Raw genomic sequence first — 70,019 nt, 5'->3', positions numbered from 1 at the left:
GTCATGTAGTAAGTGTTGCTACAAACCTCAAAATAATGCGAAAGTAATGTAGTAAAAGTTGCTACGAACCTCAAAATATTGCGACAGTGATGTCGGAAGAATTGTTCATGAACTCAAGATGATGCTAACAGCAATGTAGTGATAGTTGCTAAGAAACTCAGTGATGCTTACAGTAATGTAGTAAGAGTTTCGAATAACCTCAAAGTGATGCTGACAGTCATTTAGTAAGAGTTGCTAATGAACTCAGTTCAATGCTACAGTGATGTCGTGAGAATTGCTCATAAACTCAAAATGATGCTAACAGTAATGTAGTGATAGTTGCTAATAAACTCAAAGTAATGCTGACAGAAATGTAGTAAGAGTTGCTACGAACCTTTAAATAAAGCAACAGTAATGTAGAAAGAGTTGCTACGAACCTCAAAATAATGTGACAGTGATGTCGGAAGAATTGCTAATGAACTCAAAATATTGCTAACATTAATGTAGTGATAGTTGCTAATCAAGTCAGTGATGCTTACAGTAATGTAGTAAGTGTTTCGAATAACCTCAAAGTGATGCTGACAGTCATGTACAAAGAGTTGCTACGAATCTCAAAATAATGCGACAGTAATGTAGTAAAAGTTGCTACCAACCTCAAAATATTGCGACAGTGATGTCGGAAGAATTGCTATCGAACTCAAGATGATGCTAACAGTAATGTTGTGGTAGTTGCTAATCAAGTCAGTGATGCTTACAGTAATGTAGTAAGAGTTTCGAACAACCTCAAAGTGATGCTGACAGTCATGTAGTAAGTGTTGCTACGAACCTCAAAATAATGCGACAGTCATGGAGTAAAAGTTGCTACGAACCTCAAAATATTGCAACAGTGATGTCGGAAGAATTGCTTATGAACTCAAAATGATGCGAACAGTAATGTAGTGATAGTTGCTAATCAACTCAGTCATGCTTACAGTAATGTAGTAAGTATTTCGAATAACCTCAAAGTGATGCTGACAGTCATGTAGTAAGAGTTGCTACGAACCTCAAAATAATGCGAAAGTAATGTAGTAAAAGTTGCTACGAACCTCAAAATAATGCGAAAGTAATGTAGTAAAAGTTGCTACGAACCTCAAAATAATGGGACAGTGATGTCGGAAGGACTGCCAATGAACTCAAAATGATGCTAACAGTAATGTAGTGATAGTTGCTAAGAAACTCAGTGATGCTGACAGTAATGTAGTCAGAGTTTCGAACAACCTCAAAGTGATGCTGACAGTCATTTAATAAGAGTTGCTAATGAACTCAAATCAATGCTACAGTGATGTCGTGAGAATTGCTCATGAACTCAAAATGATGCTAAAAGTAATGTAGTGATAGTTGCTAATAAACTCAAAGTAATGCTGACAGTAATGTAGTAAGAGTTGCTACGAACCTTTAAATAAAGCAAAAGTAATGTAGTTAGAGTTGCTACGAACCTCAAAATAATGTGACAGTGATATCAGAAGAATTGCTAATGCTCTTAAAATGATGCGACAGTGATTTAGTAAGAATTGCTAATGAACTCAAAATGATGCTAAAAGTAATGGAGTGAAAGTTTCCAATAACCTCAAAGTGATGCTGACAGTCATGTAGTAAGAGTTGCTACGAACCTCAAAATAATGCAACAGTAATGTAGTAAAAGTTGCTACGAACCTCAAAATATTGCGACAGTGATGTCGGAAGAATTGCTAATGAACTCAAAATGATGCTAACAGTAATGTAGTGATAGTTGCTAATCAAGTCAGTGATGCTTACAGTAATGTAGTAAGTGTTTCGAATAACCTCAAAGTGATGCTGACAGTCATGTAGTAAGAGTTGCTACGAACCTCAAAATAATGCGACAGTGATGTCAGAAGAATTGCTGAAGATCTTAAAATGATGCGACAGTGATATAGTAAGAATTGCTCATGAACTCAAGATGATGCTAACAGTAATGTAGTGATAGTTGCTAAGAAACTCAGTGATGATTACAGTAATGTAGTAAGAGTTTCGAACAACCTCAAAGTGATGCTGACAGTCATTTAGTAAGAGTTGCTAATGAACTCAATTTAATGCTACAGTGATGTCGTGAGAATTAATCATTAACTGAAAATGATGCTAACAGTAATGTAGTGATAGTTTCTAATGAACTCAAAGTGATGCTGACAGTAATGTAGTAAGAGTTGCTACGAACCTCAAAATATTGCTACAGTGATGTCGTGAGAATTGCTCATTAACTCAAAATGATGCAAACAGTAATGTAGTGATAGTTGCTAAGAAACTCAGTGATGCTTGCAGTAATGTAGTAAGAGTTGCTACGAACCTCAAAATATTGCGACAGTGATGTCGGAAGAATTGCTAATGATCTCAAAATGATGCGACAGTGATGTCGGAAGAATTGCTAATGATCTCAAAATGATGCGACAGTGATTTAGAAAAAAGTGCTCATGAACTCAAAATGATGCTAACAGTAATGGAGTGAACGTTTCGAATAACCTCAAAGTGATGCTGACAGTCTTGTACAAAGAGTTGCTACGAACCTCAAAATAATGCGACAGTGATGTCGGAAGAATTGCTAATGATCTCAAAATGATGCGACAGTGATGTAGTAAGAATTCCTAATGAACTCAAAATGATGCTAACAGTAATGGAGTGAAACTTTCGAAAAACCTCAAAATGATGCTGACAGTCATGGAGTAAGTGTTGCTACAAACCTCAAAATAATGCGACAGTAATGTAGTAAAAGTTGCTACGAACCTCAAAATATTGCGACCGTGATGTCGGAAGAATCGCTAATGAACTCAAGATGATGCTAACAGTAATGTAGTGAAAGTTGCTAAGAAACTCAGTGATGCTTACAGTAATGTAGTAAGAGTTTCGAACAACCTCAAAGTGATGCTGACAGTCATTTAGTAAGAGTTGCTAATGAACTCAATTCAATGCTACAGTGATGTCGTGAGAATTGCTCATGAACTCAAAATAATGCGAACCGTAATGTAGTGATAGTTGCTAATAAACTCAAAATGATGCTAACAGTAATGTAGTGATAGTTGCTAATAAACTCAAAGTGATGCTGACAGTAATGTAGTAAGAGTTGCTACGAACCTTAAAATAATGCAACAATAATGTAGTAAGAGTTGCTAATGAACTCAATTCAATGCTACAGTGATGTCGTGAGAATTGCTCATAAACTCAAAATGATGCGAACAGTAATGTAGTGATAGTTGCTAATAAACTCAAAGTGATGCTGACAGTCATGTAGTAAGAGTTGCTACGAACCTTAAAATAATGTGACGGTGATGTCAGAAGAATTGCTAATGATCTCAAAATGATGCGACAGTGATGTCATCAGAATTGTTAATGATCTGAAAATGATGCGACAGTGATGTAGTAAGAATTGCTAATGAACTCAAAATGATGCTAACAGTGATGTAGTGATAGTTGCTAAAAAACTCAAAGTGATGCTGACAATAATGTAGTAAAAGTTGCTACGAACCTCAAAATAATGCAACAATAATGTAGTAAAAGTTGCTACGAACCTCAAAATATTGCGACAGTGATGTCGGAAGAACTGCTAATGAACTCAAAATGATGCTAACAGTAATGAAGTGATAGTTGCTAATCAACTCAGTGATGCTGACAGTAATGTATTAAGTGTTTCGAACAACCTCAAAGTGATGCTGACAGTCATGTAGTAAGAGTTGCTACGAACCTCAAAATAATGTGACAGTGATGTCAGAAGAATTGTTAATGATCTGAAAATGATGCGACAGTGATGTAGTAAGAATTGCTAGTGAACTCAAAATGATGCTAACAGTAATGGAGTGAAAGTTTCGAATAACCTCAAAGAGATGCTGACAGTCATGTCGTAAGAGTTGCTACGAACCTCAAAATAATGCGACAGTAATGTAGTAAAAGTTGCTACGAACCTCAAAATATTGCGACAGTGATGTCGGAAGAATTGCTAATGAACTCAAAATGATGCTAACAGTAATGTAGTGATAGTTGCTAATCAACTCATTGTTGCTGACAGTGATGTAGTAAGTGTTTCGAACAACCTCAAAGTGATGCTGACAGTCATGTAGTAAGAGTTGCTACGAACCTCAAAATAATGCGACAGTGATGTCAGAAGAAATCCTAAAGATCTAAAAATGATGCGAAAGTGATTTAGTCAGAATTGCTAATGAACTCAAAATGATGCTAACAGTAATGGAGTGAACGTTTCGAATAACCTCAAAGTGATGCTGACAGTCATGTACTAAGAGTTGCTACGAACCTCAAAATAATGCGACAGTAATGTAGTAAAAGTTGCAACGAACCTCAAAATATTGCGACAGTGATGTCGGAAGAATTGCAAATGAACTCAAGATGATGCTAACAGTAATGGAGTGAAACTTTCGAATAACCACAAAGTGATGCTGACAGTCATGTAGTAAAAGTTGCAACGAACCTCAAAATATTTCGACAGTGATGTCGGAAGAATTGCTAATGAACTCAAAATGATGCTAACAGTAATGTAGTGATAGTTGCTAAGAAACTCAGTGATGCTTAAAGTAATGTAGAAAGAGTTTCTAACAACCTCAAAGTGATGCTGACAGTCATTTAGTAAGAGTTGCTAATGAACTCAATTCAATGCTACAGTGATGTCGGAAGAATTGCTAATGAACTTAAAATGATGCTAACAGTAATGTAGTGATAGTTGCTCATCAACTCAGTGATGCTGACAGTAATGTAGTAAGTGTTGCTACGAACCTCAAAATAATGTGACAGTGATGTCAGAAGAATTGTTAATGATCTGAAAATGATGCGACAGTGATGTAGTAAGAATTGCTAGTGAACTCAAAATGATGCTAACAGTAATGGAGTGAAACTTTCGAATAACCTCAAAGTGATGCTTACAGTCATGTAGTAAGTGTTGCTACGAACCTCAAAATAATGCGACAGTAATGTAGTAAAAGTTGCTACGAACCTCAAAATATTGCGACAGTGATGTCGGAAGAATTGCTAATGAACTCAAAATGATGCTAACAGTAATGTAGTGATAGTTGCTAAGAAACTCAGTGATGCTTAAAGTAATGTAGAAAGAGTTTCTAACAACCTCAAAGTGATGCTGACAGTAATTTAGTAAGAGTTGCTAATGAACTCAATTTAATGCTACAGTGATGTCGTGAGAATTGCTCAACAACTCAAAATGATGCTAACAGTAATGTAGTGATAGTTGCTAAAAAACTCAAAGTGATGCTGACAATAATGTAGTAAAAGTTGCTACGAACCTCAAAATAATGCAACAATAATGTAGTAAAAGTTGCTACGAACCTCAAAATATTGCGACAGTCATGTAGTAAAAGTTAATACGAACCTCAAAATATTGCGACAGTGATGTCGGAAGAACTGCTAATGAACTCAAAATGATGCTAACAGTAATGTAGTGATAGTTGCTAATCAACTCAGTGATGCTGACAGTAATGTAGTAAGTGTTTCGAACAACCTCAAAGTGATGCTGACAGTCATGTAGTAAGAGTTGCTACGAACCTCAAAATAATGTGACAGTGATGTCAGAAGAATTGTTAATGATCTGAAAATGATGCGACAGTGATGTAGTAAGAATTGCTAGTGAACTCAAAATGATGCTAACAGTAATGGAGTGAAAGTTTCGAATAACCTCAAAGAGATGCTGACAGTCATGTAGTAAGAGTTGCTTCGAACCTAAAATAATGCGACAGTAATGTAGTAAAAGTTGCTACGAACCTCAAAATATTGCGACAGTGATGTCGGAAGAATTGCTAATGAACTCAAAATGATGCTAAAAGTAATGTAGTGATAGTTGCGAATAAAGTCAGTAATGCTTTCAGTAATGTAGTAAGTGTTTCGAAGAACCTCAAAGTGATGCTGACAGTCATGTAGTAAGAGTTGCTAAGAACCTCAAAATATTGCACGGGAATGTAGTAAAAGTTGCTACGAACCTCAAAATATTGCGACAGTGATGTCGGAAGAATTGCTAATGAACTTAAAATGATGCTAAAAGTAATGTAGTGATAGTTGCTAATCAAGTCAGTGATGCTTACAGTAATGTAGTAAGTGTTTCGAAGAACCTCAAAGTGATGCTGACAGTCATGTAGTAAGAGTTGCTAAGAACCTCAAAATATTGCACGGGAATGTAGTAAAAGTTGCTACGAATCTCAAAATATTGCGACAGTGATGTCGGAAGAATTGCTAATGAACTTAAAATGATGCTAACAGTAATGTAGTGATAGTTGCTAATCAAGTCAGTGATGCTTACAGTAATGTAGTAAGTGTTTCGAATAACCTCAAAGTGATGCTGACAGTCATGTAGTAAGAGTTGCTAATGAACTTAAAATGATGCTAACAGTAATGTAGTGATAGTTGCTAATCAAGTCAGTGATGCTTACAGTAATGTAGTAAGTGTTTCGAATAACCTCAAAGTGATGGTGACAGTCATGTAGTAAGAGTTGCTACGAACCTCAAAATAATGCGACAGTGATGTCGGAATAATTGCTAATGATCTCAAAATGATGCGACAGTGACGTAGTAAGAAATGCTAATGAACTCAAGATGATGCTAACAGTAATGGAGTGAAACTTTCGAATAACCTCAAAGTGATGCTGACAGTCATGTAGTAAGTGTTGCTACGAACCTCAAAATAATGCGACAGTAATGTAGTAAAAGTTGCTACGAACATCAAAATATCGCGACAGTGATGTCGGAAGAATTGCTAATGAACTCAAAATGATGCTAACAGTAATGTAGTGATAGTTGCTAAGAAACTCTGATGCTTAAAATAATGTAGAAAGAGTTTCTAACAACCTCAAAGTGATGCTGACAGTCATTTAGTAAGAGTTCCTAATGAACTCAATTTAATGCTACAGTGATGTCGTGAGAATTGCTCAACAACTCAAAATGATGCTAACAGTAATGGAGTGAAAGTTTCGAATAACCTCAAAGAGATGCTGACAGTCATGTAGTAAGAGTTGCTTCGAACCTCAAAATATTGCACGGGAATGTAGTAAAAGTTGCTACGAACCTCAAAATATTGCGACAGTGATGTCAGAAGAACTGCTAATGAACTCAAAATGATGCTAACAGTAATGTAGTGATAGTTGCTAATCAACTCAGTGATGCTGACAGTAATGTAGTAAGTGTTTCGAACAACCTCAAAGTGATGCTGACAGTCATGTAGTAAGAGTTGCTACGAACCTCAAAATAATGTGACAGTGATGTCAGAAGAATTGTTAATGATCTGAAAATGATGCGACAGTGATGTAGTAAGAATTGCTAGTGAACTCAAAATGATGCTAATAGTAATGGAGTGAAAGTTTCGAATAACCTCAAAGAGATGCTGACTGTCATGTAGTAAGAGTTGCTTCGAACCTAAAATAATGCGACAGTAATGTAGTAAAAGTTGCTACGAACCTCAAAATATTGCGACAGTGATGTCGGAAGAATTGCTAATGAACTCAAAATGATGCTAAAAGTAATGTAGTGATAGTTGCGAATAAAGTCAGTAATGCTTTCAGTAATGTAGTAAGAGTTTCGAAGAACCTCAAAGTGATGCTGACAGTCATGTAGTAAGAGTTGGTAAGAACCTCAAAATATTGCACGGGAATGTAGTAAAAGTTGCTACGAACCTCAAAATATTGCGACAGTGATGTCGGAAGAATTGCTAATGAACTCAAAATGATGCTAAAAGTAATGTAGTGATAGTTGCGAATCAAGTCAGTAATGCTTTCAGTAATGTAGTAAGTGTTTCGAAGAACCTCAAAGTGATGCTGACAGTCATGTAGTAAGAGTTGCTAAGAACCTCAAAATATTGCACGGGAATGTAGTAAAAGTTGCTACAAACCTCAAAATATTGCGACAGTGATGTCGGAAGAATTGCTAATGAACTCAAGATGATGCTAACAGTAATGGAGTGAAACTTTCGAATAACCTCAAAGTGATGCTGACAGTCATGTAGTAAGTGTTGCTACGAACCTCAAAATAATGCGACAGTAATGTAGTAAAAGTTGCTACTAACCTCAAAATATTGCGACAGTGATGTCGGAAGAATTGCTAATGAACTCAAAATGATGCTAACAGTAAAGTAGTGATAGTTGCTAAGAAACTCAGTGATGCTTAAAGTAATGTAGAAAGAGTTTCTAACAACCTCAAAGTGATGCTGACAGTCATTTAGTAAGAGTTGCTAATGAACTCAATTTAATGCTACAGTGATGTCGTGAGAATTGCTCAACAACTCAAAATGATGCTAACAGTAATGTAGTGATAGTTGCTAAAAAACTCAAAGTGATGCTGACAATAATGTAGTAAAAGTTGCTATGAACCTCAAAATAATGCAACAATAATGTAGTAAAAGTTGCTACGAACCTCAAAATATTGCGACAGTCATGTAGTAAAAGTTAATACGAACCTCAAAATATTGCGACAGTGATGTCAGAAGAATTGTTAATGATCTGAAAATGATGCGACAGTGATGTAGTAAGAATTGCTAATGAACTCAAAATGATGATAACAGTAATGGAGTGAAACTTTCGAAGAACCTCAAAGTGATGCTGACAGTCATGTAGTAAGAGTTGCTAAGAACCTCAAAATATTGCACGGGAATGTAGTAAAAGTTGCTACGAACCTCAAAATATTGCGACAGTGATGTCGGAAGAATTGCTAATGAACTTAAAATGATGCGAACAGTAATGTAGTGATAGTTGCTCATCAACTCAGTGATGCTTACAGTAATGTAGTAAGTGTTTCGAATAACCTCAAAGTGATGCTGACAGTCATGTAGTAAGAGTTGCTAATGAACTTAAAATGATGCTAACAGTAATGTAGTGATAGTTGCTAATCAAGTCAGTGATGCTTACAGTAATGTAGTAAGTGTTTCGAATAACCTCAAAGTGATGCTGACAGTCATGTAGTAAGAGTTGCTAATGAACTCAATATAATGCCACAGTAATGGAGTAAAAGTTGCTACGAACCTCAAAATATTGCGACAGTGATGTCGGAAGAATTGCTAATGAACTTAAAATGATGCGAACAGTAATGTAGTGATAGTTGCTCATCAACTCAGTGATGCTTACAGTAATGTAGTAAGTGTTTCGAATAACCTCAAAGTGATGGTGACAGTCATGTAGTAAGAGTTGCTACGAACCTCAAAATAATGCGACAGTGATGTCGGAAGAATTGCTAATGATCTCAAAATGATGCGACAGTGACGTAGTAAGAATTGCTAATGAACTCAAAATGATGCTAACAGTAATGGAGTGAACGTTTCGAATAACCTCAAAGTGATGCTGACAGTCATGTAGTAAGTGTTGCTACAAACCTCAAAAAAATGGGACAGTAATGTCGTAAAAGTTGCTACGAACCTCAAAATATTGCGACAGTGATGTCTGAAGAATTGCTAATAAACTCAAGATGATGCAAACAGTAATGTAGTGATAGTTGCGAAGAAACTCAGTGATGCTTACAGTAATGTAGTAAGTGTTTCAAACAACCTCAAAGTGATGCTGACAGTCATTTCGTAAGAGTTGCTAATGAACTCAATTAAATGCTACAGTGATGTCGTGAGAATTGCTCATGAACTCAAAATGATGCTAACAGTAATGTAGTGATAGTTGCTAATAAACTCAAAGTGATGCTGACAGTAATGTATTAAGAGTTGCTACGAACCTGAAAATAATGCAACAAAAATGTAGTAAGAGTTGCTACGAACCTCAAAATATTGCGAAAGTGATGTCGGAAGAACTGCTAATGATCTCAAAATGATGTGAAAGTGATGTAGTAAGAATTGCTAATGAACTCAAAATGATGCTAACAGTAATGGAGTGAAAGTTTCGAATAACCTCAAAGTGATGCTGACAGTCATGTAGTAAGTGTTGCTACGAACCTCAAAATAATGCGACAGTAATGTAGTAAAAGTTGCTACTAACCTCAAAATATTGCGACAGTGATGTCGGAAGAATTGCTAATGAACTCAAAATGATGCTAACAGTAAAGTAGTGATAGTTGCTAAGAAACTCAGTGATGCTTAAAGTAATGTAGAAAGAGTTTCTAACAACCTCAAAGTGATGCTGACAGTCATTTAGTAAGAGTTGCTAATGAACTCAATTTAATGCTACAGTGATGTCGTGAGAATTGCTCAACAACTCAAAATGATGCTAACAGTAATGTAGTGATAGTTGCTAAAAAACTCAAAGTGATGCTGACAATAATGTAGTAAAAGTTGCTATGAACCTCAAAATAATGCAACAATAATGTAGTAAAAGTTGCTACGAACCTCAAAATATTGCGACAGTCATGTAGTAAAAGTTAATACGAACCTCAAAATATTGCGACAGTGATGTCAGAAGAATTGTTAATGATCTGAAAATGATGCGACAGTGATGTAGTAAGAATTGCTAATGAACTCAAAATGATGATAACAGTAATGGAGTGAAACTTTCGAAGAACCTCAAAGTGATGCTGACAGTCATGTAGTAAGAGTTGCTAAGAACCTCAAAATATTGCACGGGAATGTAGTAAAAGTTGCTACGAACCTCAAAATATTGCGACAGTGATGTCGGAAGAATTGCTAATGAACTTAAAATGATGCTAACAGTAATGTAGTGATAGTTGATAATCAAGTCAGTGATGCTTCCAGTAATGTAGTAAGTGTTTCGAAGAACCTCAAAGTGATGCTGACAGTCATGTAGTAAGAGTTGCTAATGAACTCAATATAATGCCACAGTAATGGAGTAAAAGTTGCTACGAACCTCAAAATATTGCGACAGTGATGTCGGAAGAATTGCTAATGAACTTAAAATGATGCGAACAGTAATGTAGTGATAGTTGCTCATCAACTCAGTGATGCTTACAGTAATGTAGTAAGTGTTTCGAATAACCTCAAAGTGATGCTGACAGTCATGTAGTAAGAGTTGCTAATGAACTTAAAATGATGCTAACAGTAATGTAGTGATAGTTGCTAATCAAGTCAGTGATGCTTACAGTAATGTAGTAAGTGTTTCGAATAACCTCAAAGTGATGCTGACAGTCATGTAGTAAGAGTTGCTAATGAACTCAATATAATGCCACAGTAATGGAGTAAAAGTTGCTACGAACCTCAAAATATTGCGACAGTGATGTCGGAAGAATTGCTAATGAACTTAAAATGATGCGAACAGTAATGTAGTGATAGTTGCTCATCAACTCAGTGATGCTTACAGTAATGTAGTAAGTGTTTCGAATAACCTCAAAGTGATGGTGACAGTCATGTAGTAAGAGTTGCTACGAACCTCAAAATAATGCGACAGTGATGTCGGAAGAATTGCTAATGATCTCAAAATGATGCGACAGTGACGTAGTAAGAATTGCTAATGAACTCAAAATGATGCTAACAGTAATGGAGTGAACGTTTCGAATAACCTCAAAGTGATGCTGACAGTCATGTAGTAAGTGTTGCTACAAACCTCAAAAAAATGGGACAGTAATGTCGTAAAAGTTGCTACGAACCTCAAAATATTGCGACAGTGATGTCTGAAGAATTGCTAATAAACTCAAGATGATGCAAACAGTAATGTAGTGATAGTTGCGAAGAAACTCAGTGATGCTTACAGTAATGTAGTAAGTGTTTCAAACAACCTCAAAGTGATGCTGACAGTCATTTCGTAAGAGTTGCTAATGAACTCAATTAAATGCTACAGTGATGTCGTGAGAATTGCTCATGAACTCAAAATGATGCTAACAGTAATGTAGTGATAGTTGCTAATAAACTCAAAGTGATGCTGACAGTAATGTATTAAGAGTTGCTACGAACCTGAAAATAATGCAACAAAAATGTAGTAAGAGTTGCTACGAACCTCAAAATATTGCGAAAGTGATGTCGGAAGAACTGCTAATGATCTCAAAATGATGTGAAAGTGATGTAGTAAGAATTGCTAATGAACTCAAAATGATGCTCACAGTAATGGAGTGAAAGTTTCGAATAACCTCAAAGTGATGCTGACAGTCATGTAGTAAGTGTTGCTACGAACCTCAAAATAATGCGACAGTAATGTAGTAAAAGTTGCTACGAACCTCAAAATATTGCGACAGTTATGTCGGAAGAATTGCTAATGAACTCAAAATGATGCTAAAACTAATGTAGTGATAGTTGCTAATCAAGTCAGTGATGCTTACAGTAATGTAGTAAGTGTTTCGAATAACCTCAAAGTGATGCTGACAGTCATGTAGTAAGAGTTGCTACGAACCTCAAAATAATACGACAGTAATGTAGTAAAAGTTTCAACGAACCTCAAAATATTGCGACAGTGATGTCGGAAGAATTGCAAATGAACTCAAGATGATGCTAACAGTAATGGAGTGAAACTTTCGAATAACCTCAAAGTGATGCTGACAGTCATGTAGTAAGTGTTGCTACGAACCTCAAAATAATGCGACAGTAATGTAGTAAAAGTTGCTACGAACCTCAAAATATTGCGACAGTGATGTCGGAAGAATTGCTAATGAACTCAAAATGATGCTAACAGTAATGTAGTGATAGTTGCTAAGAAACTCAGTGATGCTTAAAGTAATGTAGAAAGAGTTTCTAACAACCTCAAAGTGATGCTGACAGTAATTTAGTAAGAGTTGCTAATGAACTCAATTTAATGCTACAGTGATGTCGTGAGAATTGCTCAACAACTCAGAATGATGCTAACAGTAATGTAGATCGAAGCGAAGTAAAATCTGGTCAACTGGACGTAAGTTTATCTTGAAGACGTTTCACCTCTCATCCGAGAGGCTTCTTCAGTTCTAGTGAAGAGTGTGGAAACTCCAGCTTATAAACCTATGTGGGAGTGGTCAGTGCTATTGTGGTGGAAACGACCCTCCCGAGACTCACCTGGCCTCTCCAAACGAATGTCTTCTCAGTGACATTCACACATATGAGACCTTAAAACGCGACCCCACCAGCAGCTACAAGAAGAAAGTGGTGGAACACCTACAGAAGCTGCAAAAGGGGGAAATCATCAACCGCTTGGAGTATCACCGCCTGTACCCCGGAGACGCAGTTCCACGGATTTACGGCCTCCCCAAAATCCACAAGGAAGGTGCCCCGCTCCGACCCATTGTCAGCAGCATAAACTCCGTGACGTACAACATCGCCAAACACGTCGCCACCATCTTAGCCCCCTTGGTAGGGAAAACCCCCCACCACGTCCAGAATTCCATGGACTTCGTGAACAAGGTTAGAGAACTCAAGCTGGACCCAGATGAGACCATGGTGTCCTACGATGTGACCTCCTTGTTCACCTGCGTCCCTACCGTGGAGGCTGTAGAAACAGTGAAGAAACGCCTACAGCTGGACAACACCCTCAGCAACAGGACCAACCTCAATCCGGACCAAATCTGCCAACTTCTGGACCTTTGCCTGAACACAACCTACTTCCAGTACAGAGGGAAGTTTTTCAGGCAAAAACACGGCTGTGCCATGGGTTCTCCCGTATCTCCTATCGTGGCCAACCTATACATGGAAGAGGTGGAACAGAGGGCCCTGACTTCCTTCAGTGGACCCTCCCCCACCCACTGGTTCCGATACGTTGATGACACCTGGGTGAAGATCAAGATTCAGGAGGTACAACCGTTTACAGCACACATCAACTCGGTAGACGTCAACATCAAGTTCACCAGAGAGGATGTGAAAGACAACCATCTGCCCTTTTTGGACTGTGACGTCTACATTCAAGAGGACAGGAGCCTGAGGGTGGATGTGTACAGGAAACCCACCCACACTGACCAATACTTGCTTTTTGACTCTCACCATCCTCTGGAGCACAAGTTAGGTGTCATCAGGACGCTGCAACACCGAGCGGAGACCATCCCCACCAGCGTCCAAGGCCGGAAAAAAGAACAGCAGCATCTGAAAAGAGCACTTAAAACTTGTGGCTTCCCAGACTGGACCTTTGTAAAATCCTCTTCCAGGTCCAGAAAGGAGGAGAGCTCCAGGAGGAGGGAAGATGAAGAAGGCAGGAGAAAAAACATAGTGATCCCGTATGTGGCAGGGGTTTCTGAGAAATTAAGGAGAATCTATAATAAGCACCGCATCCCTGTGTCTTTTAAACCAGACAACACTCTGAGACAAAGACTGGTTCACCCCAAAGATCCCACCCCTCACAGCCAGAAAAGCAATCTGGTATACGCTGTCAGATGCAGTGAGGCCTGCACGGATCTCTACATAGGGGAAACCAAACAGCCCCTCAACAAGCGCATGGCCCAACATAGAAGAGCCAACTCTGGAGGACAGGACTCAGCGGTTTTCCTCCACCTCAAGGAGGAAAGCCACTCCTTCCAGGACGACCATGTCCAAATTCTCGACAGAGAGGACAGATGGTTTGAAAGAGGAGTTAAAGAAGCCATCCACGTCAGGATAGAGAAACCATCTTTGAACAGAGGAGGTGGACTGCGACATTTCCTTTCACCTATTTACAACCAAGTCCTTTCAAAGCTTCCCCAAAGAGTTCAGCTGAAAGACCCATGTGGAACGGCTGATGCCAGCACAGCCCATTAGCATCTGAGTGGTCGGTGAAACCCCCCAACGACCACCCCTGAAACTCCCTGACACCGCACAACGGCTGTCGTTTGGAGAGGCCAGGTGAGTCTCGGGAGGGTCGTTTCCACCACAATAGCACTGACCACTCCCACATAGGTTTATAAGCTGGAGTTTCCACACTCTTCACTAGAACTGAAGAAGCCTCTCGGATGAGAGGTGAAACGTCTTCAAGATAAACTTACGTCCAGTTGACCAGATTTTACTTCGCTTCGATCTACGATGACCTGGATGAATGAGAACCTACACAGACAACAGTAATGTAGTGATAGTTGCTAAAAAACTCAAAGTGATGCTGACAATAATGTAGTAAAAGTTGCTACGAACCTCAAAATAATGCAACAATAATGTAGTAAAAGTTGCTACGAACCTCAAAATATTGCGACAGTCATGTAGTAAAAGTTAATACGAACCTCAAAATATTGCGACAGTGATGTCGGAAGAACTGCTAATGAACTCAAAATGATGCGAACAGTAATGAAGTGATAGTTGCTAATCAACTCAGTGATGCTGACAGTAATGTATTAAGTGTTTCGAACAACCTCAAAGTGATGCTGACAGTCATGTAGTAAGAGTTGCTACGAACCTCAAAATAATGTGACAGTGATGTCAGAAGAATTGTTAATGATCTGAAAATGATGCGACAGTGATGTAGTAAGAATTGCTAATGAACTCAAAAATGATGATAACAGTAATGGAGTGAAACTTTCGAAGAACCTCAAAGTGATGCTGACAGTCATGTAGTAAGAGTTGCTAAGAACCTCAAAATATTGCACGGGAATGTAGTAAAAGTTGCTACGAACCTCAAAATATTGCGACAGTGATGTCGGAAGAATTGCTAATGAACTCAAAATGATGCTAACAGTAATGTAGTGATAGTTGATAATCAAGTCAGTGATGCTTCCAGTAATGTAGTAAGTGTTTCGAATAACCTCAAAGTGATGCTGACAGTCATGTAGTAAGAGTTGCTAATGAACTTAAAATGATGCTAACAGTAATGTAGTGATAGTTGCTAATCAAGTCAGTGATGCTTACAGTAATGTAGTAAGTGTTTCGAATAACCTCAAAGTGATGCTGACAGTCATGTAGTAAGAGTTGCTAATGAACTCAATATAATGCCACAGTAATGGAGTAAAAGTTGCTACGAACCTCAAAATATTGCGACAGTGATGTCGGAAGAATTGCTAATGAACTTAAAATGATGCGAACAGTAATGTAGTGATAGTTGCTCATCAACTCAGTGATGCTTACAGTAATGTAGTAAGTGTTTCGAATAACCTCAAAGTGATGGTGACAGTCATGTAGTAAGAGTTGCTACGAACCTCAAAATAATGCGACAGTGATGTCGGAAGAATTGCTAATGATCTCAAAATGATGCGACAGTGACGTAGTAAGAATTGCTAATGAACTCAAAATGATGCTAACAGTAATGGAGTGAACGTTTCGAATAACCTCAAAGTGATGCTGACAGTCATGTAGTAAGTGTTGCTACAAACCTCAAAAAAATGGGACAGTAATGTCGTAAAAGTTGCTACGAACCTCAAAATATTGCGACAGTGATGTCTGAAGAATTGCTAATAAACTCAAGATGATGCAAACAGTAATGTAGTGATAGTTGCGAAGAAACTCAGTGATGCTTACAGTAATGTAGTAAGTGTTTCAAACAACCTCAAAGTGATGCTGACAGTCATTTCGTAAGAGTTGCTAATGAACTCAATTAAATGCTACAGTGATGTCGTGAGAATTGCTCATGAACTCAAAATGATGCTAACAGTAATGTAGTGATAGTTGCTAATAAACTCAAAGTGATGCTGACAGTAATGTATTAAGAGTTGCTACGAACCTGAAAATAATGCAACAAAAATGTAGTAAGAGTTGCTACGAACCTCAAAATATTGCGAAAGTGATGTCGGAAGAACTGCTAATGATCTCAAAATGATGTGAAAGTGATGTAGTAAGAATTGCTAATGAACTCAAAATGATGCTAACAGTAATGGAGTGAAAGTTTCGAATAACCTCAAAGTGATGCTGACAGTCATGTAGTAAGTGTTGCTACGAACCTCAAAATAATGCGACAGTAATGTAGTAAAAGTTGCTACTAACCTCAAAATATTGCGACAGTGATGTCGGAAGAATTGCTAATGAACTCAAAATGATGCTAACAGTAAAGTAGTGATAGTTGCTAAGAAACTCAGTGATGCTTAAAGTAATGTAGAAAGAGTTTCTAACAACCTCAAAGTGATGCTGACAGTCATTTAGTAAGAGTTGCTAATGAACTCAATTTAATGCTACAGTGATGTCGTGAGAATTGCTCAACAACTCAAAATGATGCTAACAGTAATGTAGTGATAGTTGCTAAAAAACTCAAAGTGATGCTGACAATAATGTAGTAAAAGTTGCTATGAACCTCAAAATAATGCAACAATAATGTAGTAAAAGTTGCTACGAACCTCAAAATATTGCGACAGTCATGTAGTAAAAGTTAATACGAACCTCAAAATATTGCGACAGTGATGTCAGAAGAATTGTTAATGATCTGAAAATGATGCGACAGTGATGTAGTAAGAATTGCTAATGAACTCAAAATGATGATAACAGTAATGGAGTGAAACTTTCGAAGAACCTCAAAGTGATGCTGACAGTCATGTAGTAAGAGTTGCTAATGAACTCAATATAATGCCACAGTAATGGAGTAAAAGTTGCTACGAACCTCAAAATATTGCGACAGTGATGTCAGAAGAATTGCTAATGAACTTAAAATGATGCGAACAGTAATGTAGTGATAGTTGCTCATCAACTCAGTGATGCTTACAGTAATGTAGTAAGTGTTTCGAATAACCTCAAAGTGATGGTGACAGTCATGTAGTAAGAGTTGCTACGAACCTCAAAATAATGCGACTGTGATGTCAGAAGAATTGCTAATGATCTCAAAATGATGCGACAGTGACGTAGTAAGAATTGCTAATGAACTCAAAATGATGCTAACAGTAATGGAGTGAACGTTCCGAATAACCTCAAAGTGATGCTGACAGTCATGTAGTAAGTGTTGCTACAAACCTCAAAAAAATGGGACAGTAATGTAGTAAAAGTTGCTACGAACCTCAAAATATTGCGACAGTGATGTCTGAAGAATTGCTAATAAACTCAAGATGATGCAAACAGTAATGTAGTGATAGTTGCTAAGAAACTCAGTGATGCTTACAGTAATGTAGTAAGTGTTTCAAACAACCTCAAAGTGATGCTGACAGTCATTTCGTAAGAGTTGCTAATGAACTCAATTAAATGCTACAGTGATGTCGTGAGAATTGCTCATGAACTCAAAATGATGCTAACAGTAATGTAGTGATAGTTGCTAATAAACTCAAAGTGATGCTGACAGTAATGTATTAAGAGTTGCCACGAACCTGAAAATAATGCAACAAAAATGTAGTAAGAGTTGCTACGAACCTCAAAATATTGCGAAAGTGATGTCGGAAGAACTGCTAATGATCTCAAAATGATGTGAAAGTGATGTAGTAAGAATTGCTAATGAACTCAAAATGATGCTAACAGTAATGGAGTGAAAGTTTCGAATAACCTCAAAGTGATGCTGACAGTCATGTAGTAAGTGTTGCTACGAACCTCAAAATAATGCGACAGTCATGTAGTAAAAGTTGCTACGAACCTCAAAATATTGCGACAGTTATGTCGGAAGAATTGCTAATGAACTCAAAATGATGCTAAAAGTAATGTAGTGATAGTTGCTAATCAAGTCAGTGATGCTTACAGTAATGTAGTAAGTGTTTCGAATAACCTCAAAGTGATGCTGACAGTCATGTAGTAAGAGTTGCTACGAACCTCAAAATAATGCGACAGTGATGTCGGAAGAATTGCTAAATATCTCAAAATGATGCGACAGTGACGTAGTAAGAAATGCTAATGAACTCAAAATGATGCTAACAGTAATGGAGTGAAAGTTTCGAATAACCTCAAAGTGATGCTGACAGTCATGTAGTAAGTGTTGCTACGAACCTCAAAATATTGCGACAGTGATGTCGGAAGCATTTCGAATTAACTCAAAATGATGCTAACAGTAATGTAGTGATAGTTGCTAATAAACTCAAAGAGATGCTGACAGTCATGTAGTAAGAGTTGCTACGAACCTTAAAATAATGCAACAATAATGTAGTAAGAGTTGCTACGAACCTCAAAATATTGCGACAGTGATGTCAGAAGAATTGCTAATGAACTCAAAAGGATGCTAACAGTTATGTAGTGATAGTTGCTAATCAACTCAGTGGTGCTTACAGTAATGTAGTAAGTGTTTCGAATAACCTCAAAGTGATGCTGACAGTCATGTAGTAAGAGTTGCTACGAACCTCAATATAATGCGACAGTGATGTAGTAAGAATTGCTAATGAACTCAAAATGATGACAACAGTAATGGAGTGAAACTTTCGAATAACCTCAAAGTGATGCTGACTGCCATGTAGTAAGAGTTGCTCCGAACCTTAAAATAATGCAACAATAATGTAGTAAGAGTTGCTACGAACCTCAAAATAATGTGACAGTGATGTCAGAAGAATTGCTCAAAAACTCAAAATGATGCCAACAGTAATGTAGTGATAGTTGCTAATAAACTCAAAGTGATGCTGACAGTAATGTAGTAAGAGTTGCTACGAACCTCAAAATACTGCGACAGTGATGTCGGAAGAATTGCTAATGAACTCAAAATGATGCTAACAGTAATGTAGTGATAGTTGCTCATCAACTCAGTGATGCTTACAGTAATGTAGTAAGTGTTTCGAATAACCTCAAAGTGATGCTGACAGTCAAGTACTAAGAGTTGCTACGAACCTCAAAATAATGCGACAGTAATGTAGTAAAAGTTGCTACGAACCTCAAAATATTGCGACAGTGATGTCGGAAGAATTGCTAATGAACTCAAAATGATGCTAACAGTAATGTAGTGATAGTTGCTAAACAACTCAGTGATGCTGACAGTAATGTAGTAAGAGTTTCGAACAACCTCAAAGTGATGCTGAGAGTCATTTAGTAAGAGTTACTAATGAACTCAATTTAATGCTACAGTGATGTCGTGAGAATTGCTCAACAACTCAAAATGATGCTAACAGTAATGTAGTGATAGTTGCTAATAAACTCAAAGTGATGCTGACAGTAATGTAGTAAGAGTTGCTACCAACCTTAAAATAATGCAACAATAATGTAGTAAGAGTTGCTACGAACCTCAAAATATTGTGACAGTGATGTCAGAAGAATTGCTAATGATCTCAAAATGATGCGACAGTGATGTAGTAAGAATTGCTAATGAACTCAAAATGATGCTAACAGTAATGGAGTGAAACTTTCGAATAACCTCAAAGTGATGCTGACAGTCAGGTAGTAAGAGTTGCTACGAACCTCAAAATAATGCGACAGTAATGTAGTAAAAGTTAATAAGAACCTCAAAATATTGCGACAGTGATGTTGGAAGAACTGCGAATGAACTCAAAATGATGTTAACAGTAATGGAGTGAAACTTTCGAATAACCTCAAAGTGATGCTTACAGTCATGTCGTAAGTGTTGCTACAAACCTCAAAATAATGTGACAGTCATGTAGTAAAAGTTGCTACGAACCTCAAAATATTGCGACAGTGATGTCGGAAGAATTGCTAATGAACTAAAGATGATGCTAACAGTAACGTACCGATAGTTGCTAAGAAACTCAGTGATGTTTAAAGTAATGTAGTAAGAGTTTCGAACAACCTCAAAGTGATGCTGACAGTCATTTAGTAAGAGTTGCGAATGAACTCATTTCAACGCTACAGTGATGTCGTGAGAATTGCTCATTAACTCAAAATGATGCTTACAGTAATGGAGTGAACGTTTCGAATAACCTCAAAGTGATGCTGACAGTCTTGTACTAAGTGTTGCTACGAACATCAAAATAATGCGACAGTGATGTCAGAAGAATTGCGAATGATCTCAAAATGATGCGACAGTGATGTAGTAAGAATTGCTAATGACCTCAAAATGATGCTAACAGTAATGGAGTGAAACTTTCGAATAACCTCAAAGTGATGCTTACAGTCATGTAGTAAGAGTTGCTACGAACCTTAAAATAATGCAACAATAATGTAGTAAGAGTTGCAACGAACCTAAAAATATTGCGACAGTGATGTCGGAAGAATTGCTAATGATCTCAAAATGATGCGACAGTGATGTATTAAGAATTGCTAATGGACTCAAAATGATGCAAAAGTAATGTAGTGATAGTTGCTAATCAACTCAGTGATGCTGACAGTAATGCAGTAAGTGTTTCGAATAACCTCAAAGTGATGCTGACAGTCACGTAGTAAGTGTTGCTACGAACCTCAAAAAATGCGACAGTAATGTAGTAAAAGTTTCTACGAACCTCAACATATTGCGAAAGTGATGTCGGAAGAATTGCTCATGAACTCAAAATGATGCTAACAGTAATGGAGTGAACGTTTCGAATAACCTCAAAGTGATGCTGACAGTCTTGTACAAAGAGTTGCTACGAACCTCAAAATAATGCGACAGTGATGTCGGAAGAATTGCTAATGATCTCAAAATGATGCGACAGTGATGTAGTAAGAATTGCTAATGAACTCAAAATGATGCTAACAGTAATGGAGTGAACGTTTCGAATATCCTCAAAGTGATGCTGACAGTCATGTAGTAAGTGTTGCTATAAAACCTCAAAATAATGCGAAAGTAATGTCGTAAAAGTTGCTACGAACCTCAAAATATTGCGACAGTGATGTCGGAAGAATCGCTAATGAACTCAAGATGATGCTAACAGTAATGTAGTGAAAGTTGCTAAGAAACTCAGTGATGCTTACAGTAATGTAGTAAGAGTTTCGAACAACCTCAAAGTGATGCTGACAGTCATTTAATAAGATTTGCTAATGAACTCAATTCAATGCTACAGTGATGTCGTGAGAATTGCTCATGAACTCAAAATGATGCGAACAGTAATGTAGTGATAGTTGCTAATAAACTCAAAGTGATGCTGAAAGTAATGTAGTAAGAGTTGCTACGAACCTTAAAATAATGCAACAATAATGTAGTAAGAGTTGCTAATGAACTCAATTCAATGCTACAGTGATGTCGTGAGAATTGCTCATGAACTCAAAATGATGCGAACAGTAATGTAGTGATAGTTGCTAATAACCTCAAAGTGATGCTGACAGTCATGTAGTAAGAGTTGCTACGAACCTCAAAATAATGTGACGGTGATGTCAGAAGAATTACTAATGATCTCAAAATGATGCGACAGTGATTTAGTAAGAATTGCTAATGAAATCAAAATGATGCTAACAGTAATGGAGTGAACGTTTCGAATAACCTCAAAGTGATGCTGACAGTCATGTACTAAGAGTTGCTACGAACCTCAAAATAATGCGACAGTAATGCAGTAAAAGTTTCTACGAACCTCAAAATATTGCGACAGTGATGTCAGAAGAATTGCAAATGATCTCAAAATGATGCGACAGTGATATAGTAAGAATTGCTAATGAACTCAAAATGATGTTAACAGTAATGGAGTAAAAGTTTCGAATAACCTGAAAGTGATGCTGACAGTCATGTAGTAAGTGTTTCGAATAACCTCAAAGTGATGCTGACAGTCATGTACTAAGAGTTGCTACGATCCTCAAAATAATGCGACAGTAATGTAGTAAAAGTTGCGACGAACCTCAAAATATTGCGACAGTGATGTCGGAAGAATTGCTAATGAACTCAAAATGATGCTAACAGTAATGTAGTGATAGTTGCTAATCAACTCAGTGGTGCTTACAGTAATGTAGTAAGTGTTTCGAATAACCTCAAAGTGATGCTGACAGTCATGTAGTAAGAGTTGCTACGAACCTCAAAATAATGCGACAGTGATGTAGAAAGAATTGCTCATGAACTCAAAATGATGATAACAGTAATGGAGTGAAACTTTCGAAGAACCTCAAAGTGATCCTGACAGTCATGTAGTAAGAGTTGCTACGAACCTTAAAATAATGCAACAATAATGTAGACAGAGTTGCTACGAACCTCAAAATATTGCGACAGTGATGTCGGAAGAATTGCTAATGAACTCAAAATGATGCTAACAGTAATGTAGTGATAGTTGCTAATCAACTCATTGATGCTTACAGTAATGTAGTAAGTGTTTCGAATAACCTCAAAGTGATGCTGACAGTCACGTACTAAGAGTTGCTACGAACCTCAAAATAATGCGACAGTAATGTAGTAAAAGTTGCTACGAACCTCAAAATATTGCGACAGTGATGTCGGAAGAATCGCTAATGAACTCAAGATGATGCTAACAGTAATGTAGTGAAAGTTGCTAAGAAACTCAGTGATGCTGACAGTAATGTCGTAAGAGTTTCGAACAACCTCAAAGTGATGCTGAGATTCATTTAGTAAGAGTTGCTAATGAACTCAATTTAATGCTACAGTGATGTCGTGAGAATTGCTGAACAACTCAAAATGATGCTAACAGTAATGTAGTGATAGTTGCAAATAAACTCAAAGTGATACTGACAGTAATGTAGTAAGAGTTGCTGCGAACCTTAAAATAATGCAACAATAATGTAGTAAGAGTTGCTACGAACCTCAAAATATTGTGACAGTGATGTCAGAAGAATTGCTAAAGATCTCAAAATGATGCGACAGTGATGTCAGAAGAATTGCTAATGAACTCAAAATGATGCTCACAGTAATGGAGTGAACGTTTCGAATAATCTCAAAGTGATGCTGACAGTCATGTACTAAGAGTTGCGACAAACCTCAAAATAATACGACAGTAATGTAGTAAAAGTTGCTACGAACCTCAAAATATTGCGACAGTAATGTCGGAAGAATTGCTAATGAACTTAAAATGATGCTAACAGTAATGTAGTGATAGTTGCTAATCAAGTCAGTGATGCTTGCAGTAATGTAGTAAGTGTTTCGAATAACCTCAAAGTGATGCTGACAGTCATTTAGTAAGAGTTGCGAATGAACTCAATTCAATGCTACAGTGATGTTGTGAGAATTGCTCATTAATTCAAAATGATGCAAAAAGTAATGTAGTGATAGTTGCTAATAAACTCAAAGTGATGCTGACAGTAATGTAGTAAGTGTTTCCAACAACCTAAAAGTGATGCTGTCAGTCATGTAGTAACAGTTGCTTCTAACCTCAAAATGATGCTAACAGTAATGTAGTGATAGTTGCTAATCAAGTCAGTGATGCTTACAGTAATGTAGTAAGTGTTTCAAACAACCTCAAAGTGATGCTGACAGTCATGTAGTAAGAGTTGCTACTAACCTCAATTTAATGCTACAGTGATGTCTATGAATTGCTAATAAACTCAAAATGACGCTAACAGTAATGTAGTGATAGTTGCTAATAAACTCAAAATGATGCTAACAGTAATGTAGTAAGAGTTGCTTCGAACCTCAAAGTAATGCGACAGTGATGTCAAAAATATTGTTAATGATCTCAAACTGATGCGACGGTGATGTAGTAAGAATTGCTAAGGAACTCAAAATGATGCTAACAGTAATGGAGTGAAAGTTTCGAATAACCTCAAAGTGATGCTGACAGTCATGTAGTAAGTGTTGCTACGAACCTCAAAATATTGCGACAGTGATGTCGTAAGAATTGCAAATGAACACAAGATGATGCTAACAATAATGTGGTGATAGTTGCTAATGAACTCAGTGATGCTGACAGTAATGTAGTAAGAGTTGCTACGAACCTTTAAATAATGCAACAATAATGTAGTAAGAGTTGCTTCGAACCTCAAAATAATGCGACAGTGATTGGAGAAGAATTGCTAATGATCTCAAAATGATGCGACAGTGATGTAGTAAGTGTTTCGAACAACCTCAAAGTGATGATGACAGTCATGTAGTAAGAGTTGCTAATGAACTCAAAATGATAATTACAGTAATGGAGTGAAAGTTTTGAATAACCTCAAAGTGATGCTGACAGTCATGTAGTAAGAGTAGCTACGAACCTCAAAATAATGCGACAGTGATGTCGTAAAAGTTGCTACGAACCTCAAAATATTGCGACAGTGATGTCGGATGAATTTCTAATGAACTCAAAATGATGGTAACAGTAATGTAGTGATAGTTGCGAATCAACTCAGTGATGCTTACAGTATTGTAGTAAGTGTTTTGAACAACCTCAAAGTGATGCTGACAGTCATGTGGTCAGAGTTGCGAGTAACCTAAAAATGATGCTGACAGTAATGTAGTAAGAGTTGCTACGAACATCAAAATAATGCTACAGTGATGTCGTAAGAATTGCTAATGAACTCAAAATTATGCTAACAGTAATGTAGTGAAAGTTGCCAATGAACTCAAAGTGATGCTTCCAGTAATGTAGTAAGTGTTTCGAAGAACCTCAAAGTGATGCTGACAGTCATGTAGTAAGAGTTGCTAATGAACTCAATATAATGCCACAGTAATGGAGTAAAAGTTGCTACGAACCTCAAAATATTGCGACAGTGATGTCGGAAGAATTGCTAATGAACTTAAAATGATGCGAACAGTAATGTAGTGATAGTTGCTCATCAACTCAGTGATGCTTACAGTAATGTAGTAAGTGTTTCGAATAACCTCAAAGTGATGCTGACAGTCATGTAGTAAGAGTTGCTAATGAACTTAAAATGATGCTAACAGTAATGTAGTGATAGTTGCTAATCAAGTCAGTGATGCTTACAGTAATGTAGTAAGTGTTTCGAATAACCTCAAAGTGATGCTGACAGTCATGTAGTAAGAGTTGCTAATGAACACAATATAATGCCACAGTAATGGAGTAAAAGTTGCTACGAACCTCAAAATATTGCGACAGTGATGTCGGAAGAATTGCTAATGAACTTAAAATGATGCGAACAGTAATGTAGTGATAGTTGCTCATCAACTCAGTGATGCTTACAGTAATGTAGTAAGTGTTTCGAATAACCTCAAAGTGATGGTGACAGTCATGTAGTAAGAGTTGCTACGAACCTCAAAATAATGCGACAGTGATGTCGGAAGAATTGCTAATGATCTCAAAATGATGCGACAGTGACGTAGTAAGAATTGCTAATGAACTCAAAATGATGCTAACAGTAATGGAGTGAACGTTTCGAATAACCTCAAAGTGATGCTGACAGTCATGTAGTAAGTGTTGCTACAAACCTCAAAAAAATGGGACAGTAATGTCGTAAAAGTTGCTACGAACCTCAAAATATTGCGACAGTGATGTCTGAAGAATTGCTAATAAACTCAAGATGATGCAAACAGTAATGTAGTGATAGTTGCGAAGAAACTCAGTGATGCTTACAGTAATGTAGTAAGTGTTTCAAACAACCTCAAAGTGATGCTGACAGTCATTTCGTAAGAGTTGCTAATGAACTCAATTAAATGCTACAGTGATGTCGTGAGAATTGCTCATGAACTCAAAATGATGCTAACAGTAATGTAGTGATAGTTGCTAATAAACTCAAAGTGATGCTGACAGTAATGTATTAAGAGTTGCTACGAACCTGAAAATAATGCAACAAAAATGTAGTAAGAGTTGCTACGAACCTCAAAATATTGCGAAAGTGATGTCGGAAGAACTGCTAATGATCTCAAAATGATGTGAAAGTGATGTAGTAAGAATTGCTAATGAACTCAAAATGATGCTAACAGTAATGGAGTGAAAGTTTCGAATAACCTCAAAGTGATTCTGACAGTCATGTAGTAAGTGTTGCTACGAACCTCAAAATAATGCGACAGTAATGTAGTAAAAGTTGCTACGAACCTCAAAATATTGCGACAGTTATGTCGGAAGAATTGCTAATGAACTCAAAATGATGCTAAAACTAATGTAGTGATAGTTGCTAATCAAGTCAGTGATGCTTACAGTAATGTCGTAAGTGTTTCGAACTACCTCAAAGTGATGCTGACAGTCATGTAGTAAGAGTTGCTACGAACCTCAAAATAATGCGACAGTGATGTCGGAAGAACTGCTAAGGAACTCAAAATGATGCTAACTGTAATGTCGTGAAAGTTTCGAATAACCTCAAAGTGATGCTGACAGTCATGCAGTAAGAGTTGCTACGAACCTCAAAATAATGCGACAGTGATGTCAGAAGAATTGCTAATGATCTCAAAATGATGCGACAGTGATGTAGTGAAAGTTTCGAATAACCTCAAAGTGATGCTGACAGTCACCTGGTTAGAGTTGCGAGTAACCTAAAAATGATGCTGAGAGTAATGTAGTAAGAGTTGCTAATAACCTCAAAATAATGCTACAGTGATGTCGGAAGAATTGTTAATGAACTCAAAGTGATGCTGACAGTCATGTAGTGATAGTTGCTAATAAACTCAGTTATGCTTACAGTAACGTAGTAAGTGTTTTGAACAACCTCAAAGTGAAGCTGACAGTCATGTAGTAAGAGTTGCTACTAACCTCAAAATTATACTACGGTGATGTCGTAAGAATTGCTAATGATCTCAAAATGATGCTACAGTGATGCCGGAAGAATTGCTAATGAATTCAAGAATGATGCTGACAGTAATGTAGTGATAGTTGCTAATAAACTCAAAGTGATGCTGACAGTAATTTATGAAGAGTTGCTAAAAACCTTAAAATAATGACACAGTAATGTAGTAAGAGTTGCTATGAAACTAAAAATAATGCGACAGTGATGTAAGAAGAATTGCTAATGATCTGAGATGAGAGTCAGGGTTTTCCAAGTTGATCTCCTCCCACGCATGAATTCTCTCTGGTATCCTTCCACTTACTGCGAAGACGAGCCGTGGATGTATTGTCCTGAGCTCAGGGCTTGTCAGATACCATGACCCTCAACTAAATGTGGCAGAAACCCTGCCCTCTTCATTTAGGGCTGGAAGGTGTGAGAGATACTGGGAGCTCATCGAGGCTACGTCCTCCGCGGTCTCCTCAGGCTGGCCAGCACAAGAGGAGACCGCCAACTGGCCGGGACAGGCGGTCACCGTTGTTGTTGTTGCCGCCGTGGTCGGCCTTTCTTTCTTTCTTTCCTTTTTTCACACGATCACAGGGGAGAGCGCGGACGCAGTCCCCCACTGTCAGAAATTATGCAGTTGAGATTCCCACATTTGGCGAATTCACCAGGGTCAGCACAGCACCAGTGCAATGGCTGAGCCTCACCCGGGGAGAACCACCTTGCTGATCATGGTATCTCCCCTGCCAGGTAAGTATGACTCGCTGAGCTTAGGAACAGACATGAGGTCCAGCGACACAGCCTTCTGACTGACAGGCAGGGAGGCCGACACAGCGCCTGATCTTTCCTACCTTGTGCCAATCTGCCGCGTGCGCAGCCCCCTTTGTTTCTCACAACGATGCCGGATGTCGGATATCCCAAGCCCGGGAAGCTCAGGCACATTGAAGGTTCAGGTCTTTCAGAGTGCATTCCAAAGCCTTTTGGGAAAGGCTCCAAGAGCAGTGCCGTCAGCGGACCTCCATCCTTATCTGGAGTGCAAACGGAGCCACAACTTGACGCCCAGCGGCAGCGCGGGCGGAAATCCAGCCCCGGCCTCATGTGCAGCACTCGAGAGTTGGCCTGAAGAGCACGGGATTTGCTCCTGACAAAAGGGGAGGGGCCCGCACTGTTCCTGGAAGGCCATTGCGGCCGCAGGCTGAGGAAAAGCTGCAGTGCAGGAGGAGAACCCTGGTCCGGCTTTGGGTGGAGCAGGTGAGCGAGTGCCTGGCGGAGGCTTGTTTTATTTCCGACGAGAAATGCGGGGCATTGCACCACTCCTGGAAACACTGCAATACCAGGTTGATGCGTGGAAAGAACGGAGCAAGCTCCCGTTCCATCTCCCTGTTCCAAAAAGCAATTTAATATATGGTTCCCGGATAGGGAACGTACCAGATAATAAACTGATAAGAACAGATACTACACTTGATCTTAGCCAAAAGGCCGAGAAGCGATGCCTGTCAGCCACCCGACGTGAGAGCCAGCACCCCCGGTACAGCCAATCCCGGCCGCGGCTGTGGGCAGGAACTGCAACATTTTGGGTGGCGACACAAAATGCAGTGCCATAAACACTACATCTGGCACACTGGTTGTCCCCACTGCTATCCAAAGCAAAGGCAATCGGTGCCTTCACCCTGCTATGCTAGTGGGGCGACTCAAAGTAAAACAAAGCGGTGTTCAAAGCCACAAGCCAGCGACTCATCCTGGAGTCGGGGTTTTCCAAGTTGATCTCCTCCCACGCATGAATTCTCTGGTTCATTCCACTTACTGCGAAGACGAGCCGTGGATGTATTGTCCTGAGCTCAGGGCTTGTCAGATACCATGACCCTCAACTAAATGTGGCAGAAACCCTGCCCTCTTCATTTAGGGCTGGAAGGTGTGAGAGATACTGGGAGCTCATCGAGGCTACGTCCTCCGCGGTCTCCTCAGGCTGGCCAGCACAAGAGGAGACCGCCAACTGGCCGGGACAGGCGGTCACCGTTGTTGTTGTTGCCGCCGTGGTCGGCCTTTCTTTCTTTCTTTCCTTTTTTCACACGACCACAGGGGAGAGCGCGGACGCAGTCCCCCACTGTCAGAAATTATGCAGTTGAGATTCCCACATTTGGCGAATTCACCAGGGTCAGCACAGCCCCAGTGCAATGGCTGAGCCTCACCCGGGGAGAACCACCTTGCTGATCATGGTATCTCCCCTGCCAGGTAAGTATGACTCGCTGAGCTTAGGAACAGACATGAGGTCCAGCGACACAGCCTTCTGACTGACAGGCAGGGAGGCCGACACAGCGCCTGATCTTTCCTACCTTGTGCCAATCTGCCGCGTGCGCAGCCCCCTTTGTTTCTCACAACGATGCCGGATGTCGGATATCCCAAGCCCGGGAAGCTCAGGCACATTGAAGGTTCAGGTCTTTCAGAGTGCATTCCAAAGCCTTTTGGGAAAGGCTCCGAGAGCAGTGCCGTCAGCGGACCTCCATCCTTATCTGGAGTGCAAACGGAGCCACAACTTGACGCCCAGCGGCAGCGCGGGCGGAAATCCAGCCCCGGCCTCATGTGCAGCACTCGAGAGTTGGCCTGAAGAGCACGGGATTTGCTCCTGACAAAAGGGGAGGGGCCCGCACTGTTCCTGGAAGGCCATTGCGGCCGCAGGCTGAGGAAAAGCTGCAGTGCAGGAGGAGAACCCTGGTCCGGCTTTGGGTGGAGCAGGTGAGCGAGTGCCTGGCGGAGGCTTGTTTTATTTCCGACGAGAAATGCGGGGCATTGCACCACTCCTGGAAACACTGCAATACCAGGTTGATGCATGGAAAGGACGGAGCAAGCTCCCGTTCCATCTCCCTGTTCCAAAAAGCAATTTAATATATGGTTCCCGGATAGGGAACGTACCAGATATTAAACTGATAAGAACAGATACTACACTTGATCTTAGCCAAAAGGCCGAGAAGCGATGCCTGTCAGCCACCCGACGTGAGAGCCAGCACCCCCGGTACAGCCAATCCCGGCCGCGGCTGTGGGCAGGAACTGCAACATTTTGGGTGGCGACACAAAATGCAGTGCCATAAACACTACATCTGGCACACTGGTTGTCCCCACTGCTATCCAAAGCAAAGGCAATCGGTGCCTTCACCCTGCTATGCTAGTGGGGCGACTCAAAGTAAAACAAAGCGGTGTTCAAAGCCACAAGCCAGCGACTCATCCTGGAGTCGGGGTTTTCCAAGTTGATCTCCTCCCACGCATGAATTCTCTGGTATCATTCCACTTACTGCGAAGACGAGCCGTGGATGTATTGTCCTGAGCTCAGGGCTTGTCAGATACCATGACCCTCAACTAAATGTGGCAGAAACCCTGCCCTCTTCATTTAGGGCTGGAAGGTGTGAGAGATACTGGGAGCTCATCGAGGCTACGTCCTCCGCGGTCTCCTCAGGCTGGCCAGCACAAGAGGAGACCGCCAACTGGCCGGGACAGGCGGTCACCGTTGTTGTTGTTGCCGCCGTGGTCGGCCTTTCTTTCTTTCTTTCCTTTTTTCACACGATCACAGGGGAGAGCGCGGACGCAGTCCCCCACTGTCAGAAATTATGCAGTTGAGATTCCCACATTTGGGGAATTCACCAGGGTCAGCACAGCCCCAGTGCAATGGCTGAGCCTCACCCGGGGAGAACCACCTTGCTGATCATGGTATCTCCCCTGCCAGGTAAGTATGACTCGCTGAGCTTAGGAACAGACATGAGCTCCAGGGACACAGCCTTCTGACTGACAGGCAGGGAGGCCGACACAGCGCCTGATCTTTCCTACCTTGTGCCAATCTGCCGCGTGCGCAGCCCCCTTTGTTTCTCACAACGATGCCGGATGTCGGATATCCCAAGCCCGGGAAGCTCAGGCACATTGAAGGTTCAGGTCTTTCAGAGTGCATTCCAAAGCCTTTTGGGAAAGGCTCCGAGAGCAGTGCCGTCAGCGGACCTCCATCCTTATCTGGAGTGCAAACGGAGCCACAACTTGACGCCCAGCGGCAGCGCGGGCGGAAATCCAGCCCCGGCCTCATGTGCAGCACTCGAGAGTTGGCCTGAAGAGCACGGGATTTGCTCCTGACAAAAGGGGAGGGGCCCGCACTGTTCCTGGAAGGCCATTGCGGCCGCAGGCTGAGGAAAAGCTGCAGTGCAGGAGGAGAACCCTGGTCCGGCTTTGGGTGGAGCAGGTGAGCGAGTGCCTGGCGGAGGCTTGTTTTATTTCCGACGAGAAATGCGGGGCATTGCACCACTCCTGGAAACACTGCAATACCAGGTTGATGCGTGGAAAGGACGGAGCAAGCTCCCGTTCCATCTCCCTGTTCCAAAAAGCAATTTAATATATGGTTCCCGGATAGGGAACGTACCAGATATTAAACTGATAAGAACAGATACTACACTTGATCTTAGCCAAAAGGCCGAGAAGCGATGCCTGTCAGCCACCCGACGTGAGAGCCAGCACCCCCGGTACAGCCAATCCCGGCCGCGGCTGTGGGCAGGAACTGCAACATTTTGGGTGGCGACACAAAATGCAGTGCCATAAACACTACATCTGGCACACTGGTTGTCCCCACTGCTATCCAAAGCAAAGGCAATCGGTGCCTTCACCCTGCTATGCTAGTGGGGCGACTCAAAGTAAAACAAAGCGGTGTTCAAAGCCACAAGCCAGCGACTCATCCTGGAGTCGGGGTTTTCCAAGTTGATCTCCTCCCACGCATGAATTCTCTGGTATCATTCCACTTACTGCGAAGACGAGCCGTGGATGTATTGTCCTGAGCTCAGGGCTTGTCAGATACCATGACCCTCAACTAAATGTGGCAGAAACCCTGCCCTCTTCATTTAGGGCTGGAAGGTGTGAGAGATACTGGGAGCTCATCGAGGCTACGTCCTCCGCGGTCTCCTCAGGCTGGCCAGCACAAGAGGAGACCGCCAACTGGCCGGGACAGGCGGTCACCGTTGTTGTTGTTGCCGCCGTGGTCGGCCTTTCTTTCTTTCTTTCCTTTTTTCACACGATCACAGGGGAGAGCGCGGACGCAGTCCCCCACTGTCAGAAATTATGCAGTTGAGATTCCCACATTTGGCGAATTCACCAGGGTCAGCACAGCCCCAGTGCAATGGCTGAGCCTCACCCGGGGAGAACCACCTTGCTGATCATGGTATCTCCCCTGCCAGGTAAGTATGACTCGCTGAGCTTAGGAACAGACATGAGCTCCAGGGACACAGCCTTCTGACTGACAGGCAGGGAGGCCGACACAGCGCCTGATCTTTCCTACCTTGTGCCAATCTGCCGCGTGCGCAGCCCCCTTTGTTTCTCACAACGATGCCGGATGTCGGATATCCCAAGCCCGGGAAGCTCAGGCACATTGAAGGTTCAGGTCTTTCAGAGTGCATTCCAAAGCCTTTTGGGAAAGGCTCCGAGAGCAGTGCCGTCAGCGGACCTCCATCCTTATCTGGAGTGCAAACGGAGCCACAACTTGACGCCCAGCGGCAGCGCGGGCGGAAATCCAGCCCCGGCCTCATGTGCAGGACTCGAGAGTTGGCCTGAAGAGCACGGGATTTGCTCCTGACAAAAGGGGAGGGGCCCGCACTGTTCCTGGAAGGCCATTGCGGCCGCAGGCTGAGGAAAAGCTGCAGTGCAGGAGGAGAACCCTGGTCCGGCTTTGGGTGGAGCAGGTGAGCGAGTGCCTGGCGGAGGCTTGTTTTATTTCCGACGAGAAATGCGGGGCATTGCACCACTCCTGGAAACACTGCAATACCAGGTTGATGCGTGGAAAGGACGGAGCAAGCTCCCGTTCCATCTCCCTGTTCCAAAAAGCAATTTAATATATGGTTCCCGGATAGGGAACGTACCAGATATTAAACTGATAAGAACAGATACTACACTTGATCTTAGCCAAAAGGCCGAGAAGCGATGCCTGTCAGCCACCCGACGTGAGAGCCAGCACCCCCGGTACAGCCAATCCCGGCCGCGGCTGTGGGCAGGAACTGCAACATTTTGGGTGGCGACACAAAATGCAGTGCCATAAACACTACATCTGGCACACTGGTTGTCCCCACTGCTATCCAAAGCAAAGGCAATCGGTGCCTTCACCCTGCTATGCTAGTGGGGCGACTCAAAGTAAAACAAAGCGGTGTTCAAAGCCACAAGCCAGCGACTCATCCTGGAGTCGGGGTTTTCCAAGTTGATCTCCTCCCACGCATGAATTCTCTGGTATCATTCCACTTACTGCGAAGACGAGCCGTGGATGTATTGTCCTGAGCTCAGGGCTTGTCAGATACCATGACCCTCAACTAAATGTGGCAGAAACCCTGCCCTCTTCATTTAGGGCTGGAAGGTGTGAGAGATACTGGGAGCTCATCGAGGCTACGTCCTCCGCGGTCTCCTCAGGCTGGCCAGCACAAGAGGAGACCGCCAACTGGCCGGGACAGGCGGTCACCGTTGTTGTTGTTGCCGCCGTGGTCGGCCTTTCTTTCTTTCTTTCCTTTTTTCACACGATCACAGGGGAGAGCGCGGACGCAGTCCCCCACTGTCAGAAATTATGCAGTTGAGATTCCCACATTTGGCGAATTCACCAGGGTCAGCACAGCCCCAGTGCAATGGCTGAGCCTCACCCGGGGAGAACCACCTTGCTGATCATGGCATCTCCCCTGCCAGGTAAGTATGACTCGCTGAGCTTAGGAACAGACATGAGCTCCAGGGACACAGCCTTCTGACTGACAGGCAGGGAGGCCGACACAGCGCCTGATCTTTCCTACCTTGTGCCAATCTGCCGCGTGCGCGGCCCCCTTTGTTTCTCACAACGATGCCGGATGTCGGATATCCCAAGCCCGGGAAGCTCAGGCACATTGAAGGTTCAGGTCTTTCAGAGTGCATTCCAAAGCCTTTTGGGAAAGGCTCCGAGAGCAGTGCCGTCAGCGGACCTCCATCCTTATCTGGAGTGCAAACGGAGCCACAACTTGACGCCCAGCGGCAGCGCGGGCGGAAATCCAGCCCCGGCCTCATGTGCAGCACTCGAGAGTTGGCCTGAAGAGCACGGGATTTGCTCCTGACAAAAGGGGAGGGGCCCGCACTGTTCCTGGAAGGCCATTGCGGCCGCAGGCTGAGGAAAAGCTGCAGTGCAGGAGGAGAACCCTGGTCCGGTTTTGGGTGGAGCAGGTGAGCGAGTGCCTGGCGGAGGCTTGTTTTATTTCCGACGAGAAATGCGGGGCATTGCACCACTCCTGGAAACACTGCAATACCAGGTTGATGCGTGGAAAGGACGGAGCAAGCTCCCGTTCCATCTCCCTGTTCCAAAAAGCAATTTAATATATGGTTCCCGGATAGGGAACGTACCAGATATTAAACTGACAAGAACAGATACTACACTTGATCTTAGCCAAAAGGCCGAGAAGCGATGCCTGTCAGCCACCCGACGTGAGAGCCAGCACCCCCGGTACAGCCAATCCCGGCCGCGGCTGTGGGCAGGAACTGCAACATTTTGGGTGGCGACACAAAATGCAGTGCCATAAACACTACATCTGGCACACTGGTTGTCCCCACTGCTATCCAAAGCAAAGGCAATCGGTGCCTTCACCCTGCTATGCTAGTGGGGCGACTCAAAGTAAAACAAAGCGGTGTTCAAAGCCACAAGCCAGCGACTCATCCTGGAGTCGGGGTTTTCCAAGTTGATCTCCTCCCACGCATGAATTCTCTGGTATCATTCCACTTACTGCGAAGACGAGCCGTGGATGTATTGTCCTGAGCTCAGGGCTTGTCAGATACCATGACCCTCAACTAAATGTGGCAGAAACCCTGCCCTCTTCATTTAGGGCTGGAAGGTGTGAGAGATACTGGGAGCTCATCGAGGCTACGTCCTCCGCGGTCTCCTCAGGCTGGCCAGCACAAGAGGAGACCGCCAACTGGCCGGGACAGGCGGTCACCGTTGTTGTTGTTGCCGCCGTGGTCGGCCTTTCTTTCTTTCTTTCCTTTTTTCACACGATCACAGGGGAGAGCGCGGACGCAGTCCCCCACTGTCAGAAATTATGCAGTTGAGATTCCCACATTTGGCGAATTCACCAGGGTCAGCACAGCCCCAGTGCAATGGCTGAGCCTCACCCGGGGAGAACCACCTTGCTGATCATGGTATCTCCCCTGCCAGGTAAGTATGACTCGCTGAGCTTAGGAACAGACATGAGCTCCAGGGACACAGCCTTCTGACTGACAGGCAGGGAGGCCGACACAGCGCCTGATCTTTCCTACCTTGTGCCAATCTGCCGCGTGCGCAGCCCCCTTTGTTTCTCACAACGATGCCGGATGTCGGATATCCCAAGCCCGGGAAGCTCAGGCACATTGAAGGTTCAGGTCTTTCAGAGTGCATTCCAAAGCCTTTTGGGAAAGGCTCCGAGAGCAGTGCCGTCAGCGGACCTCCATCCTTATCTGGAGTGCAAACGGAGCCACAACTTGACGCCCAGCGGCAGCGCGGGCGGAAATCCAGCCCCGGCCTCATGTGCAGCACTCGAGAGTTGGCCTGAAGAGCACGGGATTTGCTCCTGACAAAAGGGGAGGGGCCCGCACTGTTCCTGGAAGGCCATTGCGGCCGCAGGCTGAGGAAAAGCTGCAGTGCAGGAGGAGAACCCTGGTCCGGCTTTGGGTGGAGCAGGTGAGCGAGTGCCTGGCGGAGGCTTGTTTTATTTCCGACGAGAAATGCGGGGCATTGCACCACTCCTGGAAACACTGCAATACCAGGTTGATGCGTGGAAAGGACGGAGCAAGCTCCCGTTCCATCTCCCTGTTCCAAAAAGCAATTTAATATATGGTTCCCGGATAGGGAACGTACCAGATATTAAACTGATAAGAACAGATACTACACTTGATCTTAGCCAAAAGGCCGAGAAGCGATGCCTGTCAGCCACCCGACGTGAGAGCCAGCACCCCCGGTACAGCCAATCCCGGCCGCGGCTGTGGGCAGGAACTGCAACATTTTGGGTGGCGACACAAAATGCAGTGCCATAAACACTACATCTGGCACACTGGTTGTCCCCACTGCTATCCAAAGCAAAGGCAATCGGTGCCTTCACCCTGCTATGCTAGTGGGGCGACTCAAAGTAAAACAAAGCGGTGTTCAAAGCCACAAGCCAGCGACTCATCCTGGAGTCGGGGTTTTCCAAGTTGATCTCCTCCCACGCATGAATTCTCTGGTATCATTCCACTTACTGCGAAGACGAGCCGTGGATGTATTGTCCTGAGCTCAGGGCTTGTCAGATACCATGACCCTCAACTAAATGTGGCAGAAACCCTGCCCTCTTCATTTAGGGCTGGAAGGTGTGAGAGATACTGGGAGCTCATCGAGGCTACGTCCTCCGCGGTCTCCTCAGGCTGGCCAGCACAAGAGGAGACCGCCAACTGGCCGGGACAGGCGGTCACCGTTGTTGTTGTTGCCGCCGTGGTCGGCCTTTCTTTCTTTCTTTCCTTTTTTCACACGATCACAGGGGAGAGCGCGGACGCAGTCCCCCACTGTCAGAAATTATGCAGTTGAGATTCCCACATTTGGCGAATTCACCAGGGTCAGCACAGCCCCAGTGCAATGGCTGAGCCTCACCCGGGGAGAACCACCTTGCTGATCATGGTATCTCCCCTGCCAGGTAAGTATGACTCGCTGAGCTTAGGAACAGACATGAGCTCCAGGGACACAGCCTTCTGACTGACAGGCAGGGAGGCCGACACAGCGCCTGATCTTTCCTACCTTGTGCCAATCTGCCGCGTGCGCAGCCCCCTTTGTTTCTCACAACGATGCCGGATGTCGGATATCCCAAGCCCGGGAAGCTCAGGCACATTGAAGGTTCAGGTCTTTCAGAGTGCATTCCAAAGCCTTTTGGGAAAGGCTCCGAGAGCAGTGCCGTCAGCGGACCTCCATCCTTATCTGGAGTGCAAACGGAGCCACAACTTGACGCCCAGCGGCAGCGCGGGCGGAAATCCAGCCCCGGCCTCATGTGCAGGACTCGAGAGTTGGCCTGAAGAGCACGGGATTTGCTCCTGACAAAAGGGGAGGGGCCCGCACTGTTCCTGGAAGGCCATTGCGGCCGCAGGCTGAGGAAAAGCTGCAGTGCAGGAGGAGAACCCTGGTCCGGCTTTGGGTGGAGCAGGTGAGCGAGTGCCTGGCGGAGGCTTGTTTTATTTCCGACGAGAAATGCGGGGCATTGCACCACTCCTGGAAACACTGCAATACCAGGTTGATGCGTGGAAAGGACGGAGCAAGCTCCCGTTCCATCTCCCTGTTCCAAAAAGCAATTTAATATATGGTTCCCGGATAGGGAACGTACCAGATATTAAACTGATAAGAACAGATACTACACTTGATCTTAGCCAAAAGGCCGAGAAGCGATGCCTGTCAGCCACCCGACGTGAGAGCCAGCACCCCCGGTACAGCCAATCCCGGCCGCGGCTGTGGGCAGGAACTGCAACATTTTGGGTGGCGACACAAAATGCAGTGCCATAAACACTACATCTGGCACACTGGTTGTCCCCACTGCTATCCAAAGCAAAGGCAATCGGTGCCTTCACCCTGCTATGCTAGTGGGGCGACTCAAAGTAAAACAAAGCGGTGTTCAAAGCCACAAGCCAGCGACTCATCCTGGAGTCGGGGTTTTCCAAGTTGATCTCCTCCCACGCATGAATTCTCTGGTATCATTCCACTTACTGCGAAGACGAGCCGTGGATGTATTGTCCTGAGCTCAGGGCTTGTCAGATACCATGACCCTCAACTAAATGTGGCAGAAACCCTGCCCTCTTCATTTAGGGCTGGAAGGTGTGAGAGATACTGGGAGCTCATCGAGGCTACGTCCTCCGCGGTCTCCTCAGGCTGGCCAGCACAAGAGGAGACCGCCAACTGGCCGGGACAGGCGGTCACCGTTGTTGTTGTTGCCGCCGTGGTCGGCCTTTCTTTCTTTCTTTCCTTTTTTCACACGATCACAGGGGAGAGCGCGGACGCAGTCCCCCACTGTCAGAAATTATGCAGTTGAGATTCCCACATTTGGCGAATTCACCAGGGTCAGCACAGCCCCAGTGCAATGGCTGAGCCTCACCCGGGGAGAACCACCTTGCTGATCATGGCATCTCCCCTGCCAGGTAAGTATGACTCGCTGAGCTTAGGAACAGACATGAGCTCCAGGGACACAGCCTTCTGACTGACAGGCAGGGAGGCCGACACAGCGCCTGATCTTTCCTACCTTGTGCCAATCTGCCGCGTGCGCGGCCCCCTTTGTTTCTCACAACGATGCCGGATGTCGGATATCCCAAGCCCGGGAAGCTCAGGCACATTGAAGGTTCAGGTCTTTCAGAGTGCATTCCAAAGCCTTTTGGGAAAGGCTCCGAGAGCAGTGCCGTCAGCGGACCTCCATCCTTATCTGGAGTGCAAACGGAGCCACAACTTGACGCCCAGCGGCAGCGCGGGCGGAAATCCAGCCCCGGCCTCATGTGCAGCACTCGAGAGTTGGCCTGAAGAGCACGGGATTTGCTCCTGACAAAAGGGGAGGGGCCCGCACTGTTCCTGGAAGGCCATTGCGGCCGCAGGCTGAGGAAAAGCTGCAGTGCAGGAGGAGAACCCTGGTCCGGTTTTGGGTGGAGCAGGTGAGCGAGTGCCTGGCGGAGGCTTGTTTTATTTCCGACGAGAAATGCGGGGCATTGCACCACTCCTGGAAACACTGCAATACCAGGTTGATGCGTGGAAAGGACGGAGCAAGCTCCCGTTCCATCTCCCTGTTCCAAAAAGCAATTTAATATATGGTTCCCGGATAGGGAACGTACCAGATATTAAACTGACAAGAACAGATACTACACTTGATCTTAGCCAAAAGGCCGAGAAGCGATGCCTGTCAGCCACCCGACGTGAGAGCCAGCACCCCCGGTACAGCCAATCCCGGCCGCGGCTGTGGGCAGGAACTGCAACATTTTGGGTGGCGACACAAAATGCAGTGCCATAAACACTACATCTGGCACACTGGTTGTCCCCACTGCTATCCAAAGCAAAGGCAATCGGTGCCTTCACCCTGCTATGCTAGTGGGGCGACTCAAAGTAAAACAAAGCGGTGTTCAAAGCCACAAGCCAGCGACTCATCCTGGAGTCGGGGTTTTCCAAGTTGATCTCCTCCCACGCATGAATTCTCTGGTATCATTCCACTTACTGCGAAGACGAGCCGTGGATGTATTGTCCTGAGCTCAGGGCTTTTCAGATACCATGACCCTCAACTAAATGTGGCAGAAACCCTGCCCTCTTCATTTAGGGCTGGAAGGTGTGAGAGATACTGGGAGCTCATCGAGGCTACGTCCTCCGCGGTCTCCTCAGGCTGGCCAGCACAAGAGGAGACCGCCAACTGGCCGGGACAGGCGGTCACCGTTGTAGTTGTTGCCGCCGTGGTCGTCCTTTCTTTCTTTCTTTCCTTTTTTCACACGATCACAGGGGAGAGCGCGGACGCAGTCCCCCACTGTCAGAAATTATGCAGTTGACATTCCCACATTTGGGGAATTCACCAGGGTCAGCACAGCCCCAGTGCAATGGCTGAGCCTCACCCGGGGAGAACCACCTTGCTGATCATGGTATCTCCCCTGCCAGGTAAGTATGACTCGCTGAGCTTAGGAACAGACATGAGCTCCAGGGACACAGCCTTCTGACTGACAGGCAGGGAGGCCGACACAGCGCCTGATCTTTCCTACCTTGTGCCAATCTGCCGCGTGCGCAGCCCCCTTTGTTTCTCACAACGATGCCGGATGTCGGATATCCCAAGCCCGGGAAGCTCAGGCACATTGAAGGTTCAGGTCTTTCAGAGTGCATTCCAAAGCCTTTTGGGAAAGGCTCCGAGAGCAGTGCCGTCAGCGGACCTCCATCCTTATCTGGAGTGCAAACGGAGCCACAACTTGACGCCCAGCGGCAGCGCGGGCGGAAATCCAGCCCCGGCCTCATGTGCAGCACTCGAGAGTTGGCCTGAAGAGCACGGGATTTGCTCCTGACAAAAGGGGAGGGGCCCGCACTGTTCCTGGAAGGCCATTGCGGCCGCAGGCTGAGGAAAAGCTGCAGTGCAGGAGGAGAACCCTGGTCCGGCTTTGGGTGGAGCAGGTGAGCGAGTGCCTGGCGGAGGCTTGTTTTATTTCCGACGAGAAATGCGGGGCATTGCACCACTCCTGGAAACACTGCAATACCAGGTTGATGCGTGGAAAGGACGGAGCAAGCTCCCGTTCCATCTCCCTGTTCCAAAAAGCAATTTAATATATGGTTCCCGGATAGGGAACGTACCAGATATTAAACTGATAAGAACAGATACTACACTTGATCTTAGCCTAAAGGCCGAGAAACGATGCCTGTCAGCCACCCGACGTGAGAGCCAGCACCCCCGGTACAGCCAATCCCGGCCGCGGCTGTGGGCAGGAACTGCAACATTTTGGGTGGCGACACAAAATGCAGTGCCATAAACACTACATCTGGCACACTGGTTGTCCCCACTGCTATCCAAAGCAAAGGCAATCGGTGCCTTCACCCTGCTATGCTAGTGGGGCGACTCAAAGTAAAACAAAGCGGTGTTCAAAGCCACAAGCCAGCGACTCATCCTGGAGTCGGGGTTTTCCAAGTTGATCTCCTCCCACGCATGAATTCTCTGGTATCATTCCACTTACTGCGAAGACGAGCCGTGGATGTATTGTCCTGAGCTCAGGGCTTGTCAGATACCATGACCCTCAACTAAATGTGGCAGAAACCCTGCCCTCTTCATTTAGGGCTGGAAGGTGTGAGAGATACTGGGAGCTCATCGAAGCTACGTCCTCCGCGGTCTCCTCAGGCTGGCCAGCACAAGAGGAGACCGCCAACTGGCCGGGACAGGCGGTCACCGTTGTTGTTGTTGCCGCCGTGGTCGGCCTTTCTTTCTTTCTTTCCTTTTTTCACACGATCACAGGGGAGAGCGCGGACGCAGTCCCCCACTGTCAGAAATTATGCAGTTGAGATTCCCACATTTGGGGAATTCACCAGGGTCAGCACAGCCCCAGTGCAATGGCTGAGCCTCACCCGGGGAGAACCACCTTGCTGATCAAGGTATCTCCCCTGCCAGGTAAGTATGACTCGCTGAGCTTAGGAACAGACATGAGCTCCAGGGACACAGCCTTCTGACTGACAGGCAGGGAGGCCGACACAGCGCCTGATCTTTCCTACCTTGTGCCAATCTGCCGCGTGCGCAGCCCCCTTTGTTTCTCACAACGATGCCGGATGTCGGATATCCCAAGCCCGGGAAGCTCAGGCACATTGAAGGTTCAGGTCTTTCAGAGTGCATTCCAAAGCCTTTTGGGAAAGGCTCCGAGAGCAGTGCCGTCAGCGGACCTCCATCCTTATCTGGAGTGCAAACGGAGCCACAACTTGACGCCCAGCGGCAGCGCGGGCGGAAATCCAGCCCCGGCCTCATGTGCAGCACTCGAGAGTTGGCCTGAAGAGCACGGGATTTGCTCCTGACAAAAGGGGAGGGGCCCGCACTGTTCCTGGAAGGCCATTGCGGCCGCAGGCTGAGGAAAAGCTGCAGTGCAGGAGGAGAACCCTGGTCCGGCTTTGGGTGGAGCAGGTGAGCGAGTGCCTGGCGGAGGCTTGTTTTATTTCCGACGAGAAATGCGGGGCATTGCACCACTCCTGGAAACACTGCAATACCAGGTTGATGCGTGGAAAGGACGGAGCAAGCTCCCGTTCCTTCTCCCTGTTCCAAAAAGCAATTTAATATATGGTTCCCGGATAGGGAACGTACCAGATATTAAACTGATAAGAACAGATACTACACTTGATCTTAGCCAAAAGGCCGAGAAGCGATGCCTGTCAGCCACCCGACGTGAGAGCCAGCACCCCCGGTACAGCCAATCCCGGCCGCGGCTGTGGGCAGGAACTGCAACATTTTGGGTGGCGACACAAAATGCAGTGCCATAAACACTACATCTGGCACACTGGTTGTCCCCACTGCTATCCAAAGCAAAGGCAATCGGTGCCTTCACCCTGCTATGCTAGTGGGGCGACTCAAAGTAAAACAAAGCGGTGTTCAAAGCCACAAGCCAGCGACTCATCCTGGAGTCGGGGTTTTCCAAGTTGATCTCCTCCCACGCATGAATTCTCTGGTATCATTCCACTTACTGCGAAGACGAGCCGTGGATGTATTGTCCTGAGCTCAGGGCTTGTCAGATACCATGACCCTCAACTAAATGTGGCAGAAACCCTGCCCTCTTCATTTAGGGCTGGAAGGTGTGAGAGATACTGGGAGCTCATCGAAGCTACGTCCTCCGCGGTCTCCTCAGGCTGGCCAGCACAAGAGGAGACCGCCAACTGGCCGGGACAGGCGGTCACCGTTGTTGTTGTTGCCGCCGTGGTCGGCCTTTCTTTCTTTCTTTCCTTTTTTCACACGATCACAGGGGAGAGCGCGGACGCAGTCCCCCACTGTCAGAAATTATGCAGTTGAGATTCCCACATTTGGGGAATTCACCAGGGTCAGCACAGCCCCAGTGCAATGGCTGAGCCTCACCCGGGGAGAACCACCTTGCTGATCAAGGTATCTCCCCTGCCAGGTAAGTATGACTCGCTGAGCTTAGGAACAGACATGAGCTCCAGGGACACAGCCTTCTGACTGACAGGCAGGGAGGCCGACACAGCGCCTGATCTTTCCTACCTTGTGCCAATCTGCCGCGTGCGCAGCCCCCTTTGTTTCTCACAACGATGCCGGATGTCGGATATCCCAAGCCCGGGAAGCTCAGGCACATTGAAGGTTCAGGTCTTTCAGAGTGCATTCCAAAGCCTTTTGGGAAAGGCTCCGAGAGCAGTGCCGTCAGCGGACCTCCATCCTTATCTGGAGTGCAAACGGAGCCACAACTTGACGCCCAGCGGCAGCGCGGGCGGAAATCCAGCCCCGGCCTCATGTGCAGCACTCGAGAGTTGGCCTGAAGAGCACGGGATTTGCTCCTGACAAAAGGGGAGGGGCCCGCACTGTTCCTGGAAGGCCATTGCGGCCGCAGGCTGAGGAAAAGCTGCAGTGCAGGAGGAGAACCCTGGTCCGGTTTTGGGTGGAGCAGGTGAGCGAGTGCCTGGCGGAGGCTTGTTTTATTTCCGACGAGAAATGCGGGGCATTGCACCACTCCTGGAAACACTGCAATACCAGGTTGATGCGTGGAAAGGACGGAGCAAGCTCCCGTTCCATCTCCCTGTTCCAAAAAGCAATTTAATATATGGTTCCCGGATAGGGAACGTACCAGATATTAACTGATAAGAACAGATACTACACTTGATCTTAGCCAAAAGGCCGAGAAGCGATGCCTGTCAGCCACCCGACGTGAGAGCCAGCACCCCCGGTACAGCCAATCCCGGCCGCGGCTGTGGGCAGGAACTGCAACATTTTGGGTGGCGACACAAAATGCAGTGCCATAAACACTACATCTGGCGCACTGGTTGTCCCCACTGCTATCCAAAGCAAAGGCAATCGGTGCCTTCACCCTGCTATGCTAGTGGGGCGACTCAAAGTAAAACAAAGCGGTGTTCAAAGCCACAAGCCAGCGACTCATCCTGGAGTCGGGGTTTTCCAAGTTGATCTCCTCCCACGCATGAAATCTCTGGTATCATTCCACTTACTGCGAAGACGAGCCGTGGATGTATTGTCCTGAGCCCAGGGCTTGTCAGATACCATGACCCTCAACTAAATGTGGCAGAAACCCTGCCCTCTTCATTTAGGGCTGGAAGGTGTGAGAGATACTGGGAGCTCATCGAGGCTACGTCCTCCGCGGTCTCCTCAGGCTGGCCAGCACAAGAGGAGACCGCCAACTGGCCGGGACAGGCGGTCACCGTTGTTGTTGTTGCCGCCGTGGTCGGCCTTTCTTTCTTTCTTTCCTTTTTTCACACGATCACAGGGGAGAGCGCGGACGCAGTCCCCCACTGTCAGAAATTATGCAGTTGAGATTCCCACATTTGGGGAATTCACCAGGGTCAGCACAGCCCCAGTGCAATGGCTGAGCCTCACCCGGGGAGAACCACCTTGCTGATCATGGTATCTCCCCTGCCAGGTAAGTATGACTCGCTGAGCTGAGGAACAGACATGAGCTCCAGGGACACAGCCTTCTGACTGACAGGCAGGGAGGCCGACACAGCGCCTGATCTTTCCTACCTTGTGCCAATCTGCCGCGTGCGCAGCCCCCTTTGTTTCTCACAACGATGCCGGATGTCGGATATCCCAAGCCCGGGAAGCTCGACCGATGCCGTTTTCAAGGCTCACCTTGTCGCTCGGTGAACCAGCGTGGCCTCGAGCCGCATTAGAATTGCTAATGAACTCAAAATGATGCTAAAAGTAATGTTGTGAAAGTTTCGAATAACCTCAAAGTAATGCTGACAGTCATGTAGTAAGAGTTTCTATGAACTTCAAAATAATGCGACAATGATGTCGGAAGAATTGCTAATAATCTCAAAATAATGCGACAGTGATGTCGGAAGAAATGCTAATGAACTCAAAATGATGCTGACGGTAATTTTGGAAAAGTTGAAACTAACCTCAAATTGATAATACAGTGATGTCGTAAGAATTGCTAATAAACTCAAAATGATGCTAACAGTAATGTAGTGATAGTTGCTAATAAACTCAGTGATGCTTACAGTAATGTAGTAAGTGTTTCAAACAACCTCAAAGTGATGCTGACAGTCATGTAGTAAGAGTTGCTACTAACCTCAAAATAATGCAACAGTAATGTAGTAAGAATTGCTAATGAACTCAAAATGATGCTGACAGTAATCTAGTGAGAGCTGCTAATAACCTCAAAATGATTCTGACAGTAATGTAGTGAGAGCTGCTAATAACGTCAAAATAATGCAACAGTAAAGTAGAAAGAGTTGCTACGAACCTCAAAATAATGCGATAGTGATGTCGGAAGAATTGCTAATGATCTCAAAATGATGCGACAGTGATGTAGTAAGAATTGCTAATGAACTCAAAATGATGCTAACAGTAATGGAGTGAAAGTTTTGAATAACCTAAAAGTGATGCTGACAGTAATGTAGTAAAAGTTGCTACGAACCTCAAAATATTGCGACAGTGATGTCGGAAGAATTGCTAATGAACTCAAAATGATGTTAACAGTAATGTAGTGATAGTTGCTAATTAACTCAGTGATGCTTAAAGTAATTAGTCAGTGTTTTGAACAACCTCAAAGTGATGCTGACAGTCAGTTAGAAAGAGTTGCTTAAAATAATGCAACAGTAATGTAGTAAGAGTTGCTAACAACCTCAAAATAATGCGACAGTGATGTCAGAAGAATTGGTAATAACCTCAAAATGATGCTGAAAGTGATGTCGGAAGAATTGCTAATGAACTTAAAATGATGCTAACTGTAATGTAGTGATAGTTGCTAATCAACTCAGTGATGCTTACAGCAATGTAGTAAGTGTTTCGAATAACCTCAAAGTGATGCTGACAGTCATGTAGTAAGAGTTGCTACGAAACTCAAAATAATGCTACTGTGATGTCGTAAGGATTGCTAACAAACTGAAAGTGATGCTGACAGTAATGTAGTGAAAGTTTCGAATAACCTCAAAGTGATGCTGACAGTCTTGTAGTAATATTTGCTACGAACCTCAAAACGATGCTACAGTGATGTAATTAAAGTTACTAATGATCTCAAAATGATGCTGAGAGTGATGTCGTAAGATTTGCGAATAACCTCAAAAAATGCTACAGTGATGTAGGAAGAGTTGCTAACGACCTCAAAAACAATGCTACAGGGATGTAGGAAGAGTTGCTAATAACCTCAAAATAATGCGACAGAGATGTCGTAAGAATTGCTAATGAAATCAAAATAATGCTAACAGTAATGCAGTGAAAGATTCGAATAACCTCAATGATAATAATGAACTCAAAATGATGCTGACAGTGATGTAATGAGGGTATCTACTAATTTCAAAAAGATGCGAAAGTGATGTCATGAGAGTTGCTTCTAACCTAATAAATGATGCGAAAGTGATGTGGTGAGAGTTGCTACTATCCTCAAAATGATGCTACAGTGATGTAGTGAGAGTTTCGATGAACCTCAAAATGATGCTCCAGTGATGTACTGAGAGTTGCTGAAAACCTTAAAATGATGCTGACAGTCATGTAGTGAGAGTTGCTACTATCCTCCAAATGATGCTACAGTGATGTAGTGAGAGTTTCGATGAACCTCAAAATGATGCTCCAGTGATGTACTGAGAGTTGCTTAAAATCTCAAAATAATGCGACAGTGATGTGGTGAGAGTTGCTTCTGTCACGACCCGGCTCAGAAATCGTGACATCGAAGGAGGGAGACGCAGACTAAACGTGAAACACAACTAATAATTTATTATTAGTAACGCAAAATCAACACAAGGCAAACCATAACGTACAGTGGAGTGTGGTTATCAGTAGTGTCAGTGGTGAGTGCGAGTGTGTGCATGAGTGTACAGGGGGTGTATGTGTGCGGTGTGATGGATGCAGAGAACTAAACAAGACATAACTCAAGAAACACAACCATCGCTCCGACGTGGGCCAGGAGGAGTGAGCGAGAGACAACCGGCCAGGTTGATCGCCTGCTCTATAGCTGGGAGACGCCGGGCCCAGGTGCTCCCAATTAGTCAGCAGCTCCGCCCCATGAAGCTCGAACCTGAGAAGGGAAGGAAGTCAAAAATAATGCAACGCCCCCATGCCCGTGACCATGGGGACGTGACACTACGAACCTCAATATGATGCTCCAGTAATGTAGTGAGAGTTGCTACTAATCTAAGAAATGATGCTCCAGTGATGTAAAAAGAATTGCTACAAACCTAAGAAATGATGCAACAGTGATTTAGTGAGAGTTGCTTAAAACCTCAAAATGATGCTACAGTGATGTAGTGAGAGTTGCTACGAAGCTCAAAATGATGCTACAGTGATGTCGTAAGAGTTGCTAAAAATCTCAAAATGATGCTTCAGTGATGTTGTGAGAGTTGCTAAAAACCTCAAAATGATGCTCCAGTGATGTAGTGAGAGTTGCTTCAAACCTTAAAATGATGCTGACAGTCATGAAGTGAGAGTTGCTACTTTCCTCAAAATGATGCTACAGTGATGTAGTAAGAGTTGCTAAAAATCTCAAAATGATTCTTCAGTGATGTGGTGAGAGTTGCTAAAAACCTCAAAATGATGCTACAGTAATGTAGTGAGAGTTGCTTAAAACCTCAAAATGATGCTGTCAGTAATGTAGTGAGAGTTGCTACAAACCTCAAAATGATGCTACAGTGATGTGGTGAGAGTTGCGAAAAACCTCAAAATGATGCGACAGTAATGTAGTGAGAGTTGCTACGAACCTCAAAATGATGCTAACAGTAATGTAGTGAGAGTTGCTACGAACCTCAAAATGATGCTACAGTGATGTGGTGAGAGTTGCGAAAAACCTCAAAATGATGCTACAGTAATGAAGTGAGAGTTGCTAAAAACCTCAAAATGATGCTACAGTGATGTAGTGAGAGTTGCTACTAACCTCAAAATGATGCTACAGTGATGTGGTGAGAGTTGCTTGAAACCTTAAAATGATGCTGACAGTCATTCAGTGAGAGTTGCTACTATCCTCCAAATGATGCTACAGTGATGTAGTGAGAGTTGCTACTATCCTCAAAATGATGCTACAGTTATGTAGTGAGAGTTGCTAAAAATCTCAAAATGATGCTTCAGTGATGTAGTGAGAGTTGCTACTTATCTCAAAATAATGCTACAGTGATGTAGTGAGAGTTGCTAAAACCCTAAAAATGATACTGACAGTAGTGTAGTGACAGTTTCTGCTTAACTCAAAATAAAGCTACAGTAATGTAGTGAGAGTTGCTACAAACCTCAAAATGATGCCAAAGTGATGTCATGAGAGCTGCTACGAACCTCAAAATGATGCTAAAGTCATTTAGTGAGAGTTGCTAAAAACCTAAAAATGATACTGACAGTAATGTAGTGTGAGTTTCTGTTAACTCAAAATAATGCTACAGTGATGTAGTGAGAGTTGCTACCAACCTCAAAATGATGCTGATAGTGATGTAGTGAGAGTTGCTAAAAATCTCAAAATGATGCTATCAGTAATGTTGTGACAGTTGCTAAAAACCTCAAACTGATGCTACAGTGATGTAGTGAGAGTTGCTACTAATCTCAAAATGATGCTGACACTCATGAAGTGGGAGTTTCAAAAATCCTCAAAATGATGCTACAGTGATGTAGTGAGAGTTGCTACGATGCTCAAATGATGCGACAGTGATGTAATAAGAATTGCCACTAACCAAACAAATGATGCTACAGTGATGTAGTGAGAGTTGCGAAAAACCTCAAAATAATGCCACAATAATGTAGTGAGAGTTGCGACTAACCTCAAAATGATGCTGATAGTGATGTCATGACAGTTGCTACGAACCTCAAAATGATGCTGAAGTGATGTAATGAGACTTGCTACTAACCTAAGAAAGGATGCTACAGTGATGTGGTGAGAGTTCTACGAACCTCAAAATGATGCTGACAGTAATGTAGTGAGAATTGCTACGAACCTTTAAATGATTCGACAGTGGTGTAGTAAGAGTTACTACTATCCTCAAAATGATGCTTCAGTGATGTAGTAAGAGTTGCTACTACCCTAAGAAATGATGCTCCAGTGATGTGGTGAGAGTTGCTAAAAACCTCAAAATGATGCTGACAGTAATGTAGTGAGAGTTTCTGCTAAACTCAAAATAAGGCTACAGTGATGTAGTGAGAGTTTCAACTATTCTCAAAATGATTCTTCAGTGATGTAGTGAGAGTTGCTACTAACCTCAAAATGATGTTACACTGATGTGGTGAGAGTTCTACGAACCTCAAAATGATGCTCAAGTGATGTAATGACAGTTGCTACTAATTTAAAAATGATGCTAAAGTGATGTCATGAGAGTTGCTACGAACCTCAAAATGATGCTGAAGTGATGTAATGAGACTTGCTACTAACCTAAGAAAGGATGCTACAGTGATGTGGTGAGAGTTCTACGAACCTCAAAATGATGCTGACAGTAATGTAGTGAGAATTGCTACGAACCTTTAAATGATTCGACAGTGGTGTAGTAAGAGTTACTACTATCCTCAAAATGATGCTTCAGTGATGTAGTAAGAGTTGCTACTACCCTAAGAAATGATGCTCCAGTGATGTGGTGAGAGTTGCTAAAAACCTCAAAATGATGCTGACAGTAATGTAGTGAGAGTTTCTGCTAAACTCAAAATAAGGCTACAGTGATGTAGTGAGAGTTTCAACTATTCTCAAAATGATTCTTCAGTGATGTAGTGAGAGTTGCTACTAACCTCAAAATGATGTTACACTGATGTGGTGAGAGTTCTACGAACCTCAAAATGATGCTCAAGTGATGTAATGACAGTTGCTACTAATTTAAAAATGATGCTAAAGTGATGTAATGAGAGTTGCTCCGAACCTAAGAAATGATGCGACAGTGATGTAGTGAGAGTCACTAGGAAGCTCAAATTGATGCTGACAGTAATGTAGTGAGAGTTGATTAAAACCTAAAAATTGATGCTAAAGTCATGGAGTGAGAGTTGCTACGAACCTCAAAATGATGCAGTGATGAAAATGATGAAATGATGATGAAAATAAAGCTACAGTAATGTAGTGAGAGTTTCTTCTTAACTGAAAATAAAGCTACAGTGATGTAGTGAGAGTTTCTTCTTAACTGAAAATAAAGCTACAGTGATGTAGTGAGAGTTTCTTCTCACATAAGAAATGATAACCAAGTGATGTAATGAGAGATGCTACGAACCTAAGAAATGATGCTACAGTGTTGTAGTGAGAGTTGCAACTAATGTCAAAATGATGCTAAAGTGATGTAATGAGAGTTGCTAATAACCTCAAAATGATGCTACAGTGATGTAGTAAGAGTTGCTCATGACATCAAAATGATGCTACAGTGATGTGGTGAGAGTTGATAGTAATTTCAAAATCATGCCAAAGTGATGTAATAAGAGTGGCTACTTACTTAAGAAATGATGCTACAGTGATGTGGTGAGAGTTGCTACGAACCTAAAAAATGATGCTACAGTCATGTAGTGAGAGTTGCTAAAAACCTCAAAATGATGCTGACAGTGATGTAATGAGAGTTGCTACTAACCTAAGAAATGATGCCACAGTGATGGGGTGAGAGTTGCGACTAATCTCAAAATGATGCTAAAGTGATGCAGTAAGAGTTGCTTAAAACCTTAAAATGATGCTGACAGTCATGTAGTGAGAGTTGCTTAAAATCTCAAAATGATGCGACAGTGATGTGGTGAGAGTTGCTACTATCCTTCAAATGATGCTACAATGATGTAGTGAGAGTTGCTTAAAATCTCAAAATGATGTGACAGTGATGTGGTAATAGTTTCAAAAAACTCAAAATGATGCTCCAGTGATGTAGTCAGAGTTGCTACGAACCTCAAAATGATGCTGACAGTCATGAAGTGAGATTTGCTACTATCCTCAAAATGATGCTACAGTGATGTGGTGAGAATTGCTAAAAATCTCATAATGATGCGAAAGTGATGTGATGAGAGTTGCTCAAAACCTCAAATGATGCTGTCAGTAATGTAGTGAGAGTTGCTACGAACCTCAAAATGATGCTCCAGTGATGTAGTGAGAGTTGCTACGAACCTCAAAATGATGCTACAGTAATGTAGTAGGAGTTACTACGAACCTCAAAATGATGCTGAAGTGATGGGGGGAGAGTTTCTAAAATCCTCAAAATGATGCTACAGGATGTAGTGAGAGTTGCCACGAACCTCAAAATGATGCTACAGTAATGTAGTGAGAGTTGCTACGAAGCTCAAAATGATGCAACAGTAATGTGGTGAGAGTTGCTTAAAACCTCAAAATGATGCTACAGTAATGTGGTGAGAGTTGCTTAAAACCTCAAAATGATGCTACAGTGATGTAGTGAGAGTTGCTACGGACCTGAAAATGATGCTCCAGTGATGCAGTAAGAGTTGCTTAAAACCTCAAAATGATTCTACAGTGATGTGGTGAGAGTTTCTTAAAATCTCAAAATGATGAGACAGTGATGTGGTAAGAGTTGCGAAAGACCTCAAAATGATGCTGACAGTAATGTGGTGAGAGTTGCTAAAAATCTCAAAATGATGATAAAGTGATATAGTGAGAGTTGCTACGAACCTCAAAATGATGCTCCAGTGATGTGGTGAGAGTTGCTACTATCCTCCAAATGATGCTACAGTGATGTAGTGAGAGTTGCTTAAAACCTCAAATGATGCAACAGTGATGTAGAGAGAGTTGCTACGATCCTCAAAATGATGCTACAGTAATGTATTAGGCTGCTAAAACCTCAAAATGATGCTACAGTGATGTAGTGAGAGTTGCTACGAACGTCAAAATGATGCTCCAGTGATGTGGTAAGAGTTGCTAAAAATCTCAAAATGATGCTACAGTGATGTAGTGAGAGTTGCCACGAACCTCAAAATGATGCACCAGTAATGTAGTGAGAGTTGCTAAAAACCTCAAAATGATGCACCAGTAATGTAGTGAGAGTTGCTCCGAACCTAAAAATGATGCGACAGTGATGTGGTAAGAGTTGCTAAAAATCTCAAAATGAAGCTAAAGTGATGTGGTGAGAGTTGAAAAAAAAAATCAAAATGATGCTGTCAGTAATGTAGTGAGAGTTGCTACGACCCTCAAAATGATGCTACAGTGATGTAGTGAGAGTTGCTAAAAACCTCAAAATGATGCTACAGTGATACAGTGAGAGTTGCTACTCATCGAAGAAATGATGCTAAAGTGATGTAGTGAGAGTTGCTTCAAATCTCAAAATGATGCTACAGTGATGTGGTGAGAGTTTCTTAAAATCTTAAAATGATGCGACAGTGATATGGTGAGAGTTGCTACTATCCTCCAAATGATGCTACAGTGATGTTGTGAGAGTTGCTTAAAATCTCAAAATGATGCGACAGTGATGTGGTGAGAGTTGCTACTATCCTTCAAATGATGCTACAATGATGTAGTGAGAGTTGCTTAAAATCTCAAAATGATGTGACAGTGATGTGGTAATAGTTTCAAAAAACTCAAAATGATGCTCCAGTGATGTAGTCAGAGTTGCTACGAACCTCAAAATGATGCTGACAGTCATGAAGTGAGATTTGCTACTATCCTCAAAATGATGCTACAGTGATGTGGTTAGAATTGCTAAAAATCTCATAATGATGCGAAAGTGATGTGATGAGAGTTGCTCAAAACCTCAAATGATGCTGTCAGTAATGTAGTGAGAGTTGCTACGAACCTCAAAATGATGCTCCAGTGATGTAGTGAGAGTTGCTACGAACCTCAAAATGATGCTACAGTAATGTAGTAGGAGTTACAAAAAATCTAAAGATGATGCTGAAGTGATGGGGGGAGAGTTGCTAAAATCCTCAAAATGATGCTACAGGATGTAGTGAGAGTTGCTACGAAGCTCAAAATGATGCAACAGTAATGTGGTGAGAGTTGCTTAAAACCTCAAAATGATGCTACAGTAATGTGGTGAGAGTTGCTTAAAACCTCAAAATGATGCTACAGTGATGTAGTGAGAGTTGCTACGGACCTGAAAATGATGCTCCAGTGATGCAGTAAGAGTTGCTTAAAACCTCAAAATGATTCTACAGTGATGTGGTGAGAGTTTCTTAAAATCTAAAAATGATGCGACAGTGATGTGGTAAGAGTTGCGAAAGACCTCAAAATGATGCTGACAGTAATGTGGTGAGAGTTGCTAAAAATCTCAAAATGATGCTAAAGTGATATAGTGAGAGTTGCTACGAACCTCAAAATGATGCTCCAGTGATGTGGTGAGAGTTGCTACTATCCTCCAAATGATGCGACAGTGATGTAGTGAGAGTTGCTTAAAATCTCAAATGATGCAACAGTGATGTAGAGAGTTGCTACGATCCTCAAAATGATGCTACAGTAATGTATTAGGTTGCTAAAACCTCAAAATGATGCTACAGTGATGTAGTGAGAGTTGCTACGAACGTCAAAATGATGCTCTAGTGATGTAGTAAGAGTTGCTAAAAATCTCAAAATGATGCTAAAGTGATGTGGTGAGAGTTGCTAAAATCCTCAAAATGATGCTACAGTGATGTAGTGAGAGTTGCCACGAACCTCAAAATGATGCACCAGTAATGTAGTGAGAGTTGCTCCGAACCTAAAAATGATGCGACAGTAATGTGGTAAGAGTTGCTAAAAATCTCAAAATGATGCTAAAGTGATGTGGTGAGAGTTGAAAAAAAAAATCAAAATGATGCTGTCAGTAATGTAGTGAGAGTTGCTACGACCCTCAAAATGATGCTACAGTGATGTAGTGAGAGTTGCTAAAAACCTCAAAATGATGCTACAGTGATACAGTGAGAGTTGCTACTCATCGAAGAAATGATGCTAAAGTGATGTAGTGAGAGTTGCTTCAAATCTCAAAATGATGCTACAGTGATGTGGTGAGAGTTTCTTAAAATCTTAAAATGATGCGACAGTGATATGGTGAGAGTTGCTACTATCCTCCAAATGATGCTACAGTGATGTAGTGAGAGTTGTTAAGAACCTCAAAATGATGCTACAGTGATGTGGTGAGAGTTGCTACGAACCTCAAAATGATTCTACAGTGATGTAGAGAGAGTTGCTATGATCCTCAAAATGATGCTACAGTAATGTATTAGGTTGCTAAAAACCTCAAAATGATGCTACAGTGATGTAGTGAGAGTTGCTACGATCCTCAAAATGATGCTACAGTAATGTATTCGGTTGACTAAAAACCTCAAAATGATGCTCCAGTGATGCAGTAAGAGTTGCTTAAAACCTTTAAAAATGATGCTGACAGTCATGTAGTGACAGTTGCTACTATCCTCCAAATGATGCTACAGTGATGTCGTGACAGTTGCTAAAAATCTCAAAATGATGTGACAGTGATGTGGTAATAGTTTCAAAAAACTCAAAATGATGCTCCAGTGATGTAGTAAGAGTTGCTACGAACCTCAAAATGATGCTGACAGTCATGAAGTGAGATTTGCTACTATCCTCAAAATGATGCTACAGTGATGTAGGAAGAGTTGCTAAAAACCTCAAAATGATGCTGCAGTGATGTAGTGAGAGTTGCTACTAATCTAAGAAATGATGCTAAAGTGATGTGTTGAGAGTTGCTTCAAATCTCAAAATGATCCTCCAGTGATGCAGTAAGAGTTGCTTAAAACCTTAAAATGATGCCACAGTGATGTGGTGAGAGTTGCTACGAACCTCAAAATGATTCTACAGTGATGTAGAGAGAGTTGCTATGATCCTCAAAATGATGCTACAGTAATGTATTAGGTTGCTAAAAACCTCAAAATGATGCTACAGTGATGTAGTGAGAGTTGCTACGATCCTCAAAATGATGCTACAGTAATGTATTCGGTTGACTAAAAACCTCAAAATGATGCTCCAGTGATGCAGTAAGAGTTGCTTAAAACCTTTAAAAATGATGCTGTCAGTAATGTAGTGAGAGTTGCTACGACCCTCAAAATGATGCTACAGTGATGTAGTGAGAGTTGCTAAAAACCTCAAAATGATGCTACAGTGATACAGTGAGAGTTGCTACTCATCGAAGAAATGATGCTAAAGTGATGTAGTGAGAGTTGCTTCAAATCTCAAAATGATGCTACAGTGATGTGGTGAGAGTTTCTTAAAATCTTAAAATGATGCGACAGTGATATGGTGAGAGTTGCTACTATCCTCCAAATGATGCTACAGTGATGTAGTGAGAGTTGTTAAGAACCTCAAAATGATGCTACAGTGATGTGGTGAGAGTTGCTACGAACCTCAAAATGATTCTACAGTGATGTAGAGAGAGTTGCTATGATCCTCAAAATGATGCTACAGTAATGTATTAGGTTGCTAAAAACCTCAAAATGATGCTACAGTGATGTAGTGAGAGTTGCTACGATCCTCAAAATGATGCTACAGTAATGTATTCGGTTGACTAAAAACCTCAAAATGATGCTCCAGTGATGCAGTAAGAGTTGCTTAAAACCTTTAAAAATGATGCTGACAGTCATGTAGTGACAGTTGCTACTATCCTCCAAATGATGCTACAGTGATGTCGTGACAGTTGCTAAAAATCTCAAAATGATGTGACAGTGATGTGGTAATAGTTTCAAAAAACTCAAAATGATGCTCCAGTGATGTAGTAAGAGTTGCTACGAACCTCAAAATGATGCTGACAGTCATGAAGTGAGATTTGCTACTATCCTCAAAATGATGCTACAGTGATGTAGGAAGAGTTGCTAAAAACCTCAAAATGATGCTGCAGTGATGTAGTGAGAGTTGCTACTAATCTAAGAAATGATGCTAAAGTGATGTGTTGAGAGTTGCTTCAAATCTCAAAATGATCCTCCAGTGATGCAGTAAGAGTTGCTTAAAACCTTAAAATGATGCCACAGTGATGTGGTGAGAGTTGCTACTAACCTAAAAAATGATGCTACAGTCATGTAGTGAGAGTTGCTAAAAACCTCAAAATGATGCTGACAGTGATGTAATGAGAGTTGCTACTAACCTAAGAAATGATGCCACAGTGATGGGGTGAGAGTATCTACTAATCTCAAAATGATGCTAAAGTGATGTAATGAGAGTTGCTACTAACCTAAGAAATGATGCTACAGTGATGTGGTGAGAGTTGCTACAAACCTAAGAACTGATGCCACAGTGATGTAGTGATAGTTGCTAAAAACCTAAAAATGAGGCTCCAGTAATGTGGTGAGAGTTGCTACTATCCTCAAAATGATGCTAAAGTTATATGGTGAGAGTTGCTACTAATCTCAAAATGATGCTGAAAGTGATGTCGTGAGAGTTTCTACGAACCTCAAAATGATGCTACAGTGATGTGGTGAGAGTTGCTACTAATCTCAAAATGATGCTAAAGTGATGTTGTGAGAGTGTCTATGTACCTAAGAAATGATGCTGACAGTGATGTGGTGAGAGTTGTTACCGACCTCAAAATGATGCAAGAGTGATGTCGTGAGAGTTGCTCCTAACCTAAAAATGATGCTTACAGTGATGTCGTGAGAGTTGCTACTATCCTCAAAATGATGCTGAAAGTGATGAAGTGAGAGTTGCTACAAACCTCAAAATGATGGTGACAGTCATGAAGTGAGAGTTGCTAGGAACCTCAAAATGATGCTACAGTAATGTGGTGAGAGTTGCTTAAAACCTCAAAATGATGCGACAGTGATGTAGTGAGAGTTGCTACGGACCTGAAAATGATGCTCCAGTGATGCAGTAAGAGTTGCTTAAAACCTCAAAATGATGCTACAGTGATGTGGTGAGAGTTTCTTAAAATCTCAAAATGATGCGACAGTGATGTGGTAAGAGTTGCGAAAGACCTCAAAATGATGCTGACAGTAATGTGGTGAGAGTTGCTAAAAATCTCAAAATGATGCTAAAGTGATATAGTGAGAGTTGCTACGAACCTCAAAATGATGCTCCAGTGATGTGGTGAGAGTTGCTACTATCCTCCAAATGATGCTACAGTGATGTAGTGAGAGTTGCTTAAAATCTCAAATGATGCAACAGTGATGTAGTGAGAGTTGCTACGATCCTCAAAATGATGCTACAGTAATGTATTAGGTTGCTAAAACCTCAAAATGATGCTACAGTGATGTAGTGAGAGTTGCTACGAACGTCAAAATGATGCTCCAGTGATGTAGTAAGAGTTGCTTAAAACCTTAAAATGATGCTGACAGTCATGTAGAGAGAGTTGCTACTATCCTCAAAATGATGCTAAAGTGATGTGATGAGAGTTGCTAAAAATCTCAAAATGATGCTGTAAGTAATGAAGTGAGACTTGCTACGAACCTCAATAATGCTACAGTAATGTTGTAAGTGTTGCTAAAAATCTCAAAATGATGCTAAAGTGATGTGGTGAGAGTTGCTAAAATCCTCAAAATGATGCTACAGTGATGTAGTGAGAGTTGCCACGAACCTCAAAATGATGCACCAGTAATGTAGTGAGAGTTGCTCCGAACCTAAAAATGATGCGACAGTGATGTGGGAAGAGTTGCTAAAAATCTCAAAATGAAGCTAAAGTGATGTGGTGAGAGTTGAAAAAAAAAATCAAAATGATGCTGTCAGTAATGTAGTGAGAGTTGCTACGACCCTCAAAATGATGCTACAGTGATGTAGTGAGAGTTGCTAAAAACCTCAAAATGATGCTACAGTGATACAGTGAGAGTTGCTACTCATCGAAGAAATGATGCTAAAGTGATGTAGTGAGAGTTGCTTCATATCTCAAAATGATGCTACAGTGATGTGGTGAGAGTTTCTTAAAATCTTAAAATGATGCGACACTGATATGGTGAGAGTTTCTACTATCCTCCAAATGATGCTACAGTGATGTAGTGAGAGTTGCTTAAAATCTCAAATGATGCTACAGTGATGTAGTGAGAGTTGCTACGGACCTCAAAATGATGCTCCAGTGATGCAGTAAGAGTTGCTTAAAACCTCAAAATGATGCTGACAGTCATGTAGTGAGAGTTGTTAAGAACCGCAAAATGATGCTACAGTGATGTGGTGAGAGTTGATAGTAATTTCAAAATCATGCCAAAGTGATGTAATGAGAGTTGCTACTTACTTAAGAAATGATGCTACAGTGATGTGTTGAGAGTTGCTACGAACCTCAAAATGATGCTAAAGTAATGTGGTGAGAGTTGCTACGAACCTCAAAATGATTCTACAGTGATGTAGTGAGAGTTGCTACGATCCTCAAAATGATGCTACAGTAATGTATTAGGTTGCTAAAAACCTCAAAATGATTCTACAGTGATGTAGTGAGAGTTGCTACGATCCTCAAAATGATGCTACAGTAATGTATTCGGTTTTCTAAAAACCTCAAAATGATGCTCCAGTGATGCAGTAAGAGTTGCTTAAAACCTTTAAAAATGATGGTGACAGTCATGTAGTGAGACTTGCTGCTAACCTTAAAATGATGCTACAGTGATGTAATGAGAGTTGCGACAAACCTAAGAAATGATGCCACAGTGATTTAGTGATAGTTGCTAAAAACCTCAAAATGAGGCTCCAGTAATGTCGTGAGAGTTGCTACTATCCTCAAAATGATGCTAAAGTTATATGGTGAGAGTTGCTTCTAATCTCAAAATGATGCTAAAGTGATGTCGTGAGAGTTTCTACGAACCTCAAAATGATGCTACAGTGATGTAATGTGAGTTGCTACAAACCTAAGAAATGATGATACAGTGATGTGGTGAGAGTTGCTACTAATCTCAAAATGATGCTAAAGTGATGTTGTGAAAGTCGCTATGTACCTAAGAAATGATGCTCCAGTGATGTGGTGAGAGTTTTTATCGACCTCAAAATGATGCTAGAGTGATGTCGTGAGAGTTGCTACTAACCTAAAAATGATGCTTACAGTGATGTCGTTAGAGTTGCTACTATCCTCCAAAATGATGCTTCAGTAATGTAGTGAGAGTTGCTACTATCCTCAAAATGATGCTGAAAGTGATGAAGTGAGAGTTGCTACAAACCTCAAAAGGATGCTGACAGTGATGTAGTGAGAGTTGCTAAAAACCTGAAAATGATGCTACAGTGATGTGGTGCAAGTTGCTACTAATCTCAAAATGACGCGAAAGTAATGTAATGAGAGTTGCTACTTATTTCAAAATGAGGCTCCACTGATGTAATGAGAGTTGCTACTAACCTAAGAAATGATGCTACAGTAATGTAGTGAGAGTTACTACTAAATTAAAAATGATGGTGACAGTCATGTAGTGAGACTTGCTACTAACCTTAAAATGATGCTGACAGTGATGTCGTGAGAGTTTCTACGAACCTCAAAATGATGCTACAGTGATGTAATGAGAGTTGCTACTAACCTAAAAATGAGGCTTCAGTGATGTCGTGAGAGTTGCTACTATCCTCAAAATGATGCTAAAGTAATATAGTGAGAGTTGCTACAAACCTAAAAATGATGCTACAGTGATGTAATGAGAGTTGCTACTAACCTAAGAAATGATGCTACAGTGATGTCGTGAGAGTTGCTACTAACCTTAAAATGATGCTGACAGTGATGTCGTGAGAGTTTCTTCGAACCTCAAAATGATGCTACAGTGATGTAATGAGAGTTGCTAAAAACCTAAGAAATGATGCCACTGTGATGTGGTGATAGTTGCTACTAATCTCAAAATGATGCTAAAGTGATGTTGTGACAGTTGCTATGTACCTAAGAAATGATGCTACAGTGATGTGGTGAGAGTTGTTACCGACCTCAAAATGATGCTAGAGTGATGTGGTGAGAGTTGCTACGAATCTCAAAATTATGCTAAAGTGATGTTGTGAAAGTTGCTATGTACCTAAGAAATGATGCTACAGTGATGTGGTGAGAGTTGTTACCGACCTCAAAATGATGCTAGAGTGATGTCGTGAGAGTTGCTACTAACCTAAAAATGATGCTTACAGTGATGTCGTGAGAGTTGCTACTATCCACAAAATGATGCTGAAAGTGATGAAGTAAGAGTTGCTACAAACCTCAAAATGATGGTGACAGTCATGTAGTGAGAGTTGCTACGAACCTCAAAATGATGCTACAGTAATGTGGTGAGAGTTGCTTAAAACCTCAAAATGATGCTCCAGTGATGCAGTAAGAGTTGCTTAAAACCTCAAAATGATGCTACAGTGATGTGGTGAGAGTTTCTTAAAATCTCAAAATGATGCGACAGTGATGTGGTGAGAGTTGCTAAAAATCTCAAAATGATGCTAAAGTGATATAGTGAGAGTTGCTACTAACCTAAGAAATGATGCTACAGTGATGTGGTGAGAGTTGCTACGAACCTCAAAATGATGCTACAGTAATGTGGTGAGAGTTGCTACGAACCTCAAAATGATGCTCCAGTGATGTAGTGAGAGTTGCTACGAACCTCAAAATGATGCTGACAGTCATGAAGTGAGATTTGCTACTATCCTCAAAATGATGCTACAGTGATGTAGGAAGAGTTGCTAAAAACCTCAAAATGATGCTGCAGTGATGTAGTGAGAGTTGCTACTAATCTAAGAAATGATGGTAAAGTGATGTGGTGAGAGTTGCTTCAAATCTCAAAATGATGCTCCAGTGATGCAGTAAGAGTTGCTTAAAACCTTAATATGATGCCACAGTGATGTGGTGAGAGTTGCTATTAACCTAAAAAATGATGCTACAGTGATGTAGTGAGAGTTGCTAAAAACCTCAAAATGATGCTGACAGTGATGTAATGAGAGTTGCTAAAAACCTCAAAATGATGCTGACAGTGATGTAATGAGAGTTGCTACTAACCTAAGAAATGATGCCACAGTGATGGGGTGAGAGTTGCTACTAATCTCAAAATGATGCTAAAGTGATGTAATGAGAGTTGCTACTAACCTAAGAAATGATGCTACAGTGATGTGGTGAGAGTTGCTACTAACCTCAAAATGATGGTGACAGTCATGTAGTGAGACTTGCTGCTAACCTTAAAATGATGCTGACAGTGATGTCGTGAGAGTTTCTTTGAACCTCAAAATGATGCTGACAGTCATGAAGTGAGAGTTGCTACGACCCTCAAAATGATGCTACAGTGATGTAGGAAGAGTTGCTAAAAACCTCAAAATGATGCTGCAGTGATGTAGTGACAGTTGCTTCTAATCTCAGAAATGATGCTAAAGTGATGTGGTGAGAGTTGCTTCAAATCTCAAAATGATGCTCCAGTGATGCAGTAAGAGTTGCTTAAAACCTTAAAATGATGCCACAGTGATGTGGTGAGAGTTGCTAAAAACCTCAAAATGATGCTGACAGTGATGTAATGAGAGTTGCTACTAACCTAAGAAATGATTCTACAGTGATGTGGTGAGAGTTGCTACTAACCTCAAAATGAAGGTGAAAGTCATGTAGTGAGACTTGCTGCTAACCTTAAAATGATGCTGACAGTGATGTCGTGAGAGTTTCTTTGAACCTCAAAATGATGCTACAGTAATGTATTAAGTTGCTAAAAAGGGTTAGGGTTAGGGTTAGGGTTAGGGTTACAGGGTTACAGGGTTACAGTGATGTAGTGATAGTTGCTAAAAACCTCAAAATGAGGCTCCAGTAATGTCGTGAGAGTTTCTACTATCCTCAAAATGATGCTAAAGTTATATGGTGAGAGTTGCTACTAATCTCAAAATGATGCTACAGTGATGTGGTGAGAGTTGCTACTAACCTCAAAATGATGGTGACAGTCATGTAGTGAGACTTGCTGCTAACCTTAAAATGATGCTGACAGTGATGTCGTGAGAGTTTCTTTGAACCTCAAAATGATGCTACAGTGATGTAATGAGAGTTGCGACAAACCTAAGAAATGATGCCACAGTGATGTAGTGAGAGTTGCTACGACCCTCAAAATGATGCTACAGTGATGTAGGAAGAGTTGCTAAAAACCTCAAAATGATGCTGCAGTGATGTAGTGACAGTTGCTTCTAATCTCAGAAATGATGCTAAAGTGATGTGGTGAGAGTTGCTTCAAATCTCAAAATGATGCTCCAGTGATGCAGTAAGAGTTGCTTAAAACCTTAAAATGATGCCACAGTGATGTGGTGAGAGTTGCTAAAAACCTCAAAATGATGCTGACAGTGATGTAATGAGAGTTGCTACTAACCTAAGAAATGATGCCACAGTGATGGGGTGAGAGTTGCTACTAATCTCAAAATGATGCTAAAGTGATGTAATGAGAGTTGCTACTAACCTAAGAAATGATTCTACAGTGATGTGGTGAGAGTTGCTACTAACCTCAAAATGATGGTGAAAGTCATGTAGTGAGACTTGCTGCTAACCTTAAAATGATGCTGACAGTGATGTCGTGAGAGTTTCTTTGAACCTCAAAATGATGCTACAGTGATGTAATGAGAGTTGCGACAAACCTAAGAAATGATGCTACAGTGATGTATTGAGAGTTGCTAAAAACCTCAAAATGAGGCTCCAGTAATGTCGTGAGAGTTGCTACTATCCTCAAAATGATGCTAAAGTTATATGGTGAGAGTTGCTACTAATCTCAAAATGATGCTGAAAGTGATGTCGTGAGAGTTTCTACGAACCTCAAAATGATGCTACAGTGATGTAATGAGAGTTGCTACAAACCTAAGAAATGATGCTACAGTGATGTGGTGAGAGTTGCTACTAATCTCAAAATGATGCAAAAGTGATGTTGTGAAAGTCGCTATGTACCTAAGAAATGATGCTCCAGTGATGTGGTGAGAGTTGTTACCGACCTCAAAATGATGCTACAGTAATGTGGTGAGAGTTGCTACGAACCTCAAAATGATGCTCCAGTGATGTAGTGAGAGTTGCTACGAACCTCAAAATGATGCTGACAGTCATGAAGTGAGATTTGCTACTATCCTCAAAATGATGCTACAGTGATGTAATGAGAGTTGCTACTAACCTAAGAAATGATTCTACAGTGATGTGGTGAGAGTTGCTACTAACCTCAAAATGAAGGTGAAAGTCATGTAGTGAGACTTGCTGCTAACCTTAAAATGATGCTGACAGTGATGTCGTGAGAGTTTCTTTGAACCTCAAAATGATGCTACAGTAATGTATTAAGTTGCTAAAAAGGGTTAGGGTTAGGGTTAGGGTTAGGGTTACAGGGTTACAGGGTTACAGTGATGTAGTGATAGTTGCTAAAAACCTCAAAATGAGGCTCCAGTAATGTCGTGAGAGTTTCTACTATCCTCAAAATGATGCTAAAGTTATATGGTGAGAGTTGCTACTAATCTCAAAATGATGCTGAAAGTGATGTCGTGAGAGTTGCTACAAACCTAAGAAATGATGCTCCAGTGATGTGGTGAGAGTTGCTACTAATCTCAAAATGATGCTAAAGTGATGTTGTGAAAGTCGCTATGTACCTAAGAAATGATGCTCCAGTGATGTGGTGAGAGTTGTTACCGACCTCAAAATGATGCTAGAGTGATGTCGTGAGAGTTGCTACTATCCTCCAAAATGATGCTTCAGTAATGTAGTGAGAGTTGCTACTATCCTCAAAATGATGCTGAAAGTGATGAAGTGAGAGTTGCTACAAACCTCAAAAGGATGCTGACAGTGATGTAGTGAGAGTTGCTAAAAACCTGAAAATGATGCTACAGTGATGTGGTGCAAGTTGCTACTAATCTCAAAATGACGCGAAAGTAATGTAATGAGAGTTGCTACTTATTTCAAAATGAGGCTCCACTGATGTAATGAGAGTTGCTACTAACCTAAGAAATGATGCTACAGTAATGTAGTGAGAGTTACTACTAAATTAAAAATGATGGTGACAGTCATGTAGTGAGACTTGCTACTAACCTTAAAATGATGCTACAGTGATGTCGTGAGAGTTGCTACGAACCTAAAAATGATGCAACAGTGATGTAATGAGAGTTGCTACTAACCTAAGAAATGATGCTACAGTGATGTCGTGAGAGTTGCTCCAAACCTAAAAAATGATGGTGACCGTCATGTAGTGAGAGTTGCTAAAAACCTCAAAAGGATACTGACAGTAATGTAGTATCCTTGCTAAAAACCTGAAAATGATGCTGACAGTGATGTAATGAGAGTTGCTATGAACCTAAGAAATGATGCTACAGTGATGTGGTGAGAGTTGCTACTATCCTCCAAATGATGCTGACAGTCATGTGAGCTTCATCAAGACCCAGGCCTCTATTTGTGGTCATGCATCATTGTGGCTGACCAATGGTCCACCTTCATCAGTCAGTCAGTCAGAGACATTAGCATTTGTCGGCCTGGCCTGCTGCCAAAGACTGACACTGCTTTAGTTGATTTACCTGTGCAGCCATGTCACGCTCCTCTCTGCCGCCTCCCCGGTCAGACGCCAGGTTAAACCAGCCAATGGCGGAAGAATCACTCTCAGAATCTGAAGCGCTCGTAGCTGCAGGGTTTTTCCACACAGCTTCTGTTGAGAGACAAAGTCCATCACTTGATTAACTCTCACCAACAGAAATGTGCAGTTTTCCACTCAGGACAGCTGCTGCATGCTGCTGTTTGTAAAAAGAAGGTCCAGTGGATCCGTTCAGTTCTACATTATTCAGCAGAGAGATGTCACCATTGAATAATGACCATATTTCCTAAAATTATAGCTCAACCACAGAGGGACCAGGCTACTAGAATGACCTCTGTTTACTAGAAGTGCTTCTCCTATGGTGGTGAACTCCTCAGCTGTCAGTGGAGTCAAATCTGTCTTAGAGAGGCCAGAGGTTCCCACACTGGTTCCCTCTCATCATGCAGCCCTGACAGCTGTGTGTGCTGTTCCAGCGTGTTGGCACCTCACTGATGAGTTTCAGGGTTGGCCCTCCCATCTGTTGCTGCACCTGAGCCAGCTTCTCCTTGGCTGTAGTGCTGATCTGAAGGATGTGACAGTGTTCCTGGCTTTGTGTCTGATGATGGAAGTGGGGGATCTGATCACAGGATTTTCTGACTCCTAGATTCAGACGATGTGCAGTGCAGACTGAGTGGTGAATTTGGAGCTGTCTAGTGGATGCTGTCATGTTTGGTGCTGCGTCGCTCACAAGACACTTGACTTTGTTGGTGATGGCCCAGTCCTCCATCAGGCCTCTTTGGACTGGGGCCAAACTGTCAGCAGGGTGACTTTGTGGAAAGTCTTGCACTCCCAACACATTCATTCTCACTAATGCAGTGACAGGTCAGAGCCAAGGGAGCCTCCATGTCCACAGATGTCCACATGGCAGCTGGACTTCCTTTTTCACTCCTTCCCGTTCCTCCTGGTACTTTTTGGCCACCGTTTGTTTGATGGTCTGAAAATGACACCCAGAGTAAATCAATACATTGAAATTAGAGATGAAATAAACTGGAGATATCAACGACTGCTTTAGATCATTTCCACACAAACCTTTCTGGTTGGCAAACATATGAGGCTCAAGGACCTGAACCAGTTCCCTGAACCCTTCCCTCTCAACAGTGCTGAGGGGCTGGCAGTCCTTCAGGATGAAATTCAGCAGAGCCTCATCCAGCATCTGCTTCCTGGAAGCTGGATGGTTAAAGATGAAGGAGAGAAGAAATGAAGAGGAATTAATGATCAATGAAGCAACTGTGAGTCAGTTGGAGAGTGGCTGTATACCTGAGTTCATCCTGGTGGATCTGGGACTTCATTCTCATGCCTGGCCCCATCATGCCTCAGCACTGAAGAGGTGCTTTTGTTGAGATGAGACGCTTCTGTCCAACAAATGCCACATTCAACCTGCAGAAAAGAACATGAGTACTCAGCTAAAAGTTCCTTTCTTCATGGTGACTGGTGTTTCTTAGTCTTAGACCACCAGGTTTCCAATGAGGTGTATCGGATACGTTGTTGTGTGCCGCTGAAATCCGTCCAATTCCGGCGTTGTTTCCTCATGAAATATGTTTGCCTTAAAGCTCATTAAAGTGTTGAACCACAATATCGTTCACCATAACTTAGTCAACTTCAAGATAACCTACTTCTACATTCCAGTCCCGGCTGCTCCTGTTCTGCTGCAGTCCAGAAAACAACAACCCGATACAATTGGCGCTCCTTCCCACAGCTCCGGCCCGGATCCGCATGGTTCCGCTGACTGACTGTGAGACGCGCTCCCTCCAGAGTGGCACAGCCCGATGGGGGTCCTTATCTGGCACGGGGGCATAAAACAGGTGCGACTGGAAAGCCTGGTTTATTCTGCGTCGAGGGAACGCGTTGCTCTGCAATTCACCGCCAAGCCGCTAGGGGGTGTGGCTTTGTCTTTGTATTGTTTACGGGGCTCTTGTCGGATTCCTTGGTTTTCTTCCGGTCACAGACAACAATTGTTGGCCATTTGTCAGTCTTTGTAGTGCCGCCAATAATCCTTTCTTCGGCTTGGTCCATTTTTTCTTGACGCTTTCACCACAGAAACTTTGAAAATGGCGGTGTTGTTGTGCTGCGACTGAACCGGAAATGACGTTCTGAGCGGACCAATTACAGTCCTCGACGTTGACGTCACCACGCGTTTACGCGACACGGAGGCAGGATTTTGTTGGGGTTTGCGTCGACGCGACGCAGAAGCATAAATCAGGCTTTCGTGGTTTAGAATCTCACGCCAAGCCGGAGAACCAGGTCTTGAATCAGTCACGTGGTCACTGCCGGTCGGCGAGGCTTTGGACGTCACTAAATACGTCATCGATAACCGTTTTTCAAAACGAAATCCTGGATCACTCCACTCATCACTACCGCTGCTACCAGGTTAGCGAGTCTGGAGTGGCACAGAGAACAGAGCTTGGACTCTGCTCGTTTTGAAGAAGAAGAAGAAGAAAAGAAGCGGAAGGCCTCGGTCTTTGTCTCCTGAAGGCTGAGTGGCGCCGGTAGAACCTCAACATGTGCGCCACGCAGCTGCTGCGGGTGTCGGTCCAGGAGCGGATCCTCGCCGCCGCTGAAGACTTCCTGCTGCAGCTGGGAGAAGGAGACTCAGCGGCTGGAGTCCCGGTGCTGAGAGCGCTGCTCACCGAGCGGCTGGCGGCGGCCGCGGAGCAGATCGTGGCTCTGCTGGAGGAAACCGTGGCGGAGTACGAGCGGGAGAACCACCGGCAGAGGTTGCTGCTCGATGCCGTGCTGAAGCCCCGAGTCAGGCTGGACAGAGCAGGTGAGTCCCCCCACACTGACCAGGAGAACCGAGAGACCGCAGTCCTGCCAGCAAGTGTCTCCGGTCTGGTTGTGTCCGTAATCCGGGTCATTGTGCTCAGACCGTCTGAGCAGGAGTGGAACAACGTAGAAGTGTTTCGTAGTTGACGGCTATTCGGTGTTGGTGGAGCCTTAAAACCTCACCTGGCTCGGGACACGCTGGGCGCCATCTTGGCTGCTTCCTGACCAACAAGTAGATGGCGCTGTTTGGTTTCCAGGCTGCGTCCTTCCCGCCGTAGTTCTACTGCTTTTTGTATTTGTTTGGAAGAAAAAAACAAAACTAAGAAACACGGAGAAACATCTCATAGGTTACACGTTACAAATTTTGTCCCAGCCAGAGTTTTCCTCAATTACTGGAAAGGAAAGGGACATTTCCTGATTATTTTTAATAAACTAATCTTCGACCTTGGCTGACTGCATGTTGCTGTGTTTGGGTGGACTGACATGTTTAGCATCAGTACAGGTTCCCTCTGGTTCTAGGGACTGAACTCTCATTCTCCTACAGGGTCTCATTCTAGAAATGAACATTCTGACTAGCAGATGTGATCATGAATGGACAAAACCATTCAGCAGAGGGGACCTATGACCTTTGACCTGGGTGACACAACGTTGATCCAAGCATCTGAAGCCAGCGTTTCTGTTCCCAGTTTGCTGACTGGTCCTCAGTAGCAGGACGTCTCTTTTCATTGAGTTGATTTCTGTTTCTGTCTGTTGCTCCGCTGTTTCAGAGTCAAATGAAGAGATTTCTGATGTTGCTGTTTGTGTCCTGCAGATGTGGAGCACCTGCTGGTGATTAAAGAAGAGGTTCCCCCTGAGCTGCAGGACCCAGAGCCCCCCCACATTAAAGAGGAGTGGGAGGAGCTGTGGACCAGTGAGGAGGGAGGGCAGCTTCAAGGGCAGGAGGAGGCTGATATCACCACGTTCCCCTTCACTCTGGTTCCTGTGAAGAGTGAAGGGGACGAAGAGAAACCTCAGTTCCCACATCTTCATCAGAGTCTAACTGAGGAGAACTTGAAAGAAGAGTCTCTGAGCAGCAACCCAATTCATCCTCTGAAAACAGAAGCTGATGGAGAAGAGTGTGGAGGACCAGAACCTGAACCAGAACCAGCCAGCAAGGTAGATCCAGATCCACTTGTACAACCCCAGACTGAAGACCAGATGTCAGACTCTTCTGAAGCTGAGACTGAAGTCAGTGAGGATGATTGGGTCAGACCTGATAACACGGCCACTTCTGAGCACAAGGAACCCTTTGGCTCAAGGAGGAATATGCTTCAAAAATTGAGCCCAGGACAGGAAGCGAGTCATTGCAGCTCAAAAGAACAAAAACTAAAGACTGGAAGAGAATCAGAGATCATCAGGAATGTGACCTTTGGTCCTTCTGAATCTGAGACAGAAGTCAGTGAGGATGAGCGTCCCTTTAGGTGCTCAAAGTGCAGTAAAGGTTTTAGTTACAGAAGGAATTTGGATGTACACATGAAAACACACACTGGAGAAAAACCATACCCCTGCTCAGTTTGCGGCACAGGGTTTTCAGAAAATGGATATCTAAAAAGACACATGAAGAGAACACATACTGGAGAGAAACCATTCCCATGCTCAGTTTGTGGCACCACATTTGCAGAAAAGTCAAGTGTGAAAAGACACATTAGGAGAGCCAATACTGGAGAGAAACCATTCCCATGCGCAGTTTGCAGCACAAGATTTTCAGAAAGGGATTGTCTGAAAAGACACATTAGGAGAGCCCATACTGGAGAGAAACCATTCCCCTGCTCAGTTTGCGGCACAAGATTTTCAGAAAGGGGTTGTCTGAATAGACATATGAGAAGACATACTGGAGAGAAACCATTCGGCTGCTCAGTGTGTGGCAAAACATTCTCAGAACAGGGACATCTGAAAAGGCACCTGAACGTGCACACTGGGGAGAAACCATTTCCCTGTGCACTTTGTGGCAAAAGATTCTCACAAAAGGGAAATCTGGGAAAGCACATGAAAACGCACACTGGGGAGAAACCATTCCCCTGTGCATTTTGTTGCAAAAGATTTTCAGAAAAAGGATGTCTGAAAAGACACATGAGGAGAACACACACTTGAGAGACATTTGTCTTGCTGAATTAGTTGCAAAAACTTCCTAGATGAGGAAAACATGAAACAACACAACAGAAAAATGTCCTTTGTCCATTCTGTGTTGGTGTGACTCAAACTGAGTAGATAATGCAATTTATCATGGTCGTTCAGACCCAACTTGGAGGTTCTGGTTTTAGAAAGCGTTTTTCAGATAATGCAGCAGGAAATGAACTCAGTTAACCTGACATAATGGAGCCATCATTGGATATGACGGTGAGAGGGCTGATCTTATTTTCTCTGAGGTCACCATGGAAAGATCCACCTGGTACCACTTACTGATCTTTATATTGACGTATTGATCACTGATCAAACACTGAATTATCTTTGAGTGTCTTCAGACTATCTTACATGAGTGTATGTTATTGTTACGATGGTTTCTCTTCCTGGTTCCTGTCAATACATGTGCAGCTGTCAAGTCTTTAATCACTTGTTGGTGCAGCCTGATAATAAAGAATTACAAAAGTCCAGCCTAGATGGAACTCATACATGGAGTTTTAGACAACTGCTGGCCTTCATCCAGCTTTATTGATAAATATAATTGAGTATCATCTGTGTAACAATGGAAATTTATGGACTGTTTCCCAATAATATGACCTAAAGGAAGCATACATAAAGTGAAGAGTATTGGCCCCAGCACTGAACCTTGAGGAACACCGTGTTTAACTTTGGTTTGTATAGAAGATTTATCATTAACGTCTACAAACTGAAATCAACCTGATGAATACGATTGAAACCACTTTAATGTTCCCTGAATGCACAGTTTAATCGTAATAATGGTACACTTTTGCAAGTGAGAGTGAGGCCTGCAGCCAGACTACAAGGTCGGCTACAAGAAGGAGTTCTCCTGGAGGATAAACAATGGGGCAGCCGATAAGGAAGCTGTGGGTTTGGGCGGAGGAGCACACATTCCAATCTGTCTTCTCTTTCAGTCCAATCCAAATTGTAAAGTTAAATTTCTGGTCTTCAACATCACTCTCCTCTTTGCAGAGCGGCCAACTGCTCCGAGATGGTTTCCATCCTGGGTTTCAGTTCAAGAGTCTGTTGTTGCCCCGCTCTGCCAACCTCAGTCATTGCGTTGTCAATGACTGAGGTTGTGTGAGCTGCACATCACATCAAGTGTTGATGCCCACCAAGGGGTGTCTTTTCAAAAAGAGGAATATTACGCCTCCATTTCACACAGACGAGACGGCAAATTTGGCACATTT

At 43.0% G+C, this 70,019-nt stretch overlaps 23 non-coding genes across 23 annotated transcripts; all 23 read right to left on the bottom strand.

Moving 5' to 3' along the window:
• Positions 1-27,604: 27,604 nt before the first annotated feature.
• LOC147270921 (U1 spliceosomal RNA) lies at positions 27,605-27,768 on the bottom strand. Its single transcript, XR_015117016.1, has one exon. It is a non-coding gene; the product is annotated as a U1 spliceosomal RNA (small nuclear RNA).
• A 542-nt stretch (positions 27,769-28,310) lies between these two features.
• LOC147270920 (U2 spliceosomal RNA) lies at positions 28,311-28,501 on the bottom strand. The gene has a single exon (XR_015116399.1). It is a non-coding gene; the product is annotated as a U2 spliceosomal RNA (small nuclear RNA).
• Positions 28,502-29,086: 585 nt separating this feature from the next.
• Positions 29,087-29,250, bottom strand: LOC147270919 (U1 spliceosomal RNA). Its single transcript, XR_015116950.1, has one exon. It is a non-coding gene; the product is annotated as a U1 spliceosomal RNA (small nuclear RNA).
• A 542-nt stretch (positions 29,251-29,792) lies between these two features.
• LOC147270918 (U2 spliceosomal RNA) lies at positions 29,793-29,983 on the bottom strand. Its single transcript, XR_015117201.1, has one exon. It is a non-coding gene; the product is annotated as a U2 spliceosomal RNA (small nuclear RNA).
• A 586-nt stretch (positions 29,984-30,569) lies between these two features.
• LOC147270917 (U1 spliceosomal RNA) lies at positions 30,570-30,733 on the bottom strand. Its single transcript, XR_015117249.1, has one exon. It is a non-coding gene; the product is annotated as a U1 spliceosomal RNA (small nuclear RNA).
• Positions 30,734-31,275: 542 nt separating this feature from the next.
• LOC147270916 (U2 spliceosomal RNA) lies at positions 31,276-31,466 on the bottom strand. The gene has a single exon (XR_015117108.1). It is a non-coding gene; the product is annotated as a U2 spliceosomal RNA (small nuclear RNA).
• Positions 31,467-32,052: 586 nt separating this feature from the next.
• LOC147270915 (U1 spliceosomal RNA) lies at positions 32,053-32,216 on the bottom strand. Its single transcript, XR_015116947.1, has one exon. It is a non-coding gene; the product is annotated as a U1 spliceosomal RNA (small nuclear RNA).
• Positions 32,217-32,758: 542 nt separating this feature from the next.
• On the bottom strand, positions 32,759-32,949 carry LOC147270914 (U2 spliceosomal RNA). The gene has a single exon (XR_015117106.1). It is a non-coding gene; the product is annotated as a U2 spliceosomal RNA (small nuclear RNA).
• Positions 32,950-33,535: 586 nt separating this feature from the next.
• Positions 33,536-33,699, bottom strand: LOC147270913 (U1 spliceosomal RNA). The gene has a single exon (XR_015116992.1). It is a non-coding gene; the product is annotated as a U1 spliceosomal RNA (small nuclear RNA).
• A 542-nt stretch (positions 33,700-34,241) lies between these two features.
• Positions 34,242-34,432, bottom strand: LOC147270912 (U2 spliceosomal RNA). Its single transcript, XR_015117386.1, has one exon. It is a non-coding gene; the product is annotated as a U2 spliceosomal RNA (small nuclear RNA).
• Positions 34,433-35,018: 586 nt separating this feature from the next.
• LOC147270911 (U1 spliceosomal RNA) lies at positions 35,019-35,182 on the bottom strand. The gene has a single exon (XR_015116946.1). It is a non-coding gene; the product is annotated as a U1 spliceosomal RNA (small nuclear RNA).
• Positions 35,183-35,724: 542 nt separating this feature from the next.
• On the bottom strand, positions 35,725-35,915 carry LOC147270910 (U2 spliceosomal RNA). Its single transcript, XR_015117105.1, has one exon. It is a non-coding gene; the product is annotated as a U2 spliceosomal RNA (small nuclear RNA).
• A 586-nt stretch (positions 35,916-36,501) lies between these two features.
• Positions 36,502-36,665, bottom strand: LOC147270909 (U1 spliceosomal RNA). Its single transcript, XR_015116943.1, has one exon. It is a non-coding gene; the product is annotated as a U1 spliceosomal RNA (small nuclear RNA).
• A 542-nt stretch (positions 36,666-37,207) lies between these two features.
• LOC147270908 (U2 spliceosomal RNA) lies at positions 37,208-37,398 on the bottom strand. Its single transcript, XR_015117103.1, has one exon. It is a non-coding gene; the product is annotated as a U2 spliceosomal RNA (small nuclear RNA).
• A 586-nt stretch (positions 37,399-37,984) lies between these two features.
• LOC147270907 (U1 spliceosomal RNA) lies at positions 37,985-38,148 on the bottom strand. Its single transcript, XR_015116989.1, has one exon. It is a non-coding gene; the product is annotated as a U1 spliceosomal RNA (small nuclear RNA).
• Positions 38,149-38,690: 542 nt separating this feature from the next.
• On the bottom strand, positions 38,691-38,881 carry LOC147270906 (U2 spliceosomal RNA). Its single transcript, XR_015117384.1, has one exon. It is a non-coding gene; the product is annotated as a U2 spliceosomal RNA (small nuclear RNA).
• Positions 38,882-39,467: 586 nt separating this feature from the next.
• On the bottom strand, positions 39,468-39,631 carry LOC147270905 (U1 spliceosomal RNA). Its single transcript, XR_015116699.1, has one exon. It is a non-coding gene; the product is annotated as a U1 spliceosomal RNA (small nuclear RNA).
• A 542-nt stretch (positions 39,632-40,173) lies between these two features.
• Positions 40,174-40,364, bottom strand: LOC147270904 (U2 spliceosomal RNA). The gene has a single exon (XR_015117423.1). It is a non-coding gene; the product is annotated as a U2 spliceosomal RNA (small nuclear RNA).
• A 586-nt stretch (positions 40,365-40,950) lies between these two features.
• On the bottom strand, positions 40,951-41,114 carry LOC147270903 (U1 spliceosomal RNA). The gene has a single exon (XR_015116852.1). It is a non-coding gene; the product is annotated as a U1 spliceosomal RNA (small nuclear RNA).
• Positions 41,115-41,656: 542 nt separating this feature from the next.
• LOC147270902 (U2 spliceosomal RNA) lies at positions 41,657-41,847 on the bottom strand. Its single transcript, XR_015117215.1, has one exon. It is a non-coding gene; the product is annotated as a U2 spliceosomal RNA (small nuclear RNA).
• Positions 41,848-42,433: 586 nt separating this feature from the next.
• LOC147270901 (U1 spliceosomal RNA) lies at positions 42,434-42,597 on the bottom strand. Its single transcript, XR_015116850.1, has one exon. It is a non-coding gene; the product is annotated as a U1 spliceosomal RNA (small nuclear RNA).
• A 542-nt stretch (positions 42,598-43,139) lies between these two features.
• On the bottom strand, positions 43,140-43,329 carry LOC147270900 (U2 spliceosomal RNA). The gene has a single exon (XR_015116422.1). It is a non-coding gene; the product is annotated as a U2 spliceosomal RNA (small nuclear RNA).
• Positions 43,330-43,915: 586 nt separating this feature from the next.
• LOC147270899 (U1 spliceosomal RNA) lies at positions 43,916-44,079 on the bottom strand. The gene has a single exon (XR_015117220.1). It is a non-coding gene; the product is annotated as a U1 spliceosomal RNA (small nuclear RNA).
• Between the last annotated feature and the right edge of the window lie 25,940 nt (positions 44,080-70,019).

This window comes from Aulostomus chinensis, chromosome 1 (assembly GCF_037954235.1).
Source record: "Aulostomus chinensis isolate RoL2024-O1b breed Wild chromosome 1, RoL_Achi_v1.0, whole genome shotgun sequence".
Taxonomy (NCBI): domain Eukaryota; kingdom Metazoa; phylum Chordata; class Actinopteri; order Syngnathiformes; family Aulostomidae; genus Aulostomus; species Aulostomus chinensis.
The sequence above is the reverse complement of the archived record's forward strand: the minus strand, read 5'-3'. Positions and strand labels throughout refer to the sequence as shown.